Raw genomic sequence first — 72,089 nt, forward strand, 5'->3', positions numbered from 1 at the left:
ATTGTCATTGCAAGCTATTCAGCTAATGCCGAGCTGGTCCTTTGAGTTTTAGTGAGAGGTACTTGATGGCATGTAGATCATCACCACGAGCCATGTGGATGTGAAGGAGGAAATCCTCAATCCATACGGCGGGATATGTTGTGCCATCATATGATTCGATATTTACGGGTTTGAAACCCTCCGGGAATTCATGATTCATAACTTCATCAGTGAAGCATAGGGGGTGTGTGGCACCTCTGTGCCGGGCTATATCCTGACGTAGCTCGTATGAGTCTTGTCTGCTGTATTCGGCCCGGCCAGATTTACTCTTGGTGTATCCGGCGCGACGATCATCGTCCCGTGTGGGCACACGTGCCCATGTCCCATATATTGACCTTGCGATTTTTGTCTTGCTATCCAATATTTCTCGTAGGTCCTCTGTGTTGCCTCGGGCCTTAGTATTTTTGACTGAGTGGCGACAGGGTGCAGGCTAAATTTTAGGTTGAAACGCCTCTCTGGCTCGGCTGCATAGTGGCCGGTCAGCCGCATCATACACTGGTGAATGAGGTTTCAATGCTTCCTCCTCGAGGTGAGGTAGCAACCTGCATTTTGGGTAACTCTTGGATGGGCGCTCGAGTTCATGCTCCTCGGTCGCAAGGACTTCGGTCCACCTGTCTGCTAGCAGGTCTTGATCAGTTTGAAGATGTTGCTGTTTTTTCTTAAGGCTATTTTCCATGGCCATAAGCCGGCGCTTGAAGCGCTCTTGCTCGACGGGGTCCTCAGGCACGATAAACTCGTCGTCGCCGAGGCTCGCCTCGTCTTCGGAGGGGGCATGTAATTGTCCTCCTACGGTTCTCCATCTACTATCTGCTCTGGAGGGCTAGCTTGTTCGTCCTCTAGCTCTACACCGTGCCGGAGGGGATTGTTGTTGTCTTCGGCACTATCCGGAGTGTTATTATCTCCTGTGCCGGTATCACTACTCTTGCTATGGCGGGACATAGAGCGGCGCCGCTGTTGTCGGCGCTTTGGTTGCTTCTTGGCGGGGTCATCCTCCACTGTCTCGTCGCCATTGCCTTCTTTGTGGGTGTCCACCATGTATATATCTTATGATGAGGTGGCAGTCCAGCGCCCTGAGGGTGGCGGTTCCTGTTCGTCTCCGGCTTTGTCGTCCATATCATCTAAGTCTTGGAGTCAAAGTCAAGCATGTCGGTTAAGTCGTCGACAGTGGCTACTAAGTGGGTGGTGGGTGGGCAGTGAATTTCTTCGTCATCCGCATCCCATTCTAGCCGGACATAGTTCGGCCAAGGTTCTCCTGACAGGGAGAGAGACCTTAATGAATTTAGCACATCACCGAAAGGTTAGTGCTGACAGATATCCGCGGAGGTGAACTCGATGATCAGCGCCCAGTTGGACTCGACGGGCACGGATGTGAGCGGCTCAGAGCCCGTGGCCGGAGATGAATCCAGTGGTTCGGTGACACGGCTCTAGTAAGGGGTGAAGTCAGTATCCGGCTCTATCGCCACTAAGAGTGCGGCCTCCATGGCGGGGTCCATCCCTCCTCTCTCGGATGGCGTGACTTGCTCCGGATTGAAGGCCGGAGTGGTTGCGGATGCGATCTCCCGGACATCGTCTGACGGCACAGTTACGTCATGCTCGTCGCGACTGTGTGGTGCATCCGACATGGGCTCGAATCCGTCGAAGATCAAGTCTCGACGGATGTCGGCTGTGTAGTTCAAGTTTCCAAATCTGACCTGATGGCCAGGGGCATAGCTTTCGATCTGCTCCAGATGTCCAAGCGAATTGGCCCACAGAGTGAAGCCGCCGAATATGAAGATCTGTCCGGGGAGGAAAGCCTCACCCTGGACCGCATCGCTAGCGATGATCGAAGGAGCCATCAAGCCTTGCGGTGACGACATAGTGGAACTCTCAATTAAAGCACCAATGTCGGTGTCAAAACCGGCAGATCTCGGGTAGGGGGTCTTGAACTGTGCGTCTAAGGCAGATGGTAACAGGAGGCAGGGGACACGATGTTTACCCACGGGCCCTCTTGATGGAGGTCATACCCTACGTCCTGCTTGATTGTTCTTGATGATATGAGTATTACAAGAGTCGATCTACCACGAGATCAAAGAGGCTAAACCCTAGAAGCTAGCCTATGGTATGATTGTATGTTGTCCTTCGGACTAAAACCCTCCGGTTTATATAGACACCGGAGGAGGCTAAGGTTACATAAGGTCGGTTACAAAGGAGGAGATATACATATCTGTATTGCCTAGCTTGCCTTCCACGCCAAGTAAAGTCCCATCCGGACACGGGACGAAGTCTTCAAACTTGTATCTTCATAGTCCAATAGTCCGGCCAAAGGATATAGTCCGGCTATCTGGAGACCCCCTAATCCATGACTCCCTCAATCACCATCGTCACCGGCTTGAAACCTTGATCTCCATCGAAGCATCTTTGTTGTCTTGCCAACTATTTCTTCTACGACTATCGCTACCGCTTAGTGATAAAGAAAGCAATTAGATGGCGATTGCATTTCATACAATAAAGTGACAACCATATGGCTCCTGCCAGTTGCCGATAACTGTGTTACAAAACATGATCATCTCACAAAATAAAATTTAGCATCATGTCTTGACCATATCACATCACAACATGCCCTGCAAAAACAAGTTAGACGTCCTCTACTATGTTGTTGCAAGTTTTACATGGCTGCTACATGCTGAGCAAGAACCGTTCTTACCTACGCATCAAAACCACAACGCGGTATAGTGATTGCTTTTTGATCTTCAGAAAGAACCATGTTCATTGAATATGATTCATATAAAGTTGGAGAAACTGACACCCACCAGCCACCTGAGTGCGAAGCACGTCGGTAGAACCAGTCTCGCATAAGCAAACGCGTAATGTCGGTCTGGGCCGCTTCATCCAACAATACTGCCGAATCAAGAAACAACTAGTGATGGCAAGCAGTATGTATATACCCACGCCCACAACTCCTTTGTCTTCTACTCATGCATATAACATCTACGCATAGATCTGGCTCTGATACCACTGTTGGGGAACGTAGTAATTTAAAAAAAATCTTACGCACACGCAAGATCATGGTGATGCATAGCAATGAGAGGGGAAGAGCATTGTCCACATACACTCGTAGACCGTAAGCAGAAGCGTTATGACAACGCGGTTGATGTAGTCGTACGTATTCACGATCGACCGATCCTAGTACTGAAAGTACGGCACCTCCGTGATCTGCACATGTTTGGCTCGGTGACGTCCCATGAATTCTTGATCCAGCTGAGTGTCGAGGGAGAGCTTCATCGGCACGACGGCGTGATGACGGTGATGATGATGCTACCGTCGCTGGGCTTCGCCTAAGCAGTACGATGATATGACCGAGGTGGATTATGGTGGAGGGGGCACCGCACACGGCTAAGGGATCAATGATCAACTTGTGTGTCTATGGGGTGCCCCCTGCCCATGTATATAAAGGATGGAGGGAGGAGGAGGCCGGCCCTTATAGGGCGCACCTAAACTGTGGAGTCCTACTAGGACTCCCTAGTCCTAGCAGGATTCCACCTCCCACGTGGAATAGGAAAAAGGGAAGGGAGAAGGAGAAGGAAGGAAGGGGCGCCCCCTTTACCTAGTCCAATTCGGACCAGTCCATGGGGAAGGGGCGCGGCCAAACTTGAAGCCTTTCTCTCCTTTCCTGTATGGCCCATTAAGGCCCAATACGATTCCCGTAACTCTCCACTACTACGAAAAATACCCGAATCACTCGGAACCTTTATGATGTCCGAATATATCCTTCCAATATATCGATCTTTACGTCTCGACCATTTCTAGACTCCTCATCATGTCCCTGATCTCATCCAGGACTCCGAACAAACTTTCGTCACCAAATCACATAACTCATAATACAAATCGTCACAGAACGTTAAGCGTGCGGATCTTACGGGTTCAAGAACTATGTAGACATGACCGAGACTCATCTCCGGTAAATAACCAATAGCGGAACTTGGATGCTCATATTGGCTCCTACATATTCTACGAAGATCTTTATCGGTCAAACCACATAACAACATACGTTGCTCCCTTTGTCATCGGTATGTTACTTGCCCGAGATTTGATCATCGGATCATCATACCTGGTTCAATCTCGTTACCAGCAAGTCTCTTTACTTGTTTCGTAATGCATCAACCCGTAACTAACTCATTAGTCACATTGCTTGCAAGGCTTATAGTGTTGTGCATTACCGAGAGGGCCTAGAGATACCTCTCCAATACACGGAGTGACAAATCCTAATCTTGGTCTATGCCAACTCAACAAACACCATCGGAGACACCTGTAGAGCATCGTTATAATCACCCAGTTACGTTGTGATGTTTGATAGCACACAAGGTGTTCCTCTGGTATTCGGGAGTTGCATAATCTCATAGTCTGAGGAACATGTATAATTCATGAAGAAAGCAGTAGCAATGAAACTGTAACGATCATAATGCTAAGCTAACGAATGGCTCTTGTCCATCACATCATTCTCCTAATGATGTGATCCCATTCATCAAATGATAACACATGTCTATGGTTAGGAAACATAACCATCTTTGATAAACGAACTAGTCAAGTAGAGGCATACTAGGGACACTTTGTTGTTAATAGAATTCTGGCATGAATAATAAACATTTATCATGAAATAAGGAAATAAATAATAACTTTATTATTGCCTCTAGGGCATATTTCCTTCAGTCTCCCACTTGCACTAGAGTCAATAATCTAGTTCACATCGCCATGTGATTTAACATCAATAGTTCACATCACCATGTGATAAACACCCGTAGTTCACATCGTCATGTGACCAACACCCAAAGGGTTACTAGATTCAATAATCTAGTTCACATCGCTATGTGATTAACACCAAAAGAGTACTAAGGTGTGATCATGTTTTGCTTGTGAGAGAAGTTTAGTCAACGGGTCTGCCACATTCAGAGCCGCATGTATTTTGCAAATATTCTATGTCTACAATACTCTGCACGGAGCTACTCTAGCTAACTGCTCTGACGTTCAATATGTATCTGAATTGAGACTCAGAGTCATCCAGATCGGTGTCAAAGCTTGCATCGACGTAACACTTTACGACGAACTCTTTATCACCTCCATAACTGAGAAATATTTCCTTAGTCCTCTAAGGATAATTTTGACTGCTATCCAGTGATCTACTCCTATATCAAAATTGTAATCCCTTGCCAAACTCAGGGCATGGTATACAATAGGTCCGGTACACAGCATGGCATACTTTATAGAACGAATGGTTGAGGCATAGGGAATGACTTTCATTCTCTCTCTATCTTCTGCCGTGGTCGGGTTTTGAATCTTACTCAACTTCACACCTTGCAACACAGGCAAGAACCCTTTCTTTGACTGTTCCATTTTGAACTACTTCAAAAACTTGTCAAGGTAGTACTCATTGAAAAAACTTATCAAGCGTCTTGATCTATCTCTATAGATCTTGATGCTCAATATGTAAGCAGCTTCACCGATGTCTTTCTTTGAAAAAACTCCTTTCAAACACTCCTTTGTGCTTTTGAGAAAATTCTACATCATTTCCGATTGACAATATGTCATTCACATATACTTATCAGAAAGGATGTAGTGCTCCCACTCACTTTCTTGTAATTACAGGCTTCACTGCAAGTGTGTATAAAACTATATGCTTTGATCACATGATCAAAACGTACATTCCAACTCCGAGATGCTTGCACCAGTCCATAAATGGATCACTGGTGCTCACACACTTTGTTAGCATCTTTTGGATTGACAACACCTTCTGGTTGCATCATATACAACTCTTCTTTAAGAAATCCATGCAGGTTTGACATCCATTTGCCAAATTTCATAAAATGCGGCAATTGCTAACATGATTCGGACAGACTTTTAAGCATCGATACAAGTGAGAAAATCTCATTGTAGTCAACACCTTGAACTTGTTGAAAACACTTTTGCGACAATTCGATCTTTGTAGATAATAACACTACTATCAGTGTCCGTCTTCCTCTTGAAGATCTATTTATTCTCTATGGCTTGCCGATCATCGGGCGAGTTAACCAAAGTCCACACTTTGTTCTCATACATGGATCCTATCTCAAATTTCATGGCCTCAAGCCATTTCGCGGAATCTGGACTCATCATCGCTTCCACATAGTTCGTAGATTTTTCATGGTCTAGTAACATGATTTCCAGGACAGGATTACCGTACCACTTTGGTGCGGAACGTATTCTGGTTGACCTATGAGGTTCGGTAGTGACTTGATCTGAAGTTTCATAATCATTATCATTAACTTCCTCACTAATCGGTGTAGGCATCACTGGAACTGATTTCTGTGATGAACTACTTTTCCTCCTACTCACTTCTTTCGTGAAAAACTCCTTCTCTAGAAAGGATCCATTCTTAGCAACGAATATCTTTCCTTCGAATCTATGATAGAAGGTGTACCCAACAGTTACTTTTGGGTATCCTATGAAGACGCACTTCTCCGATTTGGGTTTGAGCTTATCAGGATGAAACTTTTTCACATAAGCATCGCAATCCCAAACTTTAAGAAATGACAGCTTAGGTCTCTTGTTAAACCACAGTTCATACGGTGTCATCTCAACGGATTTCGATGGTGCCTTTTTAACGTGAATGTAGTTGTCTCTAATGCATAACCCCAAAAATGATAGTGGTAAATCGGTAAGAGACATCATAGATTGCACTATATCCAATAAAGTACGGTTATGATGTTTGGACACACCATTATGCTATGGTGTTCCAGGTGGCATGAATTTGTGAAACTATTCTACATTGTTTTAATTGAAGACCAAACTCGTAACTCAAATATTCATCTCCGCGATCAGATCGTAGAAACTTTATTCTCCTAATGATGTGATCCCGTTCATCAAATGACAACACATGTCTATGGTTAGGAAACATAACCATCTTTGATAAACGAACTAGTCAAGTAGAGGCATACTAGGGACACTTTGTTTTGTCTATGTATACACACATGTACTAAGTTTCCGGTTAATACAATTCTAGCATGAATAATAAACATTTATCATGAAATAAGGAAATAAATAATAAATTTATTATTGTCTCTAGGGCATATTTCTTCAGCTACTACTAACAGTTAGCTGTAGCGTCGTAGTAGTAGCATGGCCACTCGCGGTAGTGATAGCCTTAAAACCAACACCGCTACTAGGGTTTTCTCTAGTAGTGACACAAGAAGAAAGCGAGAAATAAAGACTAACATGGATTATACAATGAAAGAGGATGAACACAGACACCAAGAATGAATGTGTGAATATTAATGCAATGTCAGTGAGAAGTGCGTACTCCCCCAAGCTTAGGATTTTGGCCTAAGTTGGTCTAATGCCACTCAAAGAATCCATTGGGTCCAGTGGGGAAGTGGCTGGGCTGCGGCACTCGAGCATCCCAAGGTTGGGCCTTATTCTCTACCGCGGCCAACTCGTCTTTATAAGCAATGATATCCGGTGACATATTTGTGCCTGGCATCAGAATCAAACAAAGAGGGTGCATGCAATGAAATACTATCACGAGTATCCTCACTAATACCAAGTTATAACGAATGTGGCGAGGAGGCTCGGGGTTATCAATGAAGTGGTGATATATCATAGGCTAGTGATCTGGGTAAATCCCAGGCAGCAAATAATCATTATGGCGTATATCAACATGGAAACCACTCGCTAGGCGAGTAGCATAAATACCACCATAAATTTTACCCCTAGTCCTGTTAGTGTGTGCTGCCTCTTGAGCATGATTTGGTTTTCCCTTGAAGACGAAAGGGTGATGCAGCAAAGTAGCGTAAGTATTTCCCTCAGTTTTGAGAACCAAGGTATCAATCCAGTAGGAGATAACGCACAAGTCACCTAGTACCTGCACGAACAATCAAGAACCTTGCAACCAACGCGATAAAGGGGTTGTCAATCCCTTCACGGTCACTCGCAAAAGTGAGATCTAATAAAGATAGTAAGATAAATATTTTTGGCATTTTTGTTGTATAGATTGGAAAGTAAAGATTGCAAAATAGTAAACGAGATGCGATGTAAATAAAAGAGATGCAATATAATAAGAAAGAGACCTGGGGGGCATAGGTTTCATTAGTGGCTTCTCTCAAGATAGCATGTATTAGGTGGGTGAACAAATTACTGCCGAGCAATTGATAGAAAAGTGCATAGTTATGAAGACTAGTCGTAAACCCGTGCTTCTGCACGGGCTAGCTTATTCTAAATAGATGTATTTCGGTTGAACATCTGCTAACATTTGATACATGCAATATTTGTTTGAAATAAAATAAAAACTTATTACATGATGAATTGCTAATACTATTTCATGGGTGATGCAAAGGATCTATTTCTCAATCAATTCCGATTGGGACAATTTACAAATAAGTAGGTTTAATAACTTATGCTACACTGGTACTAAAGTTGCATACCTTGCTCTAAATAGAAAAGAAAAATGCCATCACAAAATATGTACTATCTTCCCCTTGTTTACATGGTGGTAGTCAATTTGTGTGCTTGGGAATATACAGTAATGTAGAATGATATGTGTACCAACCCTGAATGCCTCCATTGAGCTTGATTTAAAAAAGAAGTGAAAGTGCATTCTAAAGCTTGAGAACCAAACATATTTTTTGTATATTAACAGGAAGACAAATGAGCGCATCATTTTTTAGTTCGACGCATTAATCCTTTTGTGTAACCTGCTAATGAAAACATTTGTGTTGGTGGGAACGACACCTATGGGATCACAAGAATCCCTACTACGGTTGCGGGGCGCGGGGTCGTCAGAAGAGCGGATCAAACAGATAGCACACGGTTCGTTTATCCAGGTTCGGGCCGCGGGGATGCGCAAAACCCTACTCCTGCTTTGGTGGATTGTACATCTGTGTTCTTGAGCTAGCTATGGGGCGTGAGGAGCTCCAAAAAGCCGAATCCTCCTCCTGGTCGCCTCGGGCCTCCTTTTATAGGAAAGGGATTGCCACAGTGGCACACAGGAGGTGGAAAGGGAACAGTGATGTGAGGTTATCCCTCGCATTACATGATAAGGCACATTTAATGCGTCTTGCCCAGGTGTCCTTGCTTTATCGGGGACGGGGGAGAGCCCTGTCTCATCCGTCGCCGCTCCCTCTCGCATCGACACGCGCCCTGGCCAGCGGCGCCCGCGGTGCCATGTAGGCAGGCAGGCAGCTGAGGTGGCGCAGTGGTGGGTCTCCACGAAGATCTGCATGCCGCCACGCAGGTGCCAGTCTAGCTGGTTGGGTCAGCAGCTGCATGCGAACGGCGGTGGAGTTTTGACTGGCGTGGGCCTGATGGTGGCCCTACGGGTGTTCTTGGCAAGGGCCTTGCCGGGGCCCCGACAAGGGTCTTGTCGTGGCGCCTGCTGTCATCCCCGGCAAGGCTCTTGCCGGGGGCCTTGTGGTCCTCCTTGGCTGGGATCCCGCCAAGGATCACCATCTTCTAAAGGGTGTATCTGATCTTGAATGTCTTCACAAAGATCTGCATGCCACCACGGGGATGTCTCCCGAATCCTTGCCCCATGGGGGCAGTGGACTCAAGGGTGACTCACTCCGGAGGTGTGGGGCGAGCTGCCACGGCAAGGGTCTTGCCGGGTTTGCTAAAACCGCCTCCCGGCAAGGATCTTGCCGGGGGAGTCCGCTTCATCCCCTTTGTTCTTTGTGGTCTTGGTCTTGGCGTCGTTCTGCTTCTCCTGAGCTTCGACCTTACCTTGGCTCACCTCCCTTGCGTTGCTCAGTGTGGTGGTGCCCGTGGCTCAGACTGCCCGTGCCCAGTTGTAGGGGTACAAAAAGTGTACCCCTCTTTTTGTACACCGACAGGAGCCCCCGGGCCTAGCCCACACGTAAGCGCAATCGCGTCGTTGGGCTAGGCCCAAAAATCGTGCGCGGGCAGGTGGGGCGGTTTTTACCGCGGTAAGTCTCTTCGCGCGCTACGCTTCCCATGCTTCCCGCGCGTGGCGCGGCGTGGGGAGGCGTGTGTGACGTGGGCGGCATGCGTGGGGCTAAGCTCTACATGCATGCGTCACGTCGTAGTAAAGGGGGCGGTTCGCGCCTTCCCCATAAACGGAGGGAGGCGTGGAGGCGCGGCCCATTTACTGAACGGGGCCAAGGCGTGGTCTTCAAGGCGTCCACTCCCCACGATCACGGGGTGGGGAGAGGTCGCCTCACCCGTCACCTCGGTCCTGCACGCCTGCCACGTGGCTCTCATGCGCTTGGGGTGGTGAACGGTGGAGGCGGGAAACCGGGCCGCCGCGGGCTGGGGCGGCGGGTCGGTCCCAGTTCCCTGCGCCTTCCGCATCTTGATTGGCTGAGCGAGGCGGCCGAGCCCCCACCCCGTTCCTTTATAAAGAGCGGGAGGGGGGATGGCGTCCCGCATTCCTTCATCTCATCCTTCCTTCAGCTTCTGCTCCCCCCTTCCATCCGTCATGGAGAGAGGGAATCCTGGTCCTTCAATGGTGGCGGCGAGGGTCGCCGCTCGACAACGCGTCCCTCCTTCTCCTGCACCCGCGGTGGCAGAGCCAGCCGCGAGGGGAAGGGGGAGGGTGCGAGGCCGTGGGCGAGCCCGAGGCGCTCGGGGAAGAGGAGGACGGGGCGGCACGCCGGCCTCGCCTCCGCCAGCAGTTCGTCCCTCCATGGAGGGCCACGTTGGGGATGACCCTTGCGAGTTCTTCGTCAGGCTACGCCGGCCGCCTCGCCGTCGCCTTCGTCTCCCGACTCCATTCGCGCGGGAGATGGAGCTGGATCCGCCGGAGTCGTTGTGGCTGCACATGAGGGGCTGCGCAATCAGTGGCACGTGGGCCCGCGTCGATTTCCCCGCCCCTCACGTGATGTATCTCCGTCGGGGATGGAAGACGTTTGCCCATATCCACCGCTTGACGGAGGGGCTCACTCTCCATTTTAAGCTGATGGAGGGTGGCCTTCTCTCCGTCAAGGTATTCGGGTGCTTCGAGACCCGTGCAAGGTGCTGCGTGGAGAGCTCTTCTGATAGTGAAGACTCCTCCTCGGGCGGGAGTGACGAGGAGGACAGCGGCAGCGACGACGAGGGTAGTAGGCGGCAGGATGACGGGTCCGATTAGGTGTTGGGTGCCGCTGCGTGCGGCACCGGCGACCCCATCATCCGCGTCGCCGGCTCCCTGAACTTCCCGGGGTCGTCTCCTTGGACGGCTGGCATTGGGAGGCTGCGAAAGAGGAAGAGGGCGGGCGGCAAGGCCGTCAAGTCGAAGTACGCGGGCACCGACGCCTTCGACGCGTGCTGATGTCCTGCCGCCTCGTCTTCGAGCTCTGCTTCCGGCGCCGCCATCACCATCCAGCCTTCGGACGGCCGCCGAGATGTTCTCTTGGTGTCTTCTGCCACCCGTAGCTCGCCTAGGCGCCCCTTTTGCCCTTTTCGCCTCCTTGACCTGCCTCTTGAGGAGAGGGACAAGAAAGGGATTACGGGCACCTTATCTCTTTTTAGTTTGTAAGCCTTCAGGCCTTAGCTGAATTTAAAATTTGTAATCCCATCATTCATGTTTTTATTCCCTATGGACTGTACCTGAGTGGAATGTTTTTAATGAAAAAGGGATGCTTGCCGGGTCATTTGTTTGTGGGTAGAACCCATGACAAGGAGTAAATCCTTCATATCTTTAAGATAAACATTTCCTTGCCCGGCAACAGGCCTTGTCGTCTCCCCACTTCGCTCGACCTTCCTCACGCCTTTGGCGGAGGCAGGGATGAGGCGGGTTTTGGCTCCTTTTTTCATCCTTTCGCTGCCGCGACTATGACCAAACTTGGCCCCAAGAACGAGCCCTAGGGCCTAGAGTTATGGGAGCACGGTAGCTTAGGGGAAAACGAGGTTTCACATACCTCAGTACATAATGGAATGCATGATAAGGGATGAAGAACTTATCTGAAGATGTAGCCCCCGGCAACTCTGGTTCGCCGTGGGTGAATCTTTGCTCTTGCAGCCCCCGGCAATGCTGGCTTGCCGGGGCTAGATGTTGGTCAGTTCATGTTCTTTTCCTCCCCAAGTGGTTCGGCACGGATATCCGTGTGTCCTGTGAACTAAAGAAGACAAAAGAAAGACAAAGAGACACACACTCGACCTCTAAGCTAGGGGTTAGTCGCCGCTAAGCACTATCAACCCTAACCAAGGACGAGACTCGACCTAGCATGCATGCTATAACTTAGGGCGCCAGCGCTTCATTTATTTATGCTTAGGGTCTGCGCCTAGCTTTGTACAAAGGGTTACATGCATCATCGGCAATGCTTGTACAAAAGGTGGCTTGCCGGGGGGGGGGGGGCGGCAAGCCGCGCCTCATGGGTAAAACTTGCGAAGATGCTCAATGTTCCAGGAGTTACTCACCGGAACGGCACCTTCGGTCTCCAGGCGGATTGCGCCGGGCCTGGTGACTCGTATTACCCGATAAGGGCCTTCCCACTTTGGCGTCAACTTGTTGGAATTCTTGGCCGATTGAACACACCGAAGGACAAGGTCGCCTTCCTCAAGGCTTCGGGCATGAACCTTGCGGCTATGGTAGCGGCGCAAGGCTTGCTGGTAGCGTGCTGCTTTCACAGCCGCCCGAAGACGATCTTCCTCAAGGAGCATTGCGTCATCTTGCCACAGTTTCTCTTGCTCAAGCTCATCATAAGCGAGCACTCGAGGTGACCCGTATATGAGTTCAGTGGGGAGAACTGCTTCTGCCCCGTATACCAAGGAAAAAGGTGTCTGGCCGGTGGCTCGATTTGGCGTCGTCCTGATCGACCAAAGAACCGTCAGCAACTCATCAATCCAGCACCTTCCACTCTTGTGCAGCCTATCAAAGGTCTTGGTCCTTAAGCCTCGCAGTACTTCAGTGTTTGCCCTCTCAGCTTGACCATTGCTTCGTGGGTGAGCAACGGAAGCAAAACAGACTTTGCTGCCGAGGTCTTGGATATATTGCATGAAGGTGCGGCTTGTGAACTGTGTGCCGTTGTCGGTGATGACCCTGGTGGGTACACCAAAACGGCACACTAGTCCCTTGAAGAACTTGACGGCTGACTGAGTTGTGACCTTCCTCACTGCCTCCACCTCTGGCCACTTTGTGAACTTGTCGATTGCAACGTACAAGTACTCAAAGCCCCCGACAGCGCGGGGGAAAGGGCCCAGTATGTCGAGCCCCAGACCGAGAAGGGCCAGGAGAGAGGAATGGTTTGAAGGGCTTGAGCTGGCTGATGAAGCTTCTTTGAATGGAACTGACACGCTTCACACCTGGTGACTAGTGTCGTCGCATCCTGGAGGGCGGTGGGCCAGAAGAAGCCTTGCCGAAATGCCTTGCCGGCAAGGGCCCTTGACTCGATGTGGGATCCACATATGCCTCCGTGTATCTCCGCCAACAGCTCCAGTCCTTCCTCCTGAGGGATACACTTCAATTTCACACCGTTCGGCCTCTTTCTGTACAGGACGTCATCGACGAACTGGTACATGGTAGAGCGACGGGCTACTTTTTCTGCTTCTTCCCGCTCTTCAGGAAGTTCCCCTGTTTGGAGGAATCTGACGGTATGCTGTGCCCACGCTGGAGCTTGAGGCTTGACGGCGAGGACTAAAGGCATTTCCTCCGCTATAGGAGCGGCTGTCTCGACGGCAAGAGCTTGACACTCCGCCAGAGCTAGCCGTCCCGTGGCGGGCTCAATGTCCCCGGCAACATCCTTGCTGGCGACTCCGGGGAGCTCGGCGGGAAAGTACTTGCCAGGTCCTGATTTCCTCCTCTTGTTCTGCTCTGTTGATGGATCAACGGATGGCTGAGTTAGCTGGAGCACAAAGGTACCTGGTTCCACAGGTAGCTTGAGGGCAGCACGTTTTGACAGGTAATAGGCGATATTGTTCTCTGCTCGGGGAACGTATTCAGCCTGTATACCGTCGAAACGCTCTTCCAGCATTCTCACTTCATCGACGTAGGCCTTCATCAACGGCTCTGGTAGTCCTTGTTGACATGCTTGACGACGAGCTGCGAGTCGCCCCTGACGATGAGCTTCTTGATTCCGAGGTCCGCCGCGATCCTAAGACCGGCAAGCAGCCCTTCGTACTCTGCCGTATTGTTTGTTGACACCTCCCTGGGGAAGTGCATCTAGATCACGTACCTGAGGTGCTCTCCAGTGGGCGCGACAAGCAGTACGCCAGCCCCGGCGCCGTGTAAGGAGAAAGCTCCATCAAAGTACATGATCCAACTGCAACTTGCCTCCTTGCCGAGGAGAGCAGTCTCTTGGGCTTCTTCGTCAGGCGTTGCGGTCCATTCTGCAATGAACTCCGCCAGGACTCAGCTCTGAATCGTCGAAGTACTTTCAAACTTAAGGCCAAAGCTGGACAGCTCCAGTGCCCATTCCACAATTCTTCCCGTTGCATCTGGATTGTGCAATTTCCGTTGCAGAGGGAGGCGAGTGACGACAGTGATCTCGTGTTCCTGGAAGTAGTGATGCAGCTTCCTCGAGGCCATAAGAAGGCCGAAGAGCAGTTTCTGCACGCCGGAGTACCTTGATCTAGCTCCCTGCAGGAGGGAACTAACAAAGTAGACTGGGTGCTGCATCATTTTCTTCTTCGGCGGCACTTCAACTGGCTGTGTCGTCTCTGCATTGGTGGTGTCGGGCTCTGTCGCTGCCATTACCTCGACGTCAACCTCTCTCTGCGCCATAGTGCGGCGCTGACCACCTGGTTCGTTGCCGCCAGGTATAGCAGCAACGGCTCCTGTGGCCTACGCGCAAATAGTATTGGCGCGGAGGAGCGGTACTTCTTCAAATCTTGCAACGCTGCTTCGGCTTCTGGCGTCCACTCCATCGGGCCCGCCTTTTTCAGGATCTTGAAAAAGGGAAGGGCACGCTCCGCAGACTTGGAAATGAATCTGCCCATGGCGGTGACGCAACCAGCAAGCCGACGCACATCCTTGATTCGCTTGGGTGCTTCAATCTGCTCTATAGCTTTGATCTTGTCCGGATTGGCCTCTATCCCATGTTGTGACACAAAGAACCCGAGAAGCTTGCCGGACGGGACGCCAAAGACGCACTTCTCAAGGTTCAGCTTAAGATTGATCTTGCGCAGGTTTGCAAATGTTTCTTGCAAATCCGGTATGAGGGTTGCCCTGTCCTTGGTTTTGACCACTATGTCATCCATATAAGCTTCCATATTTCTATGGAGCTGGGGTTCAAAACCAATCTAGACCGCCCTTGCAAACGTCGAACCAGCACTCTTCAGCCCGAAAGGCATCCGCATGAAACAATACGTACCACATGGGGTGATGAATGATGTTTTCTCTTTGTCTTCTCATGTCATGAAGATCTGGTGGTAGCCGGAGTAGGCATCGAGGAATGACAACAGATCACACCCAGTTGTGGAGTCAACAATCTGGTCGATGCGCGGCAACGGGAAGGGGTCCTTAGGACAAGCCTTATTGATATCTGTGTAATCAATACACAGCCTCCACTTCCCATTAGCCTTGCGCACTACGACCGGATTGGCCAACCACGTTGAATGCAGCACTCCTCTTACCAAACCCGCTGCTTACAGTTTTCGGATCTCCTCTGTGATGAACTCTTGTCGTTCCAAAGCTTGCTTTCTGACCTTCTGCTTGACGGGCCGCGCATGAGGACAGACAGCAAGGTGGTGCTCAACCACCTCCCTAGGAACGTCGGGGATGTCGGAAGCTTGCCATGCAAACACATCGACATTCGCCCGCAGGAAAGTGACGAGCGCGTCTTCCTATTTGTCGTCGAGGGTGGAGCTTATGGTGAAAGCCCCTCCCGTGTCGTCCTCATTGACAGAAACCTTCTTGGTTCCCGGCGTTATGGCCCTAGGCTTCTTGTTTCTGCCGGTGGAGCTCTCTGGCACATCCTCGACGGGAGCGCTACACTCCGAAGAGGTGCGCTTGCCGGAGTGGGTGTTCGAGGTCTCACCGGTCTTCTTCTTCTTCCCTCCCGGGGTCCCAGCGGCAGGAGCAAGTGCCCTAGTGGCGGCAGCTGTTGCAACTGCTTGCTGGTATAATTGGTCAGCGCAAATCAGCGCATCTTTCTTATCGAAGGGGATGGTGGTGATCGTCACAGGTCTTGGCATCTTCAGGGTGTTGTAGGCGTAGTGTGACGCCGCCATGAACTTGGCCAGCGCTGGGCGGCCAAGGATCCCGTTGTAGGGCAAGGGGATCTTGGCAACATCAAACACGATCCTCTTCGTCCTGTAGTTCAGATCGCTTCCAAAAGTCACGGGCAGCGTGACCTTTCCCTTAGGTTGGCTTCTTCCCGGGTTGACCCCCTGAAATGTGCCCGTCTCTTCGAGGTCTCCATCAGGAATCTGCAGTTTCTCGATCACGGCAGGCAAGATCAAGTTTAGACCGGCCCCGCAATCGACTAGCATCTTTGTCACCTTGAGGTTGCGTATTGTTGGTGAAACCAACAATGGCAAGCACCCGACCACAGTAGTGCGATCAGGGTGATCCTCGGTGTCAAAAATAATAGGTGTGCTGGACCACTTCAGCGGCCTTTGGGCATCAAACGATGGCTCTGCCGCTGTAATCTCTCGCGCCCACTGTTTAAGCTGGCGGTGAGAAGTATGCAGCGAGGCGTCGCCGTCGACGCACATGGCCTCTGTAGCTTTCTGAAACTCTTGGTCGCCGGATTCGTCATCCTCTTCGTGATCATCGTCTTCTGGCTTTTTGTCACGGCCCCGGGCGGGCCTCCCCTGTTGTTTATCCTTGCCGCGACGGCCCGCCTGGCCGTCACGCTTCTTGTCGGACCCCTCAGCACCGTCTTGGCCCTTCTCCTTATCCCGCCTCTCATATTTAGCCCTCTACTTCTCAGCGAGGAGCTCAACCTGTCGGTAGTCTTGGAGAGCATGGCCTTTGGTGCGATGGATCTTGCAGTATCGCTTGTCGGAGTTTCTTGGCTTCTCGGCAACCGCCGAGGCCCAGCAGGCGACACATCCGGCAATTTCCTTGCCGGGGTCATCTGCCTTGGTTTTCTTGGTGGAGCAGGTGTCACCAGATCCCTCGACGGCAAGCACGGCTTTACCTTTGCGCTTCCTGTTGTGGCGCCGGCCCTTCTTCGCCGGGGGGGTAGTATCTTCATCTGAGGAGTCGGTTTCCACGCCGACGTCTTCGCCGGGGTACTTCCTTCCCTCTTCAGCCCGGGCACATCTGTCAGCAAGAACATAGAGTTCTGCTACATCTTTCACCTTGTTCATTGCCAGCTCTTCGCGCATCTTGCGGTTACACACGTTCTGATGGAACGCGCTGATGATGGCAGTAGGGTGAACATCAGGGATATTGTACTGTATCCGGCTGAACCTTTGTATATACTTGCGGAGACTCTCGCCTCCCTTCTGGGGAATGACGTGCAGGTCGCTCGCTTGGCCATGGGCTTGGTGGCCTCCAGTAAAGGCGCCCACAAACTCATGGCACAAATCCGACCAGGAGGAAATAGAGTCTACCGGCAAGTGCATCAACCATGACATGGCGTTGGGTTTAAGAGCCAACGGAAAGTAATTCGCAAGCACCTTATCGTCACAGGCTCTGGCAGCTTGCGTCGCAATGGTGTAGATGCTGAGGAACACGGACGGGTGGGTCTTGCCGCTGTACTTTTCGCCCACGTCAGGTTTGAAGGTGCGGTGAGTGGGCCACTGGAACTGCCGCAGCTCACGGGTAAAAGCCGGACAGCCTACCTCGTAAGGTAGGCCTCCAGGGCTCTCCGGTGCCGGGTGGTTCACAGCAGGCCCTGCTCGCCTGTCTGACAGGTGGCGCGCTCCGCGCTGGCGCTCGATAGTGGTTTGAGCGTCTTCATGTTCTCGTACCCGAAGGACTTGGCGCTGGTCACAGTGGGTCCGCGGGTCACACGACGCTATGGAGATTTCGTCGCCCGTAACGTCGCGACGGGCTGGCATCCGCGGTACCGGGCGAGGAGGAGGCGAGTGCACTGTGGTCGCGGCGCCGCCGGCTTTCCTGCCACTGGTGCGTGGGACTCCGTCGGAGCGTCGACCCGGGGGCTCCACCGGACTCGGTTCGTCTTTGTTGGCCACCGCAACCAAGCTTCGGATAGTGGCTCTCCATTCGTCAAGTTTCCCCGTAGTGGGAGGAAAATCAAGGAGCAACTACGCGCGCGCCAGGGCTTCTGCTGGCATTGGTGGCAGCAAAACCTGCACGAATCGTGACGCGCTTCGACTTCTGACCATGTCAGAAGGAGCTCTATCACGACCCCGCAGTCGCATGCCCTCTTCACCAGCGCCTCGGCGAGCGGGCAAGTCTTCTACCTCCCGGGAGTGGCGCTCGGGGCTCTTCCTGCGGCGACGCCCGGGGTCTTCGGCGTGATTACGCAGTTCCTGGCGTGGCGCTTGAGAGGAGCGCGCCATCGGCGCCGGCGTGGGAGTCTTGGAGGTCCTCGCATCGCCTTCGGGCGGGGTGGCAGCGATCTTGGAAGGCCCCGCGCCACCCGCGGAGGGCCTAGCTCCGTCTTTGGATTTGGCGGCGTGCGGCCCGTTACCAGGCGCACAAACATCGCCGCCTCCCAAACTCCGGCTGCTGGGACGGTGTTGGTGTTCGCGAACGGCGCCCCGGGTCCTTTCTGCGACCGGTCCGCTGCTCGCCCGCGTCATGACGGGATGTCCGGCTTCCGACGGGCCAACCGCCACCGTCGTCTTCTTCTTGGGCGCCATGATGATGAAGAAGCGTCGAACTAACTGCTAAAGCCGATTCTCACAACTGCGCCCCCTACCTGGCGCGCCAAAGATGTCGGTGGGAACGACACCTATGGGATCACAAGAATCCCTACTATGGTTGCGGGGCGTGGGGTCGTGAGAAGAGCGGATCAAACAGATAGCACACGGCTCATTTATCCAGGTTCGGGCCGCGGGGATGCTTAAAACCCTACTCCTGCTTTGGTGGATTGTATATCTGTGTTCTTGAGCTAGCTATGGGGCGTGAGGAGCTCCAAAAAGCCGAATCCTCCTCCTGGTTGCCTCGGGCCTCCTTTTATAGGAAAGGGGTTGCCACAATGGCACACAGGAGGTGGAAAGGGAATAGTGATGTGAGGCTATCCCTCGCATTACATGACAAGGCGCATTTAATGCGTCTTGCCCAGGTGTCCTTGCTTTATCGGGGACGGGGGAGAGCCATGTCTCGTCTGTCGCCGCTCCCTCTCGCGTCAACACGCGCCCTGGCCAGCGGCGCCCGCGGTGCCATGTAGGCAGGCAGGCAGCTGAGGTGGCATAGTGGTGGGTCTCCACGAAGATCTGCATACCGCCACGCAGGTGCCTGCCCAGCTGGTCGGGTCGGCAGCTGCATGCGAACGGCGATGGAGGTTTGACTGGCGTGGGCCTGATGGTGGCCCTACGGGTGTTCTTGGCAAGGGCCTTGCCGGGGCCCCGGCAAGGGTCCTGCCGTGGTGCCTGCTGTCATCCCTGGCAAGGCTCTTGCCGGGGGCCTTGTGGTCCTCCTTGGCTGGGATCCCGCCAAGGATCATCATCTTCTGAAGGGTGTATCTGATCTTGAATGTCTTCACAAAGATCTGCATGCCACCACGGGGATGTCTCCCGAATCCTTGCCCCATGGGGGCAGTGGACTCAAGGGTGACTCACTCCGTAGGTGTGGGGCGAGCTGCCACGGCAAGGGTCTTGCCGGGTTTGCAAAAACCGCCTCCCGGCAAGGATCTTGCCGGGGGGAGGGGTCCACTTCGTCCCCTTTGCTCTTTCTGGTCTTGGTCTTGGCGTCGTTCTGCTTCTCCTGAGCTTCGGCCTTACCTTGGCTCAGCTCCCTTGCCTTGCTCAGTGTGGTGGTGCCCGTGCACTACTAGGGAAACCCTTATACACGGAATCTTAGCAGCAGCGCGGTCTAAAAACAGGCGCTACTGCTAATTAGCAGCAACGAGCTTTAGAAAAGAGCGTTGCTAATGACTGAGTAGCAGTAGCGCTCTAGGTGAAAAGAGCGCTACTACTATAATTGCCACGGTGTTGCCCCTAGGCTAGATATAGTAGTAGCGCCCTTCCCATGGACGCGCTACTACTAAAGAACTTAGTAGCAGCGGTTTTGCTCAAAACTCGCTAATGCTAAGTATGACCGCAACTAATTAAGTTTAGTCCCATACTGCTAAGCGAACAAGGTGTTTACCACCTTAAATATGTTGCTTCTCAACCTATCTCGAGCACTTGGTCTTCATTGAACTATATGTGTATGATTTGTGGTTGCAATATGAATCCTCGCCTGTACCTATACAGGTACAGTGAGGATTCATGTTGACTATTTAGATTATACACAAAAAGATCAATGATGACCAATGTATATTTTTGATGTTTTTACTAAACAAAAGAAATAACTGCTTCCATTAGCAGTAGCGGTTTTCTCTAAAATGCGCTGTAGATAAGTTAGCTATACGCGTTTTCTGTACGTGCGCTACTGCTAGTTTAAGTTAACCACCCCCCGCATCAAAATTTCGCTAAGTCCTCCTTTCCCCCCCACCGGCCTGTTCCCCTACTCCCTGTCGCCGCCGCCCGAGCCCGAGCGCGCCTGCCCTCACTGCTGCCGTCGCCGCCCGCCCTCAACCTCACCGCCGCCGCTCTCGACCACACTGTCGCCGCCCTCGACCGAGCCCGCCGCCCAGGACCGCCGCCCTCCCGATCCCGAGCCCGCCCTCGCCGCCCCTCCGTTGCCGAGCACCTCCCCGCCACCGTCTCTTCCTCTGTAAGCCCCCCATCCCCTCTCTCTTTGCTTAGTTAGTAGATGATTTTAGTAGTAGTAGATGTTAATTTAGGGTTCATAGATAATGATTTTTAGAAGTAGTGGATATTAATTACTAGTAGTGATGGTAAACTAGTTGTATAATTAGCAGTAGTACATGTTAATTAGTAGTAGATGTAGTAGTTAGATGTTAATTAGTAGTAGTAGATGTGCTAGTTTCTTTCTATTTATAGTAAGTTTATATTTAGTAAGAACTAGTTGAATTAATAGAACTAGTTTAGTTTTAGTTGAACTAGTTAAGTTTTAGTTGAACTAGTATAGTAAGTAAATTAATAACTAGTTCAACTACTTCATTTTTAGAAAGAACTGGTTTTTTTTCTTTTTATACTAAGTTTATATTTAGTAAGAACTAGTTGAATTAATAGAACTAGTTGAATTAATAGAACTAGTTGAACATGCCATATTTGGTGTTATTTTTTAGTTTAAGCAATTATTTCATGTTTTGGTTACACCTCCGAGTGGCCTATGTTTTGCCGGAGTGTTGATTAATTTCCGTTCCGGCAAATTTCAGGCGCTCGATATGTCCTTTTTTAGCAAAGGTCATGCCGGATTTTTCCGTGAATTCTGGCATGACTTGTGCTAAAATATGTACAAGTTTAATCTTTGAATGATGAACGTAGGAAATGTCATACTCGGACGACGACAGTCTCCTGGGGGAGTGCAACTGGTGCCATGATGATCGAGGTATGTGCGACAGGTTCGTTCAGCTGGATGAAGATCGGCGCTTCAGCATTAAGCTCGAGGAGACCTTCGATGTTGAACCACGGCAAGTGTTTTTTTCGTAATTAAGCATGACTTCAACTATTTCAACGTCTAATTTTCATCTTTTACAATTCGACTAGCTTATCCCATGCCATGCAAGACGCTATATCTTGGAGAGGATGGGTTTTGAAGACCATGAAAATTTTCAAACAAAGAAAATACACCTAAGGATCCATCATGATATCGATTTTGAAGTAAATCTGTACAATTCTCAGAGCGTAACCCATTTTGGTTGCCAAAATTGGGAAGCACTTTGCAAAATGTATGGTTTTATGAGGGTATGATTGTCACCATGGATCTTGGTGATCCTGACATCGAGCAAGACAATATGGACATTTGGGTCCTTGTTGATACGCTTGCGATTCTACCGCAATGTGAGTTTCTCAAACATAGTTATTAACTAATTTATATTGTTTATTTCAAAATAGTTGACAGCTTATTTCCATTGACAGCTTATTTTGAATCTTCAAAGAATGTGCAGAAGATGGTAGACAAAACCCACTACACTGATGGCTCCGAATTAACTTATAAGGAGAAAAATCATCTGATTGCTTATTGTACTTTTTTGAGAATTACAATACCTATTATCGAACTCCTCCAAATTATGGTGAATACGTGCCACTAGTGCACGTGTTGAACCACGATAACTTCTATGGAGATACCCTGGTAAGATATTTTACTATTATGACATCCGTGCATCTTTTGCATACTTCTAAAACTAGTACATCATTGCTAACTACGAAGTTATTACTATGTTTTTCAACAGAAAATCCCGATGGATTGTGTGCCTCATCTGATGTATTAAAATGGTCGCCTTGAAGTTCTGAACCTACAGCCAGGTCATCCTACGGATCTCACCTGTGCATATTGAATTTCTGAAACCGGTGAACACATGCTAATCAAAGAGTGGAAAAAATGTTTGGACATTCGTAAGGAGGTTCTTGGAAGCAACATTAAGCGAAAGGCAAGAATTGGAGACAGGATAATCTGCATTCTCCATAATGGAGAGCCAGGGGCTATCTTGTTTTTTGCTATTTTACCTTAGAGAATATAGTAGGTCCTAAGAGAATGTAGTAGGTCCTATGAGGTACAATATGTTTATTATGTGATACAATGTGTTAGAGTTGAAGATGTGAGGAGTACTTGTGATTACGACTAGTGACTGATGATATGATGATGATGATGATAAGTTGTTAATGATATGATGATGATGATATTTATTATATCATTGGGTGAAAGAACCGTGGATTAGTTTCAAGTGGATGTCCGTCCACTTGAAACTAGTCCACGCGGTTCTTTCACCCCGTGATGTAATAACTCATTATGATGTAAAAACAATTTGTAAATTCCTGTTGTATGAAAACTTGTGTAAAGATGTACGAATACAACATGAAATAAAAAAGAAATAAAATACGAAATAATAGTAGCAGCGCGGGCAGAGAGAAGCGCTACTACTAATTACCAGCAGCGCTCCTCCTGGAACTCGCTACTACTAAGTCGATTTAGCAGTAGCGTGGGTGGAGGCACGCTACTGCTATTCGTTAGCTGTAGCGCCTTATCAGTAGCGCACAACCCCGCGCTACTGATAGGTCTAAAACCCGCGCTGCTGCTAGCCTTTTCCCTAGTAGTGGTGTCTCAGACTGCCCGTGCACAGTTATAGGGGTACAAAAAGTGTACCCCTCTTTTTGTACACCGACAATTTGATATTCCAATGTTAGTGTGAACATTTACACATAAGAATAAAGTTCGGACTTTCTCAAATTTGAGAGTGTGGTTAGATTGTTTTTTGCTACTAGTACACATGCATGTGCAACGCACGTATCATAATCTACAATAAAAACATCTATTTGAGTATATTTTCTCTTCTAGCGAGTTTTTTACCGACCCATTCAAATCTGTCTTATGCTCAGTGATATGAGCGCGCGTGTAACATACGACCCATAAACATGTCTTCATATAACATTGATGATCACATAATTCTATTATAATTTGTTACATAATTTAAAAAAACACAACTAAACACCATTATCTCTTGAAGGTCCATTTATTGATACGATCTATGGTGCTTCATCCAATGGATGGGATATTGGTTTGAGCTTGGTTCCCTTCGTACTTTAAAATATATATCAAAAACTTCCTCGTCAACTTCATTTCCTTCATACTTTAAAATATGAAAAAAAATATGTCTTACTCTAGTAAAGGGACATCATCAATCATACCGATGAACAAAGTTACTCTATTAAGCCATCGTTTGTTGGAGTGACAGTCGGTGAAAGGATAAATGATTGTGAGATGAGCTCAACTTCGGGTGATATGTTCGATGTTTTTTGGGGGAGGGGGAGGGGGTCTATCAATAATCATTCAATCTTTGGGGTCTGTGTTGTTTCCGTCATCTTTCAAGTCTTGATTTCTTGTAATATCATCATTTTATTCCTCATCCACTAAAATGACAGGTAGTTTTGTTCTAAAATATGTCATATGATCCTATAAAGTAGTAATCAGAGTTAGTTAGTTTTGATAGACCCATAAAATTTATATCTCCGGTGAAGTACTCCACAAGATGACCTACAGGATTACAAAACATAAAATATATTCAGTTTTATTTAATTTTTATAGATATTTATACGAAACTTTTTAAACCATCAACTGATCATCATGATCATAACAAGCCGTGATGATTAAAGAAATGGCACCAAAAATCGAACATGCCCTATAAAAGAAAAGTATTTTTCTAGATGATGAAAGAAAATTGGTTTGGACAACGCCACAGTCACTCACAATCCTTCTCTGGACACTGCTAGTATATACTGTAGTTGTACTAAAAAAAGCCAGTCATTCCACCGCCCCTGTCTTTTCTCCTCCCTTCCCTAATCTTCCATGGTCGCCAGATCCCTCCCTCCATAGCCGGCGCTCCCTGTAAGGCCACCCCTCCCCTTCGTCACCCACGCCGGCGGACGTGCATGCCCCTGCTCCACCTCACTCCTCCTTCGAATTCGGTCGTCGAAGTGCTCGAGGAGGTGGTCGAGCTTGGCATGCTCGCCGGTGACGCCGGCCCCTTACCGCACACGCCGGACTACCGACCTCTCAGGCGGGGGGCGCACGCCGACCCCAGGAAGAGAGAAGCGAAGATTTTTTGCCGGCTTCTTGCTCAGCTGGGAATTTGAAGAGGATGGCCGTGGCCATGGCCTTGGAGGAGGTGGAAGTTCCCGTCCCCACAGAGAAGTTGTCCACGGATCCAAATCTCTAAGCAGAAAGAAAAGAACCTGATCTTGGATTTCTTCACTTGCGTTATTCAGAGTCATCCTAGTCCACCATACGTTCCCTTATTCAACTGGATGACCGCAGAGACGGGGGAAGGCGGGGTGGTGTTGTGCTGGTGGCCACCGGGAGCTTCAACCTTCCCACCTACATGCACAGGCATGTTTGGTAAGCCGCAGCACCTGTTAAATCTGTTTAGCAACTCTGAAGTGTTGTGTTAATATTAGAACAGGCTGAGAATCAGAACAAATAGATTGCATATTACCCCATCTCTTGTTTCATACGTACAGAGCTTACGAAGGATGAGTTGCATCAGCGAGGGTAGTCGGTGCTGGGATGTTACTGCCTTAATGGATACATGTCCCTGGTGAACCGATGCTAACAAGAAGAAGGTACTATGCGGAACTGGAAATGTGTATGGGTTTGTGTTAACACCACATTCTCATGACCGAATTTGCAATTTGGGGCTGCTCATGACCTCTTGCCGTCTGCTCACCGGATTCGCCTCTGCGAATTGGCATGTTGAAGCTCGTCTTTCGTGATGGTTGATCCATGCATAATAACCTGATTTTTCATGTTATCAATACATGCTACCATTGGATTTTCGCTATCACATAAGGTACTTTCAGTTCGGATGATGTGTTCATTTGATGGACACATTCTTGTGTTCTTGATACAGGCAATGCAGAAAGGTCATCAGCGTACCTTGACCATTCTCTCAAGAGTTAAGAATTCTTCTATGCAAGGACGGCTTAGCTGATCAAGGTATGTGACAATGATTTTTGTTGTTGCAACACAGTAGTGTCTTCTCTCACATTGTTGGATCACCAATTGTATCAGTACTATAACACTGTATATAAATCAGTTGTTTACGACTTGCGTTTTGTCTCAGGAAGTGTCAAGGTAATGCTGCTATGTGGTTCTGACCTGCTCGAGTCATTCAGCAAGCCAGGGGTTTGGATTCCAGATCAGGTACAAAACTTGAACACTTTTTGGTACCGAAAGGGGATGGGAGCAACAAGTCTGAATCAAAGAGTATGTTTTGAATCTTCGTTGCATTGCACAATATTTTTATTGTTCTAAGAAATTCATGTAGTTGTATATGGAACATTTCCTTGATGTGATGGTCGGGCATATTTGTTTACTAAATCATACTTCCAGATTACCTTTGTCGGCAACTCTAAATATTTCTTAGATGGCTTACCACAAGCATTAGTCCTGCAAAAACATATATTCTAAACCGGTTCATGATAGATCATCAAAATGTTGTTGATTCTCTCACCTATTAGGAGATGCACATGAAAAAAAAAGATATGCTAAAGTTGCGTAGTTCCAACAAACAGACATTCAAATGCACCATTTTGTACTCAGGGAGCAGGAAGTGTGACTTCTTTAGTTTTCAGAATTAGAATGGATCACGTGTACTCCAGATGTTTTCAGTTTAAATAATCATGCACATTCTCAATCATGTGGTGTGCAAAAGTGGGTTTATACAGATTTATACAATTCATTGTAACACCCTGGAGCTGGATAGATGCTATATTACTTTGTAGAACGATTGTGTTGGTGGTCATGTTGATGGAACTTGATATAGTAAAGTCACTTTCCTGTATTTACTTGATATAGTAAAGGCAATTTGTGCAACACAAATCCAGTTTCATTATCCTCATATAGTCAGTATGTAAAATGAAAGGCTTATAGCATTTTGCTGTGCAACTGTTTATTAGTTAGAACTCTATTATCAAAAATCTAATCATGAGTAATGCTGCAACAGTCAAAGGAAGAAGTCGAACCTGAAGAAGTCCTCGGAAGAATCACAGCTGCGTGTGCCCAGCTGGTTCAGGGGACGCGACAGGCGCTGGCGCCCTGCCCCGGCGGGCGTGTGCGCGGCGGCGTGGGTGCCAGTGCAGGGCGGGCACGGCGGTGCGGGTGCCGGGGCAGGCTCTCTCCTGGGCACTGGCGATCTCGCAGGACGGATGCCACGCTACGAGCGGCAACAATCGGCGATGGCGATCGTGCACGGAGGTGACGGGACGGTGCAGTGCGGCGTGGTCGCCGCGCAGGCAGGAGACGCCGTTGGTTGGCGGCGTATGTGCCTGGCGGTGAGGTCAAGGTCAAGGGCGTGAAGTTCCCTTAGCTTGCGATCTGATTTTCCGTGATTGTAGGGGACGCTGGGCTGGTTGTTAGTTTGCGATCTGATTTCCGTGATTGTAGGGGACGCGCGGGGCTGGTTGTTCGACTACTACTCTCCTGGTGAAGTACGGTCAGTCATTGGTACATGCTAAGTGCACACCGTAGAGGTATTGGATTAATGATGGCCGTTAGATTGAGACTTGTTGGCCTAATCGTGTGGTGCTGATTGGCTCGTGCGTTATTGTGAGACTAATTGCGAGGTGCATGTAAGAAAGTTCTTGTTTGATTGTTTAATAGTAGTAGAGATTTCAGGCCTGGGAGCAAAAGACGAAATAATGTCATTTGCAATCAATGGTGATACAATATTTGTATGAAACATAATAAAGAAAAACTAATAGGCGTACATGTATTAAAAAAATTGGCACTGGTGTGTTTCTGCTGCCTAATTGACACCTTGCATCATATTCTGCATATGGGTAACAAAATTGCAAGAATGGAAAATTTCTAACAAAATGTTATATGTATGATTGCAGCTAACTTCAAGGAGGAACGAAAGCTATGAGTATATATTATAAGAAAATGCTACAGAACTTTATAAAAAACATACATAAAAATTCCCAAATCTGGACATATATTACATTATATATTATATATCCAGTACATCTAAAGAGAAGTACTCAAATATAATATTGGAAGTTGCTAGTGTGTGCATTACGGTGATTGACGAGTTACGATTCGTAATTTCGTGTAACTCCGCCGCTGATTTTTTCTAACCGTCGGATCAAAGAAATCATTTAAAGGTTTTTTATGTGCGAACAGGGTAGGGTAGTAAATTAGCCGGTCAATCCAGTCGCTAGTCAATCCCTCGCACAGCCTTCGTCGTTGTCAGTTTATTATCCTCCTCAATCCCCTCGCACAGCCGCCGCCGCTGACCCGACCCTCGACCGTGGCGACGACGGCGTCCCTCCTGTCGGTCGTGCCGCCGCTGCCCCAGATCGTCACACAGCCGCAGCTGCCTATACTTTTTCTCGCCCCTCCCCTAATCCAGTTTCCGTCCAAAGCCGCCGCCGCAAACAAGGGATCCCACCGGACCTCGCCGCCGCTGCAATCAAGTGATCCCGCCGAACCTCGCCGCCGCCGCCATCAAGGGATCCCGCCGGACCTCGCCGCCGCCGCAATCAAGGGATCCCGCTGGATTGCCGCCAGGTTTCTGGTCCGCCGCCAGGAGCCGCAGGAACTGCATGCCATCAGGCGCGGCGTGCCGAGCCCGCCGAAGCCTCCTCTACCCCACCGCCCCCTGCAGCGCATCCCTCCGTCGAGCATCCGGTCATGCCGAGCAACGCCGCGGACCAGTCCGTAGGCAGGTAGCCACCCTTCCTCCACCCACTTCCCTGACCCCCTCCCATTACCTTCCCATCACACTAGATTGAGAAAACTGTTGTTAATTCCACGGTTAGAAGGCAAAAGCCTGTAATACCTTATCTTCAGTTGAATGTAACGTCAGCTGCACTCAAGGCGAAAATGGTACTGTACTAACTAAACATTTTGCTGGCTTCTCTGATTATTTTGCGTCTTTGTCTAGCTGGTTGTTTTGCATATGGGAGTATAATTTTCTTCCAGGATGGTGTTCCTTCCTTTAGCTGCAAATTTAAACCAATTGCTATGCAACCTAGGCTTTGAGCCAGCTCATATTTAGTCAGTCTCGTTAGTGCAACAATCATGAAGTAAAAAGCAAGTAGATATTGCTGTTCACAATTTATTCAGTGCAATATTCATGTGAAGGCACCGAAACACAAACTTGACCCCACCCCCCCCCCCCCGAAACCCCACCCCCCCCCCCCCCCCCCCCCCCCCAAAAAAAAAATTTCCTGGTTCTGCAGTTAGGCAATTACCACATGCTTTCCTGCAGTGAAGCATCTGCTGTTATGATATGCAGGCATGAGTACCAGAAGGTGGCTACCATTGTTTGTAGGATTAAGGAAATGATTTGGATGAGGGCCATGGGCTTAGTCAGAGTAGTTCAGGATGATGGGAGCTGAATCTGTATTTAGTTTGTTTTTGTTTTGCACATCGGTAGGCAAAGCCTAGTGTTTGTTTGGCTTCGGTCATGTCCTTGGTTACAGTAGCGTGAATCTGCAAGTTAAAGATCAGACATTTACTAAAACTGAACCAAGGAAATTTGGATTTCATAGTTACGGTTGCAGGAAATGGTCATATTATGACTGAAATATATTTAAAATGTCTATTTAGTTCTGTTTTCAGATATAACCTTGTAAGTAGTGTTGGGGAACGTAGTAATTTCAAAAAAATTCCTACGCACACGCAAGATCATGGTGATGCATAGCAACGGGAGGGGAGAGTGTGATATACGTACCCTTGTAGATCGACAGCGGAAGCATTAGCACAACGCGGTTGATGTAGTCGTACGTCTTCACGATCCGACCGATCCAAGCACCGTTACTCCGGCACCTCCGAGTTCTTAGCACACGTACAGCTCGATGACGTTTCCCGGGCTCCGATCCAGCAAAGCGTCGGGGAAGAGTTTCGTCAGCACAACGGCGTGATGACGATGATGATGTTCTACCGACGCAGGGCTTCGCCTAAGCACTACAACGGTATGACCGAGGTGGAATATGGTGGAGGGGGCACCGCACACGGCTAAGGAACGATCTCAAGGATCAACTTGTGTCTAGAGGTGCCCCCCTGCCCCCGTATATAAAGGAGCCAAGGAGGAGGGGGCGGCCGGCCAGGTGTGGCACGCCAAGGGGGAGTCCTACTCCCACCGGGAGTAGGACTCCCTTCTTTCCTAGTTGGATAAGGAGAGAGAGGGGGAAAGAGGAGGAAGAGAGGAAGGAAAGGGGGGGGGGGCGCCCCCCTTCCCTTGTCCTATTCGGTCTAGGAAGGGGAGGGGCGCGCGGCCACCTCTTGCCTCCTTCTCTCTTCTCCCTCAAGGCCCATGTAGGCCCAATAACCCCCGGGGGGTTCCGGTAACCCCCCCGGTACCCCGGTAAAATGCCGATTTCACCCGGAACAATTCCGATGTCCAAATATAGGCTTCCAATATATCAATCTTTATGTCTCGACCATTTCGAGACTCCTCGTCATGTCCGTGATCACATCCGGGACTCCGAACTAACTTCGGTACATCAAAATGCATAAACTCATAATAATTGTCATCGTAATGTTAAGCGTGCGGACCCTACGGTTCGAGAACAATGTAGACATGACTGAGACAAATCTCCGGTCAATAACCAATAGCGGGACCTGGATGCCCATATTGGCTCCTACATATTCTATGAAGATCTTTATCGGTCAGACCGCATAACAACATACATTGTTCCCTTTGTCATCGGTATGTTACTTGCCCGAGATTCGATCGTCGGTATCCAATACCTAGTTCAATCTCGTTACCGGCAAGTCTCTTTACTCGTTCTGTAATACATCATCTCGCAACTAACTCATTAGTTGCAATGCTTGCAAGGCTTATGTAATGTGCATTACCGAGAGGGCCCAGAGATACCTCTCCGACAATCGGAGTGACAAATCCTAATCTCGAAATACGCCAACCCAACATCTACCTTTGGAGACACCTGTAGAGCTCCTTTATAATCACCCATTTACGTTGTGATGTTTGGTAGCACACAAAGTGTTCCTCCGGCAAACAGGAGTTGCATAATCTCATAGTCATAGGAACATGTATAAGTCATGAAGAAAGCAATAGCAACATACTAAATGATCGGGTGCTAAGCTAATGGAATGGGTCATGTCAATCAGATCATTCATCTAATGATGTGATCCCGTTAATCAAATAACAACTCTTTGTCCATGGTTCGGAAACATAACCATCTTTGATTAACGAGCTAGTCAAGTAGAGGCATACTAGTGACACTCTGTTTGTCTATGTATTCACACATGTATTATGTTTCCGGTTAATACAATTCTAGCATGAATAATAAACATTTATCATGATATAAGGAAATAAATAATAACTTTATTATTGCCTCTAGGGCATATTTCCTTCAGTCTCCCACTTGCACTAGAGTCAATAATCTAGATCACATCACCATGTGATTAACATCGATAGTTCACATCATCATGTGATTAACACCCATAGTTCACATCGCCATGTGATCAACACCCAAAGGGTTTACTAGATTCAGTAATCAAGTTCACATCGCTATGTGATTAACACCCAAAGAGTACTAAGGTGTGATCATGTTTTGCTTGTGAGAGAATCTTAGTCAACGGGTCTGCCACATTCAGATCCACGTGTATTTTGCAAATTTCTATGTCAACAATGCTCTGCATGGAGCTACTCTAGCCCACTTTCAATATGTATCTAGACCAAGACTTAGATTCATCTAGATTAGTATCAAAACTTACATCGGCGTAACTCTTTACGACGAACCTTTTTGTCACGTCCATAATCGAGAACATATCCTTATTTCACTAAGGATAATTCTGACCGTTGTCCAATGATCTACTCCTAGATCACTATTGTACTCCCTTGCCAAATCAGTGCAGGGTATACAATAGATCTGGTATACAGCATGACATACTTTATAGAACCTATGGTTGAGGCATAGGGAATGACTTTCATTCTCTTTCTATCTTCTGCCGTGGTCGGGCTTTGAGTCTTACTCAATTTCACACCTTGTAACACAGGCAAGGACTCTTTCTTTGACTGTTCCATTTTGAACTACGTCAAAATCTTGTCAAGGTATGTACTTATTGAAAAAACTTATCAAGCGTCTTGATCTATCTCTATAGATCTTGATGCTCAATATGTAAGCAGCTTCACCGAAGTCTTTCTTTGAAAAACTCCTTTCAAACACTCCTTTATGCTTTACAGAATAATTCTACATTATTTTCGATCAACAATATGTCATTCACATATATTTATCAGAAACGCCGTAGTGCTCCCAGTCACTTTCTTGTAAATATAGGCTTCACCGCAAGTCTGTATAAAACTATATGCTTTGATCAACTCATCAAAGCGTATATTCCGACTCCGAGATGCTTGCACCAGTCCACAGATGGATCGCTGGAGCTTGCACATTTTGTTAGCACCTTTCGGATTGACAAAACCTTCTAGTTGCATCATATACAACTCTTCTTTAATAGATCCATTAAGGAATTCAGTTTTGTTTATCCATTTGCCAGATTTCATAAAATGCGGCAATTGCTAACATGATTCGGACAGACTTAAGCATAGATCGTAGTCAACACCTTGAACTTGTCGAAAACCTTTTTGCGACAATTCTAACTTTGTAGATAATAACACTACTATCAGCGTCCGTCTTCCTCTTGAAGATCCATTTATTTTTATGGCTTGCCGATCATCGGGCAAATCCATCAAAGTCCATACTTTGTTCTCATACATGGATCATATCTCAGATTTCATGGCCTCAAACCATTTCGTGGAATCTAGGCTCATCATCGCTTCTCATAGTTCGCAAGTTCGTCATGGTCTAGTAACATGACTTCCAGAACAGGATTACCGTACCACTCTGGTGCGGATCTTACTCTAGTTTACCTACGAGATTCGGTAGTAACTTGATCTGAAGTTACATGATCATCATCATCAGCTTCCTCACTAATTGGTGTAGTAGTCACAAGAACAGATTTCTGTGATGAACTACTTCCCAATAAGGGAGAAGGTACAATTACCTTATCAAGTTTTCTACTTTCCTCCCACTCACTTCTTTCAAGAGAAACTCCTTCTCTAGAAAGTTTCCGAATTTAGCAACAAAAGTCTTGCCTTCGGATCTGTGATAGAAGGTGTATCCAATAGTTTTCTTTGGACATCCTATGAAGACACATTTCTCCGATTTGGGTTTGAGCTTATCAGGTTAAAACTTTTTCACATAAGCATTGCAACCTCAAACTTTAAGAAACGACAGCTTAGGTTTCTTGCCAAACCATAGTTCATACGGTGTCGTCTCAACGGATTTAGATGGTGCCCTATTTAACGTGAATGCAAGTGTCTCTAATGCATAACCCCAAAACGATAGTGGTAGATCGGTAAGAGACATCATAGATCGCACCATATCTAATAAAGTACGGTTATGACGTTCGGACACACCATTACATTGTGGTGTTCTAGGTGGTGTGAGTAGTGAAACTATTTCACATTGTTTTTTAACTGAAGGCCAAACTCGTAACTCAAATACTCTTCTCTACGATCAGATCGTAGAAACTTTATTTTCTTGTTACGATGATTTTTCACTTCACTCTGAAATTCTTTGAACTTTTCAAATGTTTTAGACTTATGTTTCATCAAGTAGATATACTCATATCTGCTCAAATCATCTGTGAAGATCAGAAAATAATGATACCTGTCGCGAGCCTCAATATTCATCGGACCACATACATCAGTATGTATGATTTCCAACAAATCTGTTGCTCGCTCCATTGTTCCAAAGAACGGAGTCTTAGTCATCTTGCCCATGAGGCATGGTTCGCAAGCATCAACTGATTCATAATCAAGTGATTCCAAAAGCCCATCAGCATGGAGTTTCTTCATGCGCTTTACACCAATATGACCTAAACGGCAGTGCCACAAATAAGTTGCACTATCATTATTAACTTTTCATCTTTTGGTTTCGATATTATGATTATGTGTGTCACTTCGATCGAGATCCAACGATCTATTTTCATTGGGTGTGTAACCATATAAGGTTTTATTCATGTAAACAGAACAACAGTTTATTCTCTTACTTAAATGAATAATCGTATTACAATAAACATGATCAAATCATATTCATGCTGAACGCAAACACCAAATAACACTTATTTAGGTTCAACACTAATCCCGAAATTATAGGGAGTGTGCGATGATGATCATATCAATCTTGGAACCACTTCCAACACACATCGTCACTTCACCCTTAACTAGTCTCTGTTTATTCTGCAACTCCCGTTTCGAGTTACTAATCTTAGCAACTGAACTAGTATCAAATACTGAGGGGTTGCTATAAACACTAGTAAAGTACACATCAATAAGATATATATCAAATATACTTATGTTCACTTTGCCATCCTTCTTATCCGCCAATCACTTGGGGTAGTTCCGCTTCTAGTGACCAGTCCCTTTGCAATAGAAGCACTTAGTCTCAGGCTTAGGACCAGACTTGGGCTTCTTCACTTGAGCAGCAACTTGCTTGCCATTCTTCTTGAAGTTCCCCTTCTTCCCTTTGCCCTTTTCTTGAAACTAGTGGTCTTGTTAACCATCAATACTTGATGTTTTTCTTGATTTCTACCTTCGTCGATTTCAGCATCATGAAGAGCTTGGGAATTACTTTTGTCATCCCTTGCATATTATAGTTCATCACGAAGTTCTACTAACTTGGTAATGGTGACTAGAGAATTCTGTCAATCACTATTTTATCTGGAAGATTAACTCCCACTTGATTCAAGCGATTGTAGTACCCAGACAATCTGAGCACATGCTCACTAGTTGAGCGATTCTCCTCCATCTTTTAGCTATAGAACTTGTTGGAGACTTCGTATCTCTCAACTCGGGTATTTGCTTGAAATATTAACTTCAACTCCTGGAACATCTCATATGGTCCATGACGTTCAAAACGTCTTTGAAGTCCCGATTCTAAGCTGTTAAGCATGGTGCACTAAACTATCAAGTAGTCATCATATTGAGCTAGCTAAACGTTCATAACGTCTGCATCTGCTCCTGCAATAGGCCCGTCACCTAGCGGTGCATCAAGGACATAATTCTTCTGTGCAGCAATGAGGATAAACCTCAGATCACGGATCCAATCCGCATCATTGCTACTAACATCTTTCAACACAATTTTTCTCTAGGAACATATCAAAATAAACATATGAAAGCAACAACGTGAGCTATTGATCTACAACATAATTTGCAAAATACTACCAGGACTAAGTTCATGATAAATTTAAGTTCAATTAATCATATTACTTAAGAACTCCCACTTAGATAGACATCCCTCTAATCCTCTAAGTGATCACGTGATCCAAATCAACTAAACCATGTCCGATCATCACGTGAGATGGAGTAGTTTCATTGGTGAACATCAATATGTTGATCATATCTACTATATGATTCACGCTTGACCTTTCGGTCTCCGTGTTCCGAGGCCATATCTGTATATGTTTGGCTCGTCAAGTATAACCTGAGTATTCCGCGTGTGCAACTGTTTTGCACCCGTTGTATTTGAACGTAGAGCCTATCACACCCGATCATCACGTGGTGTCTCAGCACGAAGAACTTTCACAATGGTGCATACTCAGGGAGAACACTTCTTGATAATTAGTGAGAGATCATCTTATAATGCTACCGTCAATCAAAGCAAGATAAGATGCATAAAAGATAAACATCACATGCAATCAATATAAGTGATATGATATGGCCATCATCTTGTGCTTGTGATCTCCATCTTCGAAGCACCGTCGTGATCACCATCGTCACCGGCGCGACACCTTGATCTTCATCGTAGCATCGTTGTCGTCTCGCCAATCTTATGCTTCCACGACTATCGCTACCGTTTAGTGATAAAGTAAACAATTACATCGCGATTGCATTGCATACAATAAAGCGACAACCATATGGCTCCTGCCAGTTGCCGATAACTCGGTTACAAAACATGATCATCTCATACAATAAAATTCAGCATCATGTCTTGACCATATCACATCACAACATGCCCTGCAAAAACAAGTTAGACGTCCTCTACTTTGTTGTTGCAAGTTTTACGTGGCTGCTACGGGCTTAAGCACGAACCAATCTCACCTACGCATCAAAACCACAATGATAGTTTGTCAAGTTGATGCCGTTTTAACCTTCGCAAGGACTAGCCACACTCGGTTCAACTAAAGTTGGAGAGACTGTCGCCGGCAAGCCACCTATGTGCAAAGCACGTCGGGAGAACCGGTTTCGCGTAAGCGTACGCGTAATGTCGGTCCGGGTCGCCTCGTCCAACAATACCGCCGAACCAAAGTATGACATGCTGGTAGGCAGTATGACTTATATCGCCCACAACTCACTTGTGTTCTACTCGTGCATATAACATCAAACCATAAAACCTAGGCTCTGATACCACTGTTGGGGAACGTAGTAATTTCAAAAAAATTCCTACGCACACGCAAGATCATGGTGATGCATAGCAACGAGAGGGGAGAGTGTGATCTACGTACCCTTGTAGATCGACTGCAGAAGCGTTAGCACAACGCGGTTGATGTAGTCGTACGTCTTCACGATCCGACCGATCCAAGCACCGTTACTCCGGCACCTCCGAGTTCTTAGCACACGTACAGCTCGATGACGTTCCCCGGGCTCCGATCCAGCAAAGCGTCGGGGAAGAGTTTCGTCAGCACAACGGCGTGATGACGATGATGATGTTCTACCGACGCAGGGCTTCACCTAAGCACTACAACGGTATGACCGAGGTGGAATATGGTGGAGGGGGGCACCGCACACGGCTAAGGAACGATCTCAAGGATCAACTTGTGTCTAGAGGTGCCCCCCTGCCCCCGTATATAAAGGAGCCAAGGGGAAGGGGGCGGCCGGCCAGGTGTGGCACGCCAAGGGGGAGTCCTACTCCCACCGGGAGTAGGACTCCCTTCTTTCCTAGTTGGATAAGGAGAGAGAGGGGGAAAGAGGAGGAAGAGAGGAAGGAAAGGGGGGGGCGCCGCCCCCCTTCCCTTGTCCTATTCGGTCTAGGAAGGGGAGGGGCGCGCGGCCACCTCTTGCCTCCTTCTCTCTTCTCCCTCAAGGCCCATGTAGGCCCAATAACCCCCGGGGGGTTCCGGTAACCCCCCGGTACCCCGGTAAAATGCCGATTTCACCCGGAACAATTCCGATGTCCAAATATAGGCTTCCAATATATCAATCTTTATGTCTCGACCATTTCGAGACTCCTCGTCATGTCCGTGATCACATCCGGGACTCCGAACTAACTTCGGTACATCAAAATGCATAAACTCATCATAACTGTCATCATAACGTTAAGCGTGCGGACCCTACGGTTCGAGAACAATGTAGACATGACTGAGACAAATCTCCGGTCAATAACCAATAGCGGGACCTGGATGCCCATATTGGCTCCTACATATTCTACGAAGATCTTTATCGGTCAGACCGCATAACAACATACGTTGTTCCCTTTGTCATCGGTATGTTACTTGCCCGAGATTCGATCGTCGGTATCCAATACCTAGTTCAATCTCGTTACCGGCAAGTCTCTTTACTCGTTCTGTAATACATCATCTCGCAACTAACTCATTAGTTGCAATGCTTGCAAGGCTTATGTAATGTGCATTACCGAGAGGGCCCAGAGATACCTCTCCGACAATCGGAGTGACAAATCCTAATCTCGAAATACGCCAACCCAACATCTACCTTTGGAGACACCTGTAGAGCTCCTTTATAATCACCCATTTATGTTGTGACGTTTGGTAGCACACAAAGTGTTCCTCCGGCAAACGGGAGTTGCATAATCTCATAGTCATAGGAACATGTATAAGTCATGAAGAAAGCAATAGCAACATACTAAACGATCGGGTGCTAAGCTAATGGAATGGGTCATGTCAATCAGATCATTCATCTAATGATGTGATCCCGTTAATCAAATAACAACTCTTTGTCCATGGTTAGGAAACATAACCATCTTTGATTAACGAGCTAGTCAAGTAGAGGCATACTAGTGACACTCTGTTTGTCTATGTATTCACACATGTATTATGTTTCCGGTTAATACAATTCTAGCATGAATAATAAACATTTATCATGATATAAGGAAATAAATAATAACTTTATTATTGCCTCTAGGGCATATTTCCTTCAAGTAGAAACATGTATAACTCAAACAACCATACATCTAGTTAATTTTGCACAGGCAGCAATGTTAAGTCTTACTACGAACCTAGCAATAAAAATGATGAAGCTCCTGTCAATTTTTCGAATAGCTAGCTTGAGACAATATTCTCTTCTTCTCTAATGGAAATGACAGAGCTCCTGTCAATTTTTTGAAAAAAAAATTGTTTTTCAGACTCATCTATCTCAGACAAAATGAAGACTTGAATGGTAGTGAGAGAGCTGCAATTATTTAATTTCATATCTTGGCTTACATGCTTGTTCTTCCGTAATGCAGTGAATATGTAAATCTGTACTAAACCATTGAGTTTTGCTGTGTTGAGCATACCTGCTTGTTGTTCATTCCTTATCCCCTTGTATGCAGGATCTATCTGGCCGACCTCATTTGAGCTGCGGCTTAAGCATTCCTACTGCACGGGTTTGCACATATGATACATAGGTATTGTGAAATTTCGCAGTTGTTTTCAGTTTTCTGCAATGTTGATTTGAAAAGCTTTCGATGTTCTGTTTATGTATGCCAGACTTAAGAAAGAATTTCATAGTCACATTTGACATATTCAGATCAAGTTTATCCCTCGGATTGTGTTACATTCAACTCTTCCTCTCTCCAGTGAATAATTTTTGACATATCTTAACAAGACTTTTTTGTCATCTTTTAGCTAGTGTGATGAGATTTTGGCACCTGTACATTCCTTGTACCAACTTAGGCAAATAATAATTTATTTGTTTTTGTGACAGTTGGTTGAGCACATCTTCTAGACTCTTGTGAATACATCTGGGACAACGGTTCACATCAGTCAGGTATATACTGCTTCCGTTTCGAGTGAAATCCTCTCCCATAGCCCCTGCCCCAGATGAAATGAGCTATATATGTGTATGATGATCCTCCTTTCCTAAAAGTGAGATTGCCATATGTAGTTCAGAATTGACCTATCATGCTTAATTTACACAGCATCTAATCATGAGCTTACGAAGCTGCTGTTTTGGAGTTGTGTGCCGCAATATGAGTAGTAAATTTGTGAACCTGCTATGTAATGTTTAGGTTCCAGCAAGGAAATTTGTGCGCCGCTATCCTGAACCTCCTCTGCTTTCTCTGAAACAGGGTTGCCATGTGAAGAAAAAGGATATGTGGGAGCTTTTGAATGGACAAAGGCTTCAGCAAGGAAGAGAAGACAGCTGCATTTCCTTACTTGCAATTCTAGTAACTATCTTTGTTATAACTTGCAGAGTGTACCTGCAAAAGAAAACTTGTAGAGTGTGATGGATTAATTAGGATGCTATGTAATCAGAGTACATACCCTATCATATGTATCATGACTGATTGCGACCAGGGTCTGCATTCTATGAAGAAGGCACCCATTTATATGTTTATTAGTGACATTGTGTTGTGCTTGCTCTACTACTTCTGTACATTATTTGTGGAATTGGTCTTGTTGTTCACCATTGCTGAAAATCTGTTTCAGTTAGCATGTCCTTATGTAGCACTATTTCAAATGGAGTTGGTCGAGTCCTCCTGCTCATTTTTTATGCCAACGAACATTGTTGTCGCCTGAAATGCTTGTACAGAAGGAGCATTGGAGACTACATGTTTGGGGCTATCCTAAGCTTATTGATAGGTGATCATTTCAGTACTGGCTTGTCATGTACTGACCCTGAACTCTGAAACTGATTCAACCAATGTGCTATCTGATTGGTTATACCCAGGTACATGTACAACTATATGATGGAAAATATGCATTTTGACAAATTGTACCCAAAATGTTAGATAATACTCTTTACCTGTCTCATGAAATGTGCCTGTGCAAATTTGCATCCTATCAGCTCCCAAATGTTTAACTGGAAGGACTGATTCTGTAGTTCTATTTTGGTAGAAACTTGATTGATCCGTTCCTGTATAAACAGCTAAAGGAAAGGAAATCCAAAATGTAGTGACATTCTTAGTAAAACTGGTCGTTTAATTGACGTTATGAACATAACACTGGTTTGGACTAGTGCGGCATATGCAATACAAAAATAGTAAAAGCCACAATTTAGTGTGCGGGCATCAAAGGAACATTTCATCTAAAAATTGAGCAACAACTCAAAGTTGAAAGCCTATTATTGTAAACATAGTCTAACAATTGTCACTTCAATGAAAACTGATTGTTGGTTCGAAAATAATGTAAACACTACTTGGGACAATAATCCAGCTCTAAAGCTTGAACTTGTAGTGGGACAGCCCACCTGGCCGTCGCCATGTCAATGTAGTTTTGGGTTCGGACTACCCATACTAGTGGTAGTAGTAAAATTAGAGGACACATTGTGCTACTAATGTGTCCGCATGATCATACTCGTCGGGACCCACTATGATCATAAGAGGAGCCATACTACTAGTACAGGCATCACACGTCCCGTACCACTAATCAGGGTCTCGGTACTAGATGACCGGTAGTCGGGGTCGAGATGAGGAGCACTTGAAGGAACCTAGATTATGGCTCCTCCGTTATGTTACCGTGTACTCCCTCCGTTCCTAAATATAAGTCTTTTTAGAGATTCCAATATAGACCTAAATTATGTGGTTCTCTATATGTATGATCTTGTTCCTTGTGTTCTTCTGTCATTTGACAATGAGCAGATATTAATCTACAGAGGCAGTGAATGGAACTCTAGATACTCAACTTTTGACTCTCACTCGAAAAGTTCAAAAGAATAATCTGGCGATGTCATCTGCTTTGAGTAGCTCAGGTATCATCTTTAATGTTCAGAATGATCCATACACAAGGCAGCAGTAGGAAACAGATATGCTTACATCAATACCACAGTGCATTTTTTTATTTAAAAAACTGTGCAATTTCAGGATGGGTGGTTAGAAGAGATGGAAGGAAAGGCGCAAGAACATGATAAGAAGGATGTTGCACAACAAGAGAAGATAAAGGAGCTCCAGATTGCTGTAGATAAGATTATCAGTTTTTACTGGTGGCTGTTAGAAGCTGTAGACAAGATGATGCATTTTTATTAGATTCAAGTGAGATTATTCAGATTAGCATAAAAAGTGCAGAGGATCGTGCAAAGCTTTGTTATCATTTGATTATTTCACTATATATTTTGTTCAGTTTCGATGTAAGCATCAGGCCTTAACAGGAAACTCAATTTGATTTACTTGGCCATGATCAACGAACACAAATATTACAGAAGATCACCAAATGAATGAGAACTTGACAACATAGAACGAATCAAGAGAAGTATACATACAAAAGTAGCTCCTACCTTCGGAGAAGTCGTCACAAATAGATCGCGGACAAAAGTTTGTAGATAGAAGCTCATATTTAGTACCCCTCCGTTCACAAATAGATGTTAGAAACATCTTATAAACGGATGGAGCAGACACAAATATAAGTTTGAAACATCTTATAAATGGATGGAGCAGACACAAATATAAGTTAGAAACATCTTATAATTGTGAACCGATGGAGCAGAGGGAGTAGTACACAAGACTTGACACAATCTGAAATGAAATCAAGATACATTCAAACAATTAAATCTGAAAATCTCCAGTATGCCCCCTGCAAACCCATGACCTCCATCTTGAGGAGGGGCTAGTGCCATCAACCATACCATTCCAGAAACTGAAGTTGTGACAACGTGTGGCGCGGTGATCCTCTAGCTAGTTTTACTATAACAGAGTTCTGCTTACTAACTAGATCAGCAATGTACAAACATATGCTAAACTTGCTCATTGACAAAATAGGTTGTGCATGATTCTTCTGTTCCATACTAAAGGTGATTGCCATATTTGTCAAGGATGATTATGGCTGAGGTATGGTAATGCACTTATAGCAACGCGTGCAAAGCGGGCAAGAAATTCATATAAAGCAGGCATTGTTCCAAATTGAGCCAATTCTGGTTTTCAAAGATATACTATACATAATTACTGTCCATTTTATACGGCACCATACACTGCCTAAATAATCAGAACATGTTTGAGGCGCGGGTCATGTACGTCTTGAGCTCCCGATTCACCTTCTCCTCGTCCCACATGAACCCCTGGAGATTCTGCACCCACTCGAAGTAGCTCACCATCACTCCGCCGGAGTTGGCCAGTATGTCCGGTAGGATCAGCACGCCCTTCTTTGCCAGAATCTGCAGCGCGAACATGTACACTTCTCTACTGTCAGTCAATGTGTGAAATGTGTCAACAAATGCAGCTTAGTTTTGTGCCAAAACATTGGTGTTCTTGCCTCTTCGGCCTTGGGGTCTGTTGGGTGGTTAGCAGCTTCGATGATGTACTTTGCTTTGATGGCATCAACATTGTCCCTAGGAGAAGAAGAAAATCGAAAGGACTATTTATTAACAAAAATGTTTTAAGATATAGAAGAAAAAATAACAGCCAGGAGGATACTCTAACTGAGCTTCAGAGCATTAATCTCATAGAAGATAGGATGAAGTGAGCTGGGACGAGGAAGAAGAAGATTACTTGTTATGACTCCTGCCAGAGCTGCCGGGATGAGCACGTCGCACTCTTCCGTGAGCAGTGAGGTCGGGTCGACGGCGTCGCCTTTTGTCAGAGCCCTTGATCCTGCGGTTCTTTGCCGAGTGCTTCATCAGCTTGGCTATGTCAACGCCATTGGAGTTCTTGACAGCCCCTGTGACATCTCTGATGGAGACCACCTTGCCACCAGCTTCAGTTATCAATTGGGCAGCCCAAGAGCCAACATTGCCAAATACCTGAAAAAGGCAAGAAGACAATAATTGCTCATCTGTGCAAATGTAGGTGAAGAAACATAGTTATGGCCTTGCTCCACAATGTATGGCGCCATTCTACACAACGATGATTACTAGCATTGTGTAGGCATGCTTGTATATATTTGGCAGAATATATTACTTGTGGGTGCTCATTGTTTGCTCCTTTCCCCTTTAATTTCAGCGCGTGAGGTGGGAGATTAGAAAGCTACTGACAGATCAGGCACAGAACTTTGGAATTGCCATTGATGGTGTCTCCATTGTAAGCCTAAGCTTTGACAAGATGCTTGTCTCTAAATTATAAATGGGGAACACCTTAGGTTTTGTGTGAAAATAAAGAGATTGACAAAATTTTCTCTGGCATTTTAAATGCGCAAAAGACCAAAGAAAAAGCAAATAATCTTAGTGAGTTCAGATAAAACAGAGAATTACCTTAAGAAGAGTTCAGTTGCAATATCTTGAGATTACACTAAAATTTAAAGCTGGATGGTCAGTCTAGTCGCAGAACAACAACCATCTACTAACCAATTGCAATACTTTTACAGTTTCCAACTACTAACCAGAACTGAAGAGCAATGGAAGCCGTGAACTTACAAGGAATAAGGTAGAGTAAGACTGTAAGAGATATGGACCTGTAGACGGTGCTGCGCCGGGCTCTCCACAGATCCGGCCTGGATTACGCCAGCAGCAGCGTGATCCGGCAAGGAGTGCCTCTTGGACGCCCATTCGTCCAATTTTCCAAAAGGCCGTGCGCTCGATCTAGCTCTTGACAGCGAGGAACCACGGCTGCATCAGACATCGGTCCTAGAGCCCCTGGGACCCCTCCGCTGCCGCCGCCGGGGTCATCGGCTCCGCCTCCTCGTCCCATCGGCCATCATCGCCGACCCCCTCTGCCGCCGCCACCGCCGGGGTCATCGGCTCCGCCTCCTCGTCCCAGCGGCCATCCTCGCGGCCCCCCTCTGCTGCTGCCACCGCCACCGCCGGGGTCACCGGCGGCTCCGCCCTATCCTACCCTGCTGCTTCGAACTGATAGGGCTCGAACAAGTTTTCTACGGGAAGAGTGGAGGAGCGACCCAGATTTTTTTTTAGAATCAGGAACGACCCAGATGTGTCGGGCCACACAGCGAGGGTGTGAACATGATTTGGCCTTGACTAAAATTGGACAGAACTACCCTTTTAGAAAATGACTAGCCCCACCCTAGTTTTGTAATGGTCCCACCACTATTTGTAATTTCACTATTTGTAATTTCATGTAATTTTAGTCTCGTAACTCCTCGTAACTATAGTTTCTCCACCGTTTGATCGCAGTGGATGGACGGCCCGTAAAATCGTCAATCACTCCATTTTCTCTCCTATCTCTACAAAATATTAGTCAGAACAAAATAGGAAACTTAGAACGCAAGACATGTTCTACTTGTAATGAATACAGTACATGCTTTGGACGATCTGATGGATACCGTATTTAAGAAATAACAGTCTAACAAACCATCTGTACGGAAAAATGCACATAGCCATGAGGGAAAAACATCCGAAGGTCTAACTTTTATGAGGCATGCATTCTATACATACATGATCCCTAGTTTCGTCCATAAACTTCTACAGAGATATAAACTTACATAAATTGAGGAGCGTCGAGTACAGCCATAAATGTCAAACACATCAACAGACTTGGATTATGCCATCGCGGGCACAAAACACTGTTGTTGTTGCTACTTTTTCCCTGGTAAAAGGGCATCAATCCGGCCCGCAATCTTGTACATCCCAATAAATTAGACTTAGCTTCTACAACATGTATCTGTCGATAGGAAGCAAGATGTGCGAGAGAAAAACTTGCAAAGAAATGGATTAGCATATAGCATCTTCTATAAAAAATCTGCAGGCAACACACGAACCACGGTTACATAATCAGTATACGATTACTGCTAGTGTATAATATGCAATGTGTTATATATATCACAAATTCGCTAACTTTAACATTGCTCGGAAGGATATGTCGTTAGCTACCTTTTCACCTGTAAATCAACACAAAAATCAAAAGAAAAAACATAGCTATATTTCTATAAATATTATCTCAGACATATGGTAACCATGTGCAAGTTCAAACAGGTGGATCGAGGTGGGATGATTAGAACTGGGCAGAGAAAAGGGCCATGTTGCAAATGTTTATTCTGTTGCTCTAGCAGGAGTAACATACATGAGACAAACTCTTTTTCCCAAGGGTTAGAAGAACAATACACATCCATGCCGACGGCAGCCACCCATGTGCACCGTCTCCAATCGGGAAATCATGTGTGCGTCCCATATCCACTGCAACGCTGCCCCATAGAATACCACACGGCTCGGCTGGAGCAGGTGCGCCTACTGGAATATCATGCACACCGAGCAGGTGGCCTACTCCGAGTCTCCAGCATGGTGCAAGTGAAGCAAGCGACTCGTCATGTCGTTGATAGCAAGTCAAGTTGCTGTGGCGCATGCATTCTGAGTGTATTGTTATTGCAGCCATGTTGATCTTTCCCCATGCAACACAGTTTTATTGCCTTTATCAATATGTATGAAACTTGAGACAGTACCTTGCCTCTTCCTCTCGTGATCCCATCATCCTTTGCGATTGGGTCTGCATCTGGTTTTGCCTATGAATAGGAATAGGATGAGCATAGACAACCGGTGGCTTCTCAGGAGGGCCGTGCAGCTATGGCGAGCTGGCCGAGGTGAAGAGCCTAACAAACAGCTTGAAGGAACAATGGAAGAAGATATTGAATGACAGTTTCACGGACGTTAGTAAGATCGTGAGGCGGACAGGTAGGAGGAATAGCACAACTATGGAGAGGACCTATAAAACCGTAGAACATTCGCTGCTCCATTCTTAATGAAGTGTGCTCTCCAACTCAAAAAAATGTAGCATACTCAGCGAGGAGTGCTCTTTTTAGCGTAAAAACAGGAGCGCAGGCCTATACATCCTTGGCTTACCAAAGCGTAGGCAGGGATGACTCCACTTTTTCCGCAGAATTAAAAATGTTATGAAGTGCGGATTAAGATGGAATTTGTAGGAAATCTCTAATTAGATCTCAACCCATAAGTTAGATGCCCTAATCACCCATGATATTCCTAGTTTCTTCAGAGCTTATAAATATGCAAAAGACATGTGTGTTTTCACAGCAAGCATAGCAATTGCCCAATCCATATTATTTATATCTAACAAAACATTGTGAAAGGATAGCATTGAGGACAAACCTGAAACCTGAAATATCACAGAAAAGTAGGTAATGCGAAAATGACTAATCTCCTCAGCAACGATGCATGATATTCCATCAGCAACTTGTTTCCTTGGTCTGCATCTAAAATTTCCCACTGTATTATAACAGGTCAGTTGTAGGTAGAAGTGTATGTAATGAGCAAAATGTAATTCAAGAATTATTGGAAGCAGAAAATGAACTGCACATACAAATATCCAATTCCAGCAGGCCCCATGATGACCGATGTACAATGTTGGTCCAAGCTCTCGAATCAGAAGTGCGCCTCTTCTACCTATGCCCTTACGCAAGGGATATGTCACCCCTTAGCTGCCTTCAATACCCATATCTGATGCCCAGGATTTCAAATCTTAAGAGTTCCATACCATCTTGGTGGAACATATATGGAATAAACTCATTAGAAGATATTGAATCAAGCCCTTGATCCACCCCAGATTGCTTCTCTAATTGGGTGAAACCTCCAATTGTGCAATCGGTCCCTTGCAGAGACGTAGAGTTTTATCTCTTGTAAACCCAGCATTCTTGTTTAGCGACTGGCCTTTCCCTTTTTAACTTACCTTCATAGTGCGTCCACCCAGCAACCTCTCCGACGATGACGGCCCCTTAATCTTCTTCAACCATCCGTCCGTACACAATCTGTTCTGGTGCATCTAATATCCTGCCATTGACAATTGATTCACTGTTCTGAAAAAACATGGCGTTAGTTGAAACCAAGGGGATTTAAAGATTAGAAAGGAAATAGATCTGGGAGGTTAATGGGAGAAATTTCTTGGAGACTGGAGAGGAGACAGATCAGAGGAGGATATTAGGAGAAATTGCATCAAGATTTCAATTGCAGAGTGGAATTTTGAGTCATGGATGACATAGAAGGAGAACACGTTGAGGTGGCTGAACGACGCCAGAGATCGCTCCAGAACGACGACGATGTGGACGTAGGAAGGAAGAGGCAAAGCTCAGGCTTTTTTTTCTTTCAGAAGTCATTGGAAAGAGTTCGGCCAAAGAAACCTAGGCGTGAGTTTTTTCATCTAAGGGTTGTGGATAGCTAACGTGGGAGCTCCTTCTTTTTTTAGGATACGTGGGAGCTCCTTCAATTAGTAAATCTCGACCATAATAACTTGGTCCCACGAAAGATGAGCGGCTCCTAATTTCTAATTAACGTGGTAATTTTTTGGGAGTCTGTAATTAGTATAGGTATAGATAGATAGATAGATAGATAGATAGATAGATATAGATAGATAGATAGATAGATAGATATAGATATCTAAGGCAATGATCATGAACATAGGCATCACGTCCCTGTGAAGTAGATCGAAACGATTCTGCATCTACTACTATTACTCCACACATCGACCGCTATCCAGCATGCATCTAGAGTATTAAGTTCATAAGAACAGAGTAACGCTTTGAACAAGATGACATGATGTAGAGGGATAAACTCAAGCAATATGATATAAACCCCATTTTTTATCCTCGATGGCAACAATACAATGCGTGCCTTGCTGCCCCTACTGTCACTGGGAAAGGACACCGCAAGATTGAACCCAAAGCTAAGCACTTCTCCCATTGCAAGAAAGATCAATCTAGTAGGCCAAACTAAACTAATAATTCAAAGAGACTTGGAAACATATCAAATCATGCATATAAGAATTCAGAGAAGAACCAAATAATATTCATAGATAATCTTGTTCATAATCCCACAATTCATCGGATCTCGGCAAACACACCTCAAAAGAGTATTACATCGAATAGATCTCCAAGAACATTGAGGAGAACTTTGTGTTGAGAATCAAAGAGAGAGAGAGAGAAGAAGCCATCTAGCTAATAACTATGGACCCGAAGGTCTGTGGTAAACTAGTCACGCTTCATCGGAGAGGCTATGGTATTGATATAGAAGCCCTACATGATCGATTCCCCCTCCGCCAGATCGCCGAAAGAGGCCCCAAGATGGGATCTCATGGGTACAGAAGGTTGCGGCGGTGGAATAGTGGTTTCGTGGCTCTCTGCGATCGATCTAGGGTATAAGAGTTTATATATAGGCGAAAGAAGTACGTTGGTGGAGCTACGAGGGGCCCACGAGGGTGGGGGCGCGCCCTCCTGCCTCGTGGCCACCTCGCGGAGTTCCAGAAATCAACTCCAAGTCCTCTAGATTGCTTTTGGTCCAAGAAAGATCATCGCGAAGGTTTCATTACGTTTGGATTCCGTTTGGTATTCCTTTTCTGCGAAACTCTAAAATAGGCAAAAAAACAGAAACTGGCACTGGGCCTCTGGTTAATAGGTTAGTCCCAAAAATAATATAAAAGAGCATATTAAAGCCCATTAAACATCCAAAATAGATAATATACTAGCATCGAGCAATCAAAAATTATAGATACGTTGGAGACGTATCAAGCATCCCCAAGCTTAATTCCTGCTCGTCCTCGAGTAGGTAAATGATAAAAACAGAATTTTTGATGGGGAATTCTACCTAACATAATTATCAATGTAATTTTCTTTATTGTGGCATGAATGTTCAGATACGAAATATTCAAGACAAAAGTTTAATATTGACATAAAAATAATAATACTTCAAGCATACTAACAAAGTAATCATGTCTTCTCAAAATAACATGGCCAAAGAAAGTTCATCCCTACAAAATCATATAGTTTGGCTATGATCCATCTTCATCACACAAAATATTCAAATCATGCACAACCCTGATGACAATCCAAGCAATTGTTTCATACTTTAATATTCTCAAACTTTTTCAACTTTCACGCAATACATGAGCGTGAGCCATGGACATAGCACTATAGGTGGAATAGAATGGTAGTTGTGGAGAAGACAAAAAGGAGGAAGATGGTCTCACATTAACTAGGCGTATTAATGCGCTATGGAGATTCCCATCAATAGACATCAATGTGACTGAGTAGGGATTGACATGCAACGGATGCACTAGAGCTATAAATATATGGAAGCTCAACAAAAGAAACTAAGTGGGTGTGCATCCAACTTTCTTGCTCACGAAGACCTAGGGCATTTTGAGGAAGCCCATTGTTGGAATATACAAGCCAAGTTCTCTAACGAAAATTCCCACTAGTATATGAAAGTGACAAAATAAGAGACTCTCTATCATGAAGATCATGGTGCTACTTTGAAGCACAAGTGTGGAAAAAGGATAGTAGAATTGTCCCTTCTCTTTTTTTGGGGGGGGGTCTTCTCTCTTTTTCTTTAGCCTTTCTCTTTTTTTATTTCCTCACATGGGACAATGCTCTAATACAAAAGATCATCACACTTTTATTTACTTACAACTCAAGAATTACAACTTGATACTTAGAACAAAATATGACTCTATATGAATGCCTCCGGCAGTGTACCGGGATGTGCAATGAATCAAGAGTGACATGTATGAAAATATTATGAATGGTGGCTTTGCCACAAATATGATGTCAACTACATGATCATGCAAAGCAATATGACAATGATGGAAAGTTTCATGGCAATATATCTCAGTAGGTATGGTGGCTATTTTGAGGAAGGTAAATGGTGGGTTTATGGTACCGGCGAAAGTTGCGCGGTACTAGAGAGGCTAGCAACGGCGGAAGGGTGAGAATGCGTATAATCCATGGGCTCAGCATTAGTCATAAAGAACTCACATACTTATTGCAAAAATCTACAGTCATCAAAACCAAGCACTACGCGCATGCTCCTAGGGGGATAGTGTGGCACCCCGGCTCAGAGCAACCGGTTTACCATGCATTGCCAGCCTAGAGACCATGTCTTCTGGCAACACACAACATCTTGGTACAGAAAACAACCGCTTTATTGATGCTAGCGGATCATAGTTTATATTACAGCAGTGGCGAGGCCAAGCGGCACACATGGTGCGACTGAACAATATGTACATTATTTAGTGAACATAAAGGGGCCTCGATCAGAACAACTATGTGGCAGCGGAACAACATCGTAGCGGAACTCCATAGCACAGGGACACCGATGTGGACACTATCTAGACTCGGATAGCACTCCTTTCCGACGAGACTTTCCTGAAAGCTGGCATGACACGCCAGGTCAGTACATTGAATGTACTTGCAAGCTCACAACAAACATAAGCATAATGACAAACAATATCATGATACTTAACCAATTAGCAATGCAACAACATATCATACATGTTGTGATCATGATCTCGTGATAAAATTCCCTCGGACTTGCTTACCAACGATGATCACTCTCGGATCACAAACGGACCAACCTCGTGGTCTTGGATCCGGTTAACTTGTAACCAAACGGTGATCTTTCCGGCGATCACAACCATGACCAACACTTGGTCTCAAACAGTGATCTTTCCGGCGATCACAACCATAACCAACACTTGGCCTCCAACATCAAGATGGTTTACCCACCATCATCTTCTCAACAGTGCGACGTTCATAACTTAGTGTGCAAAATTTATTTAAACGTTGACCCATGGTGTGACCTACTTTCGAGCATGTCCGTAACCGTGGACTCGGCTATCGATAGATTTAACACACTCTGCAGAGGTAGCGCATTGTACCCACACCACGGAACCCATGGCCTCGCACTCCCATTCGGGTGGACCAATGGCATTCCGACTAAACGTCTCCATTGCCATGACACTCTCTCGGCCACTCCGACTCACTCCCCACTGGGCTAGTCCTGGGTGGCCCCGTGTCTACCAAAGACACCACCGTCGTGGCAAAACATAAACGGGCCCAAACGGGGACAAGGTACCATAACATCAACAATGGGCACACGAGATTATGTCTGCTTACCGGGCCAGGGTACCTCATGCCCATAACCTTCCCTCATTGGAGGCACCGACCAGAGGCATGACAACGGACCGAATAAAGGCCTTCCCATAAAGGCAAATGTGGTTGCACTGGGAAAAACTCGATTCAATGGCACCATGACCCGGTCAACGATATATTCAAGTTTAGTTATTAGCAGGTTCAACTTAACGTGAAAGTAACCGGTGTCATAACATGCCATGCAAGTGCTACACAAATATATGCATCATATATCATCGGAAATAACTGGGTCAACTATATCCACACTAAGCATAGACATCAACAACACATAACACTTCCCTGGTTATGATTAATCATCACTTTAAACGGAATCTTTACTTAGCAAATTTATCATTTTTCTCCTCAAAAAAATAACTCAAAATAATTACTTATATCCATAATCATATTACTTCTTCATAACAATTATTACTTCTAGTTACTTAGCCAACTTAGTTAGCTTCAAACTTTCTGTAAACTAAGCATATCAACTTAAACAAGCAACTAGCCAGAATATAAATAATATACTAGTGATTTAGATGCATGGATTAAATCATTAATTCAAGTTGAAAAATCACAAATATTGTAATGGCACCATGAAAATGTTGTTGTGGCTTGCCTTAGTGCAGATGAGGTTCACAATCCTCCTGGTGATCCTCAAGGCAAGCTTCACTATCTGAAAACAATTATAAAGACCAAAAGAAAACATCAAGAACCCTTTTGAAATTCACCAGAAAATCTAGACAGCAGAGAAAAATCTCATATTTGGTGAGCTACTAGATTTCTTCATAAAGAACACAATGCAAAAAGAATCAATTCATTTGGACTTATGGTATGAAGTTTTGGCTGTTTGAAGCTCTCTGGATAGAATTAAATTTGAATATAAATAAAACAGAACTAAGGGGGGTGACGTCGAAGACGTAAACCTCACGGGGGCCACCACTGATGAAGGAGTGTACCTAGGGTAGGGTCATAGACCTGACCTAGACATCCTCCCCTAGGGCATCACCCTAAAGCCTGGATCATTCGAAGGGTACCATCATCCACTCGACCAGAGACATTCCACTCGGAAGAATCAATGTCACTCGACCGTCGTAGAAGTTACTCGACGGACAGAAGAGCTAAAGCCACTCTGCATGAGCAATGGTCGAGCATTTACTTATAGGCTTAATTGTCATTTATTGCACTTTAGTGCGGGCGTTACCAGTAACATTCTCTCTTCAATGTACCTTAACCCTTTGTGATGTGGGCTGGCTGGAGTCCGGGAGCACTCTATATAAGCCACCCCCTCCACAGGCACAAGTGTTCGCACCCCTGTAACTCACACGCATATAATCCAGTCGACCGCCTCCGGGCTCCGAGACGTAGGGTTGTTACTTCCTCCGAGAAGGGCCTGAACTCGTAAACCTCGCGTGTACAACTCCTCCATACCTAGGATCTTGCCTCTACATCCCTACCCCCCTATTCTACTATCAGACTTAGAACCACGACAGTTGGCGCCCACCGTGGGGCCGGTGTCTTAGCGACTTGTTGGAGAAGTTGTGATTTTTCCGATCCCCATCAACGTGGTTTTGGGCGGAGATTTGGCCGAGGGCCGCGAGATCCATCTCGGTGCGCTCGTACTCGTCGCCGACGACTCCGCTTGGCTCCAAGAAGCGCCACTTGACGTTGAGGCGCTCCCATCCGCGGGGCAACGCACTTTCACGCGTGCGTCCGTGGCGTCCTCCTACGGCAGCTGTCGACTCATTATCGGTCGGCTCCTGTGCTGACCTCCCTCCCCGCAGCCCGCCGGAGCAAGCGTTCCGGTCGATCGAGGCTTCAGCGGTGGGTGAGGCATGCGGTGGCTCGCTAGTCGGCCACCCCCAAGTCGCGACAATCGAGCCCAATGAAACTCTCTATGGCCTGTTCGACTGGCTCCGTAGAGACTGCATCCGAGTGCGACAGCAGCGACCCCGCGGTGGAAGTTTTGATGGTCAATGGACCATGCAGTCTTCCTGGCTTCACTCGTGAAGATGGACGTGATGGGGGCGGCGATCCGTCGCGTGTTCACGAAGAGTACCGCCCCGAACCCCTCTCTTCGCAGCGGAGGGAAGAACTTTGCCGCTGGAACATGGATGCGCTTCACACTCCTATCGTTGGAGAAACCCCTGAGGCCCAGGCCTTAGAAGAGGCGCTCCTAGCCAACTTGGCTGAGCGCACTCGACTGGAGAACCTCCAGCACGCACTCGACGAACGTGCTCGGCAGCGTATCCCCGAGTCCAGTCGACGCCAACTTGTTCCGCCTCCGACTCAGGTATACCGAACTCCGATCCAGAATCTTGCAGCTGCGGCCCGAATAGCGAAGTCAATCCAACCTTCCCAGTCAGAGGCTGGTTGAGGTTTGGTGCAGATCCGGGCTTTGCTCCGAGCAGCGGGAGAGCAGAATACAGCAGTATCTTAGTCGCGGAATAGGATCCATAGCAGATTCGTGGGTGCAGACACAGTCTAGTCGGTTCACAGCCCGAGATCGCCCCCGAGGCGTGAGGGACGTGGAGACCGGCGAGATCAGTATAGAAACCGCGAGCAGTATGATCACCTACTCGATCACGATGATCGTCGTCGAGTGCCCACGCCTTCCCCAAGGAGTGGGTCATACGTGCCTCGACAGCATGATGACAGACGTCCTCACAGTGGTGGGCGAAGGATTCCAGTCGACCCCAGGGAACCAGGCTTTGAGGCGAGATCTATTCTCGTTCAGGGCCTAGTCGATAGAAACAGAGCTCACGGAGAAGATCACGACAGGGATTTTCCAACCAGCAGCAGAGTGCATTTCTCAGGTCTAGAGTGCTTCAGCAGAGCCATAAGGGCTGCGATGATTCCTCCCAACTTCAAATTGGCGACTGGAGTCAGTAAGTTCACTGGTGAGTCCAAGCCTGACACTTGGCTTGAGGATTACCGAGTGGCTGTACAGATTGGTGGTGGCAATGATGAAGTGGCCATGAAGCACCTTCCTTTGATGTTAGAGGGCTCGGGCAGAGCATGGCTAAATCAGTTGGCGCCTGGTAGTATTTATACTTGGGAAGATCTTGCCCGAGTGTTCGTCAGAACATTTGAAGGTACTTCCAAGCGGCCGGCAGGGCTGACAGAATTATAGTGTTGCGTTCAGAAACCGAATGAAACTTTGAGGGATTATATCCAGAGATGGATCACGCTGCACCACACAGTCGAGAATGTGTCAGATCACCAAGCAATTTGTGCCTTCAAAGAAGGCGTTAAGTATCGGGAGTTGAATCTGAAGTTCGGTCGGACAGGAGATATGACTCTGACTCAGATGATGGAGATTGCCACCAAGTACGCCAATGGTGAAGAAGAAGACCGACTCCGGAGTAGCAAGCACAAAACAGTCGCCCACGAAACCGGAGGAGGGAACTCCAGTCGGAAGCAGAAGCGCAAAGCCGAGCCAGATGCACCTGGAGAAGCCTTAGCCGTGACTCAAGGAAAGTTCAAAGGGAAACCCAAAGGATCGTGGAACCCCAAGAAAGTAAAATATCAAGATGGAAATGATGTGCTAGATTTACCATGCCACATTCACACCAAGAAAGATGAAGAGGGTAATTTCATTTATCCAAAGCATACCACTCGACAGTGTCGACTCCTAATCCAGCAATTCCGAGAGAAACAACCCAATGAAAAGGAAAAGTAAGTGGACAAAGTCGAGGATGAGGAAGAGGACGATGATGGTTACCCCCACGTCAATTCCACTCTGATGATTTTCACTGATGTTGAGAGTAAGAGTCGACTGGAAGTCATCAACAGAGAAGTGAACATGGTCGCCCCGGTGACACCCAGTTATTTGAAGTGGTCTCAGACTGCCATTACATTCGACCAGTCCGATCACCCAGCGCATATAGCCACTCCTAGGAGGCAAGCGCTGGTGGTCGACCTAGTAGTCAAAGGAACTCGATTGACTAAGGTTCTGATGGATGGTGCCAGTGGTCTGAATATACTGTATGCAGAGACATTGAAAGGAATGGGCATTCCGATGTCCAGACTCAGTGAAAGCAACATGAGTTTCCATGGAGTTATTCCTGGCAAGAAGGCCGCGTCACTCGGCCAGATCGCCCTTGATGTAGTTTTTGGAGATTCCAAGAATTTCTGCAAAGAAAAGTTGACATTTGAAGTTGTGGACTTTCAAAGTGCTTATCATGCTATTCTGGGCAGGCCAGCTTATGCATGTTTTATGGCTCAACCATGTTACGTGTACCTCAAATTGAAGATGCCTGGTCCTAAAGGGGTGATCACTACCACTGGCAATCGAAAGAAGGCAGAAGAATGCTTCCAGAAGGGCTCAAAGACCGCCAATGCACAGATGGCAGTAGTGGAATTGCAGGAGTATAAAAAAAAATGCAGATTCGAGTGATTTGTTGTGAGCTAAGAAGCCTGCCACAGATTCAGCATTCCAGTCGTCTGGTGAAACGAAGCCGATTCACATTCACCCGACGGATCCCAATGCTGCTCCGACTCACATTTCAACAACACTCGACTCCAAATAAGAAGAAGCGCTCATCCAGTTCCTCCGTGAGAACTGGGACATCTTCGCATGGAAACCTTCTGACATGCCAGGTGTTCCCAGGGGGCTGGCTGAGCATCGTTTGCGAGTCTACCCAAAAGTGAAACCAGTCAAAGAACATCTTCGACGGTCCGCCGTACAGAAGAGAAAGGCAATTGGTGAAGAATTGGCTCGACTTCTAGCAGCTGAGTTTATCAGAGAGATTTACCACTCCGAGTGGTTAGCGAATGTTGTCATGGTCCCAAAGAAGGACGACTCACTTCGCATGTGCATTGACTTCAAACATATCAATCGGGCCTACCCAAAAGATCACTTTCCTCTCCCTCGCATCGACCAAATAGTCGACTCGACTGCGGGGTGTGAGCGTTTGTCCTTTTTGGACGCTTATTCCGGGTATCATCATATCCGTCTGTATGGACCCGATGAGATAAAAACAGCTTTCATCACCGCATTTGGGTGCTTCTGTTATGTCACTATGCCATTCGGTTTGAAGAACGCTGGAGCCACATTCATGCAGATGATTCAGAAGTGCTTGCTCACTCAAATCAGTCGGAATGTGGAAGCATACATGGATGACATTGTGGTCAAGTCACATAAAGGTTCCGACATACTGGCTGACCTTGCTAAAACCTTTGCCAACCTCAGAAGGTATGATATCAAGCTTAATCCATCAAAGTGCATGTTTGGGGTTCCAGGCGGAAAATTACTCTGTTTTCTCGCTTCCGAACGAGGGATCGACGCTAACCCAGTGAAAGTGGGTGCCATACTCCGGATGAAATGCCCTGTGCATGTGCATGATGTCTAGAAGCTTGCTGGTTGTTTGGCCGCCCTAAGTCGATTCATTTCTCGCCTCGGTGAAAAGGCACTGCCTCTTTACCGACTGATGAAGAAGTCAGATAAGTTCGAGTGGACTCCTGAAGCTGATGAAGCATTTGCAGAGCTTAAAGCCCTGCTTTCCACCCAGCCGGTGCTTGCTGCTCCAATCAGCAAAGAGCCTATACTGCTTTACATTGCATCCACTGGACAAGTCGTCGGTACAGTACTTACGGTCGAGCGGGAAGACGAAGGAAAAGCCTACAAAGTTCAGCGCCCAGTATACTACGTTTCTGAAGTTTTGACTCCGTCAAAGCAAAGATATCCACATTATCATAAGCTTGTTTATGGGATTTATATGACCACGAAGAAGGTTGCACATTACTTCTCTGATCACTCCATTACAGTCGTCAGCGACGCCCCATTATCAGAGATTCTGAACAACGGAGATGCAACTGGTCGAGTGGCAAAGTGGGCGATTGAACTCCTTCCCTTAGATATCAAGTTCGAGGCAAAGAAAGCTATCAAGTCCCAAGCAATAGCGGATTTCCTCGCTGAGTGGATCGAACAACAACTTCCAACTCAAGTTCACTCAGAGCACTAGAGCATGTTCTTTGATGGTTCCAAGATGCTGAATGGTTCCGATGCTGGGGTGGTACTGGTATCCCCCCGAGGAGGCAAGCTCAGATATGTCCTCCAAATTCACTTTGATTCCTCCAATAACGAAGCAGAATATGAAGCACTGTTGTATGGGTTGCGTATGGCCATCTCACTCGGCGTCCGTCGCCTCATGGTCTATGGCGACTCAGATTTGGTAGTCAATCAAGTGATGAAGGAGTGGGACATCAGAAGCCCAGCCATGACTGGTTACTGCAACACGGTGAGGAAGTTGGAAAAGAAGTTTGAGGGGTTAGAGCTCCATCATATACCCCGACTAAAAAATCAAGCAGCAGATGATTTAGCAAAGATAGGCTCCAAGAGAGAAGCTATTCCCAGTAATGTGTTCCTGGAGCATATTCATGCACCTTCAGTTCAAGAAGATCCCTTCGTTGAAGAGCCCCCGTAGCCTAAGAGTGCCATAGATCCGACTGAAGTCGAGGTCCCAGCCGTGGTCGACTTGATCATGGAGGTGTTGGTCATCACTCCCAACTGGATAGTGCCATACATTTCATATATCCTCAGGAAAGAGCTCCCAGAGGATGAAGAAGAGGCTCGACAGATCGTCCGTCGATCCAAGGCCTTTACTGTAATAAGAGGACAACTATTTAGAGAAAGTGGAACTGGGGTCAGCCAGAAATGCATAACGCCAGAAGAAGGTCGAGTGATCCTCCACGACATCCATTCGGGGACCTGTGGTCACCATGCGTCCTCTCGGACCATTGTGGCTAAAGCATACCGAGCTGGATTTTATTGGCCACGAGCAAATGAAATGGAGAAAGATATAGTCGTCAGATGTGAAGGCTGCCAATTCTACTCCAATATGTCGCACAAACCTGCATCAGCCCTGAAGACCATTCCACTCGTCTGGCCCTTTGCTGTTTGGGGATTGGACATGGTTGGTCCACTGAGGACTGGTAGGAGTGGCTTCACTCACGTGCTTGTAGCAGTCGACAAGTTTACCAAATGGATCGAAGCCAAGCCTATTAAGAATCTTGAAGCTAGTACTGCTTTCAACTTCATCAGAGAGTTGACATTCAAGTATGGGGTTCCGCACAGCATCATCACAGACAATGGATCGAACTTCGATTCTGATGAGTTCAGAACCTTCTGCGCCTCACAAGGCACACGAGTCGACTATGCTTCAGTCGCCCATCCCCAGTTATATGGACAAGCAGAAAGAGCAAATGGCCTGATTCTCAAAGGACTGAAACCCCGACTGATGCGAGATCTCAAGCACGCAGCAGGCGCCTGGGTTGATGAACTTCCATCAGTTCTTTGGGGATTAAGGACAACTCCCAATCGGTCGACTGGCCGAACTCCATTCTTCTTGGTCTACGAACCTGAAGCTGTTTTACCTAGTGACTTGCTTCATAATGCACCACGAGTTGAGCTCTTCTCTGAAGATGAAGCAGAACAAGCTTGGCAAGATGCAGTTGACCTCCTAGAGGAGGAAAGAGAGATGGCCTTGATCTGGTCAACCATTTACCAGCAAGACTTGCGTCGATTCCATGCTAGACACGTGAAGGTCGAGCCTTTCAAGAAGCTAACTTGGTTCTTCGAGTGGATCAGCAGAAACCACACAAGCTCGCCCCAGCTTGGGAAGGTCCCTTCATTGTCACCAGAGTGCTCCACAATGGAGCATACCACCTTTACAATGTCGAGCATAAGAAGGACAAGCCACGGGCTTGGAATGCGGAGCTGCTCCGCCCCTTTTATACTTAAGTACTCGTTCAAATAAAATGTAATAAGAAATACCTTTGTAATTTGTTTATCAAAGACAAGAGCTTTAGAATCCTCTTGAATCATTGATTGTTGCTTTTATTTACGTCTAAAATCCCCCAGTGGGTGACTTAGCTGCGAATCCGTTTCGCCTAAGTTCAAAATAAAATCCTACCGAGTGATGAGCAAGCTTCTCACTCGGGGACTTAGCTGCGAATCCATTTCGCCTAAGTTCAAAAGAAAATCCTACCGAGTGGTGAGCAAGCCTCTCACTCGGGGGCTTAGCTGTGAATCTGTTTCGCCTAAGTTTGTAAAATCCTACCGAGTGGTGAGCAACCCTCTCACTCGGGGGCTTGGCTGCATTCCAGTACTCGCCTAAGTTTGTAAAATCCTACCGAGTGGTGAGCAACCCTCCCACTCGGGGGCTTAGCTGTAGTCCAGTACTCGCCTAAGTTTGTAAAATCCTACCGAGTGGTGAGCAACCCTCCCACTCAGGGGCTTAGCTGCAGTCCAGTACTCGCCTAAGTTTGTAAAATCCTACCGAGTGGTGAGCAACCCTCTCACTCAGGGGCTTAGCTGCAGTCCAGTACTCGCCTATGTTTGTAAAATCCTACCGAATGGTGAGCAACCCTCCCACTCAGGGGCTTAGCTACAGTCCAGTACTCTCCCAAGTTTGTAAAATCCTACCGAGTGGTGAGCAACCCTCCCACTCGGGGGCTTAGCTGCAGTACAGTACTCGCCTAAGTTTGGAAAATCCTTCCGAGTGGTGAGCAACCCTCCCACTCGGGGGCTTAGCTGCAGTCCAGTACTCACCTAAGTTTGTAAAATCCTACCGAGTGGTGAGCAACCCTCTCGCTCGAGGGCTTAGCTGCAGTCCAGTACTCGCCTAAGTTTGTAAAATCCTACCGAGTGGTGAGCAACCCTCCCACTCGGGGGCTTAGCTGCAGTCCAGTACTCGCCTAAGTTTGTAAAATCCTACCGAGTGGTGAGCAACCCTCTCACTCGGGGGCTTAGCTGCAGTCCAGTACTCGCCTAAGTTTGTAAACTCCTACCGAGTGGTGAGTAACCCTCTCACTCGGGGGCTTAGATGTAGTCCAGTACTCGCCTAAGTTTGTAAAATCCTACCGAGTGGTGAGCAATCCTCTCACTCGGGGGCTTAGCTGCAGTCCAGTACTCGCCTAAGTTTGTCAAATCCTACCAAGTGGTGAGCAACCCTCCCACTCGGGGGCTTAGCTGCAGTCCAGTACTCGCCTAAGTTTAAAAAATCCTACCGAGTGGTGAGAAACCCTCCCACTCGGAGGCTTAGCTGCAGTCCAGTACTTGCCTTAGGTTTAAAGTCTGTCCCTACCCGCAAGGACGACAAGGTACAGGTCGACTGCAACCTTCCCCTTAGGAGCTGCGCCACAAGTACAACGTATGCTCCATCCCTATCCGCAAGGACGACGAGGTGCAGGTCGACCGCGGCCTTCTTCTCCGAGCTACGCCACAAGTACAACGTACGCTCCATTCCCATCCGGAAGGACGACGAGGTGCAGGTCGACCGCGGCCTTCTTCTCCGAGCTACGCCACAAATACAACGTGCGCCCCATCCCTGTCCGCAGGGACGACGAGGCGCGGCTCGATTGAACTCTCCACTTCAGGGCTACATCCCAAAGAGCAAATTCCATGTGAAGGCAAATACAAACATATTGAGAAATAAACCAAGTTCAGATAGATCCTAAAAATTCCAGGCGACGGATCAAAAGTATTCGAGCATCAAGCCCGAAGGAGTTTAATGGTTATAGCAGCCACTTGGCATCCCGTGGCAAATTTAAGGCAAGTTTAAATCTCAAAGTTTGTTCATTCGGCAGGGGGAGGGCTGGCAGGTTCAACGAATTCGTCCAAGTCGATTCCATCTGCAATCCGAGTGGTGGCAGCTATGAAAGTCTCCATAAAGGACTGGAAATCGTGTCTTTTGGTGTTGGCGACCTTGATCGCCACCAGCTTATCTTCGCGGGCTTCCTTGCAGTGGATTCTTACCAAGGACAACGCCACGTCAGCACCACACCAGGCAGAGGACTTCTTCCACTCTTGCACTCGACTAGGAACCTCGTTGAGCCGAGTCATCAAAGATTCGAGGTCATTTTGAAGCGTCGCCCTTGGCCAGAGTGATGAGTCGATCCGTGAAACTGCCACCTTCAGACGAGCGAGGTAACTTGTGACACTGGCAACACGGGATTCCAGTCGAAGAACATTCATGGCAGCCTCGTCGCCGACTGGAGAAATGATAGGGTCTAAACCCATCTCGATCCGTCCAGTTTCCTCGTCAAAGTTTTGGCAGAATTCTGCAGTCAAAGAGTTAGTGAGTGGACTGGACAGGACTAACTTGCAAGCAGTAAAGCAGTCGGATTAAAAGGAGTACCTTCCCGCATAAGAAAGATCTTCTTGGCAAGAGTTCTCAGATAAGCTTCCACGTCGTTTCTCTTACGAGCCGTGGATTCCAGCTTCTCATTCAGAGCCATCTTATCCTTCTTCAGACGAATTACCTCTCGGTTGGATTCAGTGAGAGAGGACTTCAGCTTGCTTACTTCTTCTTCCAGCACTCCGACTGAAGCCAGCTTCTGGTCTGCAAGGGCAGTCTTATCTTGAGCCTCCTTCTACGCAGCTGCAAGTCCATGTCCTTCTCCAGAGCCAACCTCATTTTCTCTGCAAAATAAGCAATCGGATCAAACAGGAGATCGAAGAAATATTTTAAAGGACGATCGACGTGAGCAGTCGACAGGCAGTTACCTTCCATACCAGCAGCTTCATCTTGAGCTTTCTTCAATTTTTGTTGGGCCAGCTCCAAGTCAAGGTTGAGTTGCCTCTGCTTCTCCTCAAATTCGGCGAACTTGGAAATGAGAGTACAAGATTTCTGCAGAAGGTAAAAGACATGTCAATCGACAAGATCAAAGATTATTTACTTCCGAGTGAATAAAACTTAAAAGTTTACTCAGACCCCAGCCGACTGCCCGCAGTCGACCGCGGTCTCGGGGACTACACCCAGCGGGTGCACTTGGCGTGCCCCCACTGATTTAGACCCCACTCGACCGGTCCACCCGGGTCGAGTAAAAAATAGAAAGAGAGAAGAACTATTCAGACCCCGGCCGACTGCCAGCAGTCGACCGCGGTCTCGGGGACTACACCTAGTGGGTGCACTTGACGTGCCCCCACTGGTTCAGATCCCATTCGGCCGGTCTTCCCGGGTCGAGTGGAAGAAAGGAAAGTGAAAAGTACTCAGACCCCAGTCGACTGCCCGCAGTCGACTGCGGTCTCGGGGACTACACCTAGTGGGTGCACTTAGCGTGCCCCCACCGGTTCAGATCCCACTTGCCCAGGCCGAGTGGAAGAGCGCAAATACTAAAGACAACAAAACACCTAGTGGGTGTACAGATTCGACGCAAATAATAAGAGATTGTATGAAAGAAAATATTTCAGGTAGCATATCCTAATAGAACAAGGTCAGTCGAAAGCCAACTTACCTGGACATTGGCTCGAAGAGCCGCGCTAGCATCGTAAGCAGCCTGGCTGTTGTCGTGCACCGTCTTCATCCGCTCCATCATCATGCTAGCTTGACGGATAGCCTCCGCAGCGGTGTCTGACTAGCTTTTCGAAACATGATACTTGGTGAAGAAAGGAGCAGATGGCCCAGATGCGGCAGCTTGGAGCTCCGAGGCATGGGGTTGGACGGCTGAAGGAAACACTGGTACAGTCGATGGTGCATGGCGCTCACTCAACAATGGGACATCAAAAGTTATAGAGGCCCCACCTGCATCTTCAAGCTATTGGGCAGTTGGTTCCGTCGTCAGTCCCGGCTGAGATGTCTTGTCAGCCGCTACTTTTTTGTTCTTTCTGGGCCTCGGGGCCACATCTTCATCATCATCCGGAAGCTTGATAACGTTGGGTGGGGCTGCAAATAAATCAGTCGACCCCTAGTGAATCGCCAGAATTAAATTGACCAAATAATCAAGAACAAGATCACGAGAATTGTACCTTGGTTGGAGGTAACCGCGTATTCCATTTCCTCGTCTCGGTATTGGCGGGAGGAAGTTCCAGAGGTAGCAGCACTGCAAATGTCAGCATTCAGTCGGTTATGTTCTATTGCTCGAGTCGACCAAAAGATCGGGTCAGATGGTTACCCAGAGATGGTGGGAATGGTCACTTTGATTCTGGGCAAAGCTTTCGGCGGTTTGGAGGACGCGACCTTCAATGGTTTCGATGCTGGAGGCGGCGCGGTCTTGAGCTGTTTCGACACCTTCTCAGTCGGCACCAGAGAAGACGTTCGAGGGCGCTTTGAAGTCTGCCCAATCGGTGCGGCCACCAGGTCAGGGGTGCTTGCCGGGTCGTGAGCGTGCTTGGGCCTCCTTTCTCTGCGAGGAGGCGAGTCGACCTCTTCTTCATCACTTGGGTCGTCGCTCTACTCGTCCTCCTCTGCATCCGAGTGCCACTCGCCGCTCTCGCCCCCGCTCGCTTCTCCCTCGACATTTTGCTCCTACACTCCATTGGGCATTGAGTACATATCAACAAGAGCCTGAAAGACAAGGAATAAAAGAAAGACAGTCGACCGTCAACAAGAGGCTACATAGTAAAACAAGAAGACACTCGACAATGCAGAATCTTACCTGTTCCAGCTAGCGCGAATGGTCGAATGGAACCACCCTCCTGGACCCTCGGGGATTATCCTTGTTACCGGTAATACCTCTCAGCCACTGCTCCACCGTGTCATCACTGACATCCTCCGGGTGGATCCGAGTGGAATCCTCGAGTCCCGAGTACATCCACATTGGATGGTCACGAGCTTGGAGTGGTTGGATGCGTCGACTGAGGAAGACCTCCAACAGGTCCATACCGGTCACTCCGTCGCAAACAAGTTGGACAACCCGCTCGACCAACACCTTCACATGCGCCTTCTCCTCTGGGATCACTCTCAAGGTGGAGGGCTTCTCCACTCGAGCCATGGAAAAGGGGGGAAGTCCAGTCAACTGGCCCGGGGTCGGCTGGTCCTTGCAGTAGAACCAGGTCGACTGCCAACCCCGAACCGAGTCAGGAAGGATCATAGTTGGGAAAGTGCTTTTGTTCCCCATCTGAATTCCAAGACCTCCGCACATCTATATCACGTGCGTCCTCTCGTCACTCGGAAAGAGAGCGACATGTGAATATATGCTTGAAGAGACCCAGTGTGGTCGACAACCCAAGAAGTTCTCCCACATAGACATGAAAGCGGCAAGGTACACGACGGTGTTTGGAGAAAAGTGGTGGAGTTGAGCCCTAAAGAAGTTCAAGAAACCGCGAAAGAAAGGGTTGGGAGGCAAAGAAAACCCGCGGTCGACATGGGTGGCAAGGAGAACGCACTCACCCTCCTACGGCTGCCACTCAGTCTCATTCCCCGGGAGCCGCGCCGATTCGTGGGGGATCAGTCCCCCCTCAACCAAGTCGTCGATGTCATCTTGACTGATTGTCAAGTGGATCCAGTCGCCCTGGATCCATCCAGGCGGCAGGCCAGACCTCGACGAAGATCCGCCTCGGCTGGTCTTCTTCCCTTTCGCCTTCATCGTCGCCTTCTTCACAAGCTCCAACGCCACCGTCTTCTCCTTCCCCATGGCAGCGAATCGAGTTCGAGCGGGGCGACGACGCCGAGAGCAGAAGCAGGCGCAGCGGAGAAATCTGAGGAGGAGGAAGAAGAATGGGGGCGCACTATTCAAAAGCCCTGGTCCGGCGCCTTATATAAGGTCACTTACGAGTGACTGACTTGTAGGCCCGGATGATTTTATCAAATCCCGCAACAGTCACGCGCGCGATACGTTGCAAAAAAGGTGGCGCAGAGATCGAGGCGGCCTGCCTAATCCGTCCCGATTACCGCGGCCTCCCCCGCCCGGCGTGCTTCCCAAAATTCGAATCCCATGAAATCCGCAGACGGCAGAACAACCCGACCGACGGAAGATTTTTCCCATATCAACACTCGAAACTTAAGAACGAAAGTTCACTCGACAAAACCAAGAATGGATCAAGGCGACTGAACAAGCAGTTGAAGCCATCATGAATGTTCATTCGACCTCTGGGCGACACATTCTCAAAGGACAAAATCTAAATCGGAGAGATTATCAACTCCTTCTCCACTCGAACCTTGAACCATTCGGGAGCTAATGATGAAGGAGTGTACCTAGGGTAGGGTCATAGAACTGACCTAGACATCCTCCCCTAGGACATCACCCTAAAGCCAGGATCATTCGAAGGGTACCATCATCCACTCGACCAGAGACATTCCACTTGGAAGAATCAATGTCACTCGATCGTCGCAGAAGTCACTCGACGGACAGAAGAGCTAAAGCCACTCTGCATGAGCAACGGTGAAGCATTTACTTATAGGCTTAATTGTCATTTATAGCACTTTAGTGCGGGCGTTACCAGTAACGTTCTCTCTTCAATGTACCTTAAACCCTCTATGACGTGGGCTGGCTGGGGTCCGGGCGCACTCTATATAAGCCACCCCCCTCCACAGGCACAAGGGTTCGCACCCCCTGTAACTCACACGCATATAATCCAGTCAACCGCCTCCGGGCTCCGAGATGTAGGGCTGTTACTTCCTCCTAGAAGGGCCTGAACTCGTAAAACTCGCGTGTACAACTCCTCCATAGCTAGGATCTTGCCTCTACATCGTCCCTACCCCCCTATTCTACTGTCAGACTTAGAACCACGACAACCACTCGTACCGCTTCGCGCCCGTACAAAGTGGCTGACTAGCGGGCCCTGCTAGTCATGTGAGAGGGAGGGAAGAGGGAAATAGAGGACGGCGCGGCTTCGCCGGAGCATACGCCAGTGAGGAGGGCTTCTTGGCCCGAACTAGAGGGAGGGATCGAAAGAGGAGAGAGAGGCACACCTGCCCGTACCCCTAGGTTAGCTAGGGGTGGTTGGACGGCATCGGAAACAACCTCTCTAGCGGCGACAGGAAGCAGAGGTCGCCGGAGTTGAAGACGATAGCGATTAGAGGCGACACCAGGGGCTCCAACCGGGCGGAACGGCACCACCGAGGCACGGCGGAGGCCCTGGAAGGGTGGCCCGAGCCTGGGAGGGGCTCGAGCTGCGGAGACGACCCGAGGGGATCGCCGGCGAGCTCGAGCTCGGGGACAGGGCAGCTCGCGACCTGCCCGGCCGGGCTACAACTTTCTACGAGATTGTGTCGTGTGTGTGAGGAGTGGATGATGCTCGAGGAGGCTGGGGAGGGCTCTATTTATTGCCGAGCGACGATAGGGGATCGGGCTTCGCCGGAGGACACCTGGACACGGCGCCCGACGACGAACGGCGTCAGTGAGCGAGGGGGAAGGCGACGCAGCTGACACGGGAACTGTGGGCGAGCGGAGACGAGCACAGGGGCGAGAGGGTGGCGACGAGCACAGTGCGCAGCACACTGTTGTGTTGGCCGGACCATGCCCGTGCCCGTGCTCGCTGCGGCGAGCTCCGGCGTCGGCGAGCGCCGGGAGGGAGTTAAGAAGGTCGGTACGAAGATCATGGTGAAGTTTGGCAAGGCTTGGCAGTCGGGGAAGCAAGCACGCGCGCAATAGAGCGCTCGGCGGCACTCAGAGCATGGCGACATGCAGGTTGGCATCGTGCACACGCGTGGTCATCGCGTGAACTCTGACCTCAAGCCGAGCTAAGTCCAAACTTCATGTCTGGCGTGTAGTTCGTGGTAGATGGAGAGGTTACCACGCTTTGGTTTGAGCGCAGACACAATAGAATGGATTTCAACTTCCTGGTAAGATTCTAGTCAGTAACTTTGAGAGCTTATTGTGGTCAAACTACTGAGAGTTGGGAGCTGGGCTTTGGAGGTTAGCAATCATCTACTAAGGTGATGATGCACAAGAAAAATCAGACACAATAGAGCAAGTAAAATGGTAGTTGTTGTAGAACCTACCATTTCTGTCCAGAACAGAAAATATTTTCTGTAGCAAAAATATTCCAAAAAAGTGATGAAATATTTTTGCTCAGGAAGGTGCCCTAGGGTTCAAAGAATATTTGGGAATTTTCTCAGATATTTGTGGGCAAGAAAAATTGGGGTTGCTTTGGAGCACATTGAGCTAGCTAGGGTTTTAGAGAGGGGAATGAATATTTTCCTTTAAGAAAAATATTCAAAAATATTATTTTGAGGTGAACCAGAGAGGAAGTGATAGTTAGAGAGGGAAATGAGACACTTGGGTGAAAGTCAAGGGGTACCCAAGTGTTTAAGTCTATCTGAAAAGATTCAAAACTTCAAATTTCAAAACCAAACCAACTGAAAATCAGGCAAAGAGAAGAGGGCAAAAACCAGACTGTCACAAATAGATTGGTAGGAAAAGACCATCGCTCGTCCCCGACCGCCACTCATAAGGAAGACAATCAAAGAAACACCCCATGCTTCAAATTTGTTACACAACTGTTACCATATGTGCATACTACGGGACTTGCAAACCTCAACACAGGTATTTCTCAAAATCACAACTACTCAACTAGGATGACTCTAATATCACCATCCTCATGTGTCAAAACAATTATCAAGCATCAAACTTCTCATAATATTCAACACACTTTATATGAAAGTTTTTATTATACCCATCTTGGATGCCCATCATATTAGGACTAGTTTTATAGCCAAGGCAAATTACCATGATGTTCTAAAAGACTCTCAAAATGATATAAGTGAAGCATGAGAGATCAATTTCTATAAAATAAAACCACCACCATGCTCTAAAAAGATATAAGTGAAGCACTAGAGCAAAATTATCTAGCTCAAAAAATATAAGTGAAGCTAATAGAGTATTCTAATAAATTCCGATTCATGCGTGTCTCTCCCAAAAGGTGTGTACAGCAAGGATGATTGTGGTAAACTAAAAATCAAAGACTCAAATCATACAAGACACTCCAAGCAAAACACATATCATGTGGTGAATAAAAATATAGCCTCAAGTAAAGTTACCGATAGACGAAGACGAACGAGGGGATGCCTTCGGGGGCATCCCCAAGCTTAGGCTTTTGGTTGTCCTTGAATTTTACCTTGGGGTGCCTTGGGCATCCCCAAGCTTAGGCTCTTGCCACTCCTTGTTCCAAAATCCATCAAATCTTTACCCAAAAACTTGAAAACTTCACAACGCAAAACTTCAACAGAAAACCTCATGAGCTCCGTTAGTATAAGAAAATAAACCACCACTTTAATGTACTGCAATGAACTCATTCTTTATTTACATTGGTGTTAAACTTACTGTATTCCAACTTCTCTATGGTTCATACCCCCCCCCCCCCCCCCCGATACTAGCCATAGATGCATCAAAATAAGCAAACAACACGCGAAAAACAGAATCTGTCAAAAACAGAACAGTCTGTAGCAATCTGGAGGTTTCGAATACTTCTGTAACTCCAAAAATTCTGAAAAATTAGAACGACCAGGATAAAAAGTATATTGATCTACTGCAGTTGGAATTGGTATTTTATCGCTCTCTGGTAAAAAACTATAATTATTTTTGTGAGCGCATACTTTCTGTTTTTATCAGCAAGATCAAACAACAATCACCCAAGAAGATCCTAAAGGCTTTACTTGGCACAAACACTAATTAAAACATAAAAAAAATCATAAAAGAAGCTAGATGAATTATTTATTACTAAACAGGAGCAAAAAGAAAAGAACAAAAATAAAATTGGTTGCCTCCCAACAAGCGTTATCGTTTAACGCCCCTAGCTAGGCATAAAAACAAGAATAGATCTAGGTATTGTCATCTTTGGCCTTTATCTTTTTAATGGAGTTATGCTCGAATCCGGGAGGTTCCTTAAGTTTCCCTTCATACTCGGAGATTTTTAGATCTAGAGCATCCAACCGCTTAATGCAAAGAGTGATCAACATATTCATGCGGTGAAGGTTCCCGCTAACATTTTTAAGAGGTTCAAGAGATTTTTGCAAAATTTTAGTTACTTCGCATAGTTTCTCAAAAACTTGGGTTCCTTCTTGAGTATGATGTAGTCCCTTTCGTGGGGGTAGTACTCCTACTATTCCCTCTATAATCTCATACGCAATACTGGGATCAATTTCAATAAAATTCCTCTTAGCGGCAAAATCCAAGAGTTGTCTATGGGACATGGTTAGCCCAACATAAAAATTATGAAATAAAACCTTGAAATATCCCTCTATAGTGCAATTACGATAAGATTCTATCATCCTGTACCAAGCATATTTTAAGTTTTCTCCTTGTCTTTGTTTGAAGTGAAGAACTTCAAAATCGGGAGACAAAGGAAGAGATAAAGGGCTAGCCATGAAGGCGAAACAAACGATCTAACACACGGACCCACAAGAAACAAGCGAAAAGAGACGAGCGGAAAAGGGGCGAAGAAAAGGCAAAGGTTTTTGAAAATTGTTTTAGGAGTGGGGGAGAGGAAAACGAGAGGCGAATGGCAAATAATGTAATGTGAGGGAGAAGAGTTTATGATGGGTACTTGGTATGTCTTGACTTGGCGTAGATCTCCCCGGCAACGGCGCCAGAAATCCTTCTTGCTACCTCTTGAGCATGCGTTGGTTTTCCCTTGAAGTGGAAAGGGTGATGAAGTAAAGTACCGTAATTATTTCCCTCAGTTTTGAGGACCAAGGTATCAATCCAGTAGGAGACAACGCACACGTCACCAAGTAACTTCACATACAATCAAGAACCCTGCAACCAACGTGATAAAGGGGTTGTAAATCCCTTCACGGTCACTCGCAAAAGTGAGATCTAATAAAGATAGTAAGATAAATATTTTTGGTATTTTTGTTGTATAGATTGGAAAGTAAAGATTGCAAAATAGTAAACGAGATGTGATGTAAATAAAAGAGATGCAATATAATAAGAAAGAGACCCGGGGGCCATAGGCTTCACTAGTGGCTTCTCTCAAGATAGCATGTATTACGGTGGGTGAACAAATTACTGCCGAACAATTGATAGAAAAGTGAATAGTTATGAAGATATCTAAGGCAATGATCATGAACATAGGCATCACGTCCGTGTCAAGTAGATCGAAATGATTCTGCATCTACTACTATTACTCCACACATCGACCGCTATCCAGCATGCATCTAGAGTATTAAGTTCATAAGAACAGAGTAATGCTTTAAGCAAGATTCCAATATGTAGAGGGATAAACTCAAGCAATATGATATAAACCCCATCTTTTTATCCTCGATGGAAACAATACAATACATGCCTTGCTTCCCCTACTATCACTGGGAAAGGACAGCGCAAGATTGAACCCAAAGCTAAGCCTTTCTTCCATTGCAAGAAAGATCAATCTAGTAGGCCAAACTAAACCAATAATTCAAAGAGACTTGCAAAGATATCAAAATCATGCATATAAGAATTCAGAGAAGAACCAAATAATATTCATAGATAATCTTGTTCATAAACCCACAATTCATCGGATCTCGGCAAACACACCGCAAAAGATTATTACATCGAATAGATCTCCAAGAACATCGAGGAGAACTTTGTATTGATAATCAAAGAGAGAGAAGAACCCATCTAGATAATAACTATGGACCCGAAGGTCTGTTCTAAACTACTCACGCTTCATCGGAGAGGCTATGGTGTTGATGTAGAAGCCCTCCGTCATCGATGCCCCCTCCGGCAGATCGCCGGAAGAGGCCCAAGATGGGATCTCATGGGTACAAAAGGTTGCGGCAGTGGAAAAGTGGTTACATCGCTCTCTGCGGTCGATCTAGGGTATAAGTGTATATATAGGCGAAAGAAGTACGTTGGTGGAGCTACGAGGGGCCCATGAGGGTGGGGGGGCGCCCTCCTGCCTCGTGGCCACCTCGTGCAGTTCCATACTTCAACTCCAAGTCTTCTGGATTGCTTTCAGTCCAAGAAATACCATCGCGAAGGTTTCATTCCGTTTGGTATTCCTTTTCTGCGGAACTCTAAAATAGGCAAAAAAACAGAAACTGGCACTGGGCCTCCGTTTAATAGGTTAGTCCCAAAAATAATATAAAAGAGCATATTAAAGCCCATTAAACATCCAAAACAGATAATATAATAGCGTGGAACAATCAAAAATTATAGATACGTTGGAGATGTATTAGTGTGCGAGCAACATGCAATGATAGCTCCCAAACTATAATTGTTATCGTTGTGAAGAGCACGGCGTAAAATTGTGATGTCGGGGGCACTGAATGTACCACCTTCCTCCATGGCAGTCAAACATTTCCCTATGAATAACACAAAGTAGTGCACATCAGGAAAATGCAAGCTAGTTAGTGATGTCTACTACACAACCTTCTTCTTGTAGACTCGTGTTGGGCCTCCAAGCGCAGAGTTTTGTAGGACAGTAGCAAATTTCCCTCAAGTGGATGACCTAAGGTTTATCAATCCGTGGGAGGCGTAGGATGAAGATGGTCTCTCTCAAACAACCCTGCAACTAAATAGCAAAGAGTCTCGTGTGTCTCCAACACACCCAATACAATGGTAAATTGTATTGGTGCAATAGTTGGGCGAAGAGATGGTGATACAAGTGTAATATGGATGGTAGATATAGGTTTTTGTAATATGAAAATATAAAAAAATCAAGGTAACTAGTAACAAAAGTGAGCAAAAATGGTATTGCAATGCTTGGAAACAAGGCCTAGGGTTCATACTTTCACTAGTGCAAGTTCTCTCAACAATCATAACATAATTAGATCATATAACAATCCCTCAATGTGCAACAAAAGTCACTCCAAAGTTCCTATCACAGAGAACATAAGATGAAATTGTTTGTAGGGTACGAAACCACCTCAAAGTTATTAGATCGATCCATTGAGCTATTCCTATAAGTTTCACAAACAGCCCTAGAGTTCGTAGTAAATAAAAACATATGATACACATCAATCAACCCTAATGTCACCTAGATACTCCAATGTCACCACAAGTATTTGTGGGTCAATTATACGATATGCATCAAACAACTTCAGATTCATAATTTTTAATCCAACACAAAGAACTTCAAAGTGTGCCCCAAGATTTCTACCAGGGAAACAAGGATGAAAATGTGCATCAACCCCTATGCATAGATTACTCCAATGTCACCTCGGGAATCCGCGAGTTGAGTGCCAAAACATACATCAAGTGAATCAATAGAACACCCCATTGTCACCACGGGTATCCCACGCAAGACATACATCAAGTTTTCTCAAATCCATAATAGTATTGAATCCGATAATAGTGAAACATCAAAGGTAAAACTCAATTCATCACAAGAAGGTAGAGGGGGAGAAACACCATATGATCCAACTATAATAACAAAGCTCGTTGTACATCAAGATCGTGCCAAATCAAGAACACGAGAGAGAGAGAGAGAGAGATCAAACACATAGCTACTAGTACATACTCTCAACCCCGAGGGTGAACTACTCCCTCCTCGTCATGGAGACCGCCGGGATGATGAAGATGCCCTCCGGTGATGGTTTGTTTCCCCCTCTGTCAGGGTGCCGAAATGGGCTCCCGATTGGTTTTTCGTGGCTACAGAGGCTTGTGGCGGTGGAACTCCCGATCTAGGTTTCTTTCTGGGGGTTTCATGATTTATAGGAATTTTTGGCTTTGGTTTCACGTCAGGGGGGGAGGGAGTCCTGGATTAGGGGGTGTCCAGATGGCCGGACTATACCTTCAGCCGGACTCCTGGACTATGAAGATACAAGATTGAAGACTTTGTCCCGTGTCCGGAAGGGACTTTCCTTGGCGTGGAAGGCAAGCTTGGCGATACGGATATGTAGATCTCCTACCATTGTAACCGACTTTGTGTAACCCTAACCCACTCTGGTGTCTATATAAACCGGAG

General features: G+C 46.7%; 1 protein-coding gene, 1 long non-coding RNA gene and 1 pseudogene across 2 annotated transcripts; 2 read left to right on the top strand and 1 right to left on the bottom strand.

Moving 5' to 3' along the window:
- Positions 1-24,716: 24,716 nt before the first annotated feature.
- LOC125523529 lies at positions 24,717-27,229 on the top strand (annotated as a pseudogene).
- A 604-nt stretch (positions 27,230-27,833) lies between these two features.
- On the top strand, positions 27,834-39,152 carry LOC125522106. Its single transcript, XR_007289631.1, has 4 exons — positions 27,834-28,290; positions 38,143-38,217; positions 38,517-38,579; positions 38,881-39,152. It is a non-coding gene; the product is annotated as an uncharacterized LOC125522106 (long non-coding RNA).
- Positions 39,153-41,601: 2,449 nt separating this feature from the next.
- Positions 41,602-43,579, bottom strand: LOC125522079 (glutamate dehydrogenase 1, mitochondrial-like). Its single transcript, XM_048687150.1, has 4 exons — positions 43,130-43,579; positions 42,232-42,482; positions 41,996-42,071; positions 41,602-41,897 (listed from the first exon to the last, which is right to left on the bottom strand). Exons 2-4 carry the CDS (start codon positions 42,357-42,359, stop codon positions 41,727-41,729), a joined length of 375 nt encoding a protein of 124 aa, XP_048543107.1. The 5' UTR covers positions 42,360-42,482; positions 43,130-43,579; the 3' UTR covers positions 41,602-41,726.
- Positions 43,580-72,089: the final 28,510 nt, after the last annotated feature.

The sequence above is a fragment of the Triticum urartu genome, chromosome 7 (genome assembly GCF_003073215.2).
Source record: "Triticum urartu cultivar G1812 chromosome 7, Tu2.1, whole genome shotgun sequence".
In the NCBI taxonomy this organism is placed as follows: domain Eukaryota; kingdom Viridiplantae; phylum Streptophyta; class Magnoliopsida; order Poales; family Poaceae; genus Triticum; species Triticum urartu.

What these genes read in the sequence shown, in the direction of transcription:
- LOC125522079 (XM_048687150.1), bottom strand. Translation starts at nt 42,359, where the DNA reads ATGAAGCACTCGGCAAAGAACCGCAGGATCAAGGGCTCTGACAAAAGG. An exon ending in TCTGGCAGGAGTCATAACAA is followed by an intron (nt 42,072 to 42,231) that starts GTAATCTTCTTC and finishes TTCTTCTCCTAG; the next exon opens with GGACAATGTTGATGCCATCA. An exon ending in CAGACCCCAAGGCCGAAGAG is followed by an intron (nt 41,898 to 41,995) that starts GCAAGAACACCA and finishes TTCGCGCTGCAG; the next exon opens with ATTCTGGCAAAGAAGGGCGT.